Source organism: Dermacentor variabilis, chromosome 4, assembly GCF_050947875.1.
Source record: "Dermacentor variabilis isolate Ectoservices chromosome 4, ASM5094787v1, whole genome shotgun sequence".
Lineage (NCBI taxonomy): Eukaryota > Metazoa > Arthropoda > Arachnida > Ixodida > Ixodidae > Dermacentor > Dermacentor variabilis.
Genome location: NC_134571.1, coordinates 236,234,677 through 236,306,765, shown reverse-complemented (window position 1 = coordinate 236,306,765; position 72,089 = coordinate 236,234,677). Strand labels below are relative to the sequence as shown.

General features: G+C 44.7%; 1 protein-coding gene across 2 annotated transcripts; it reads right to left on the bottom strand.

The window, feature by feature from the left end:
- Positions 1–53,499: 53,499 nt before the first annotated feature.
- Mlp60A (Muscle LIM protein at 60A) lies at positions 53,500–57,007 on the bottom strand. 2 transcript variants are annotated; one of them, XM_075691118.1, is made up of 4 exons: positions 56,851–57,007; positions 54,734–54,849; positions 54,491–54,665; positions 53,500–54,425 (listed from the first exon to the last, which is right to left on the bottom strand). In XM_075691118.1, the coding sequence occupies exons 2-4, from the start codon at positions 54,846–54,848 to the stop codon at positions 54,395–54,397; spliced, it is 321 nt and encodes a 106-aa protein (XP_075547233.1). In that variant the 5' UTR covers position 54,849; positions 56,851–57,007; the 3' UTR covers positions 53,500–54,394. The 2 variants fall into 2 exon arrangements, with proteins under 2 accessions (XP_075547233.1, XP_075547234.1); XM_075691119.1 differs by lacking the exon at positions 56,851–57,007 and adding an exon at positions 56,748–56,823.
- Positions 57,008–72,089: the final 15,082 nt, after the last annotated feature.

The following is a 72,089-nucleotide window of genomic DNA, read 5'->3' as shown; positions in this document are numbered from 1 at the left end:
AGCTGCTGTGCTCATGAGGCAGTGCATCTGGCTGCTTCAAACTGCGCACTGTTGCCTTTTGCTGCTTTCAATTCCTGAAGTTTTCGCAGTAGGCATTCTGAGATTCCGATGATGAGAGTGAGGGAGGCCAGCTGCTATGAACCTGCCAACCTGAACACAAAAGCTATTGCGCATTGTGTTAATACACATCTTTTAGAGCCTATTCAAGGCACGTTTGGGCAATAGTGGGTTTAACATGGGTGTAGGCTGGTTCACATAGTAGCTAACCTTTCTTTGCTCTTGGTTGGTAACTTCGGCAAACATGCTTTAGGGTGAACATCAAATGTTTACCTAAGACATGCAAAATATTGTCAATGAGTTGATGAAGTGGAGTCTGACGAAGTATTGTCCGGTTAGGAAGAGTCAAGGGAAAAAACAGAACTGACACCGACCAAGGTGAAAAATTATTTAAAAGCACATGAGAGCCTTGGTTACAATACTTTTGCCTTGCGTGTCTCGTGTATAAGGGTTAGTACTTTTCCGTCCCATTAAAAAAAGTTCGAATGTAATCTACTGTATTCTCATGTGTTATATTAGAGTTAGGTTGTAAAAACACTTAGAACCACGGTCTTGTAAAATATTTAGTGATGTCACAGAGCACAGAACCATTGTGATCATCACATGTCAAAACCTCTACTGCAAAGGCTTAAATTCCAAATGCAACAAAATTTTACTTTGGCTAAATTGGTAATAAATGAGTAGCAAATACTAGTGTAGTGATCTTGGCAAATTCGTGGGGCTGGTAAATGTCTAATTTTCTTTTTCGCATCTTTTAATAGTGTATTAGCAGACGATGCATGCACCTGGTGGTTAGCGGCTCTAACGAGAGTCCACATCACCTCCAGGTTTTTTATCACGCTGTAGGCAGCTGCAGCTGGTCCCGTACCTCGTAGGCCACACTAAGGAGCCTTGCAATCTGAGCCATGTCTAACTGCCATTTACTGGTAATTGTGACATTCATTTCAGTTTTAGTATCAATAATGCTTGAAGGTTGTTCTGTATTTACACTGTCTGAATAATTTTTTTCCACAGCCCTAACTTTTATTGTAGTTGGGGTTTAAGGGCTGGAAAACAGAAAAAAGCCAGCATTGCACACAGTTAAAACCAGCTGGAAGTACTGCCTCATGAGCACCAAGTGTCGCACTCACTGCAGAAGGTTGCTGAGAAGTATAGGCTCTGATTTGGGCTGTTTCATGTTGTATTGCGAAGCTTGAGGGTGGTCGATCACGTTCTAGGTATGGCAGCTGCATTTTGATAGGTGGGGAATGCAAAACGCATGTGTACTGTGCATGCAACGCATATTCAAGAAATCCAGGGGGTCAAAATTATTCCAGATTCCCTCGTACTTTATGTCTCATAATCATATTGTGGTTTCGACACATAAAGCTACAGAATTTGGTTCAATTTATTAGTTGGTGCCCTTTGATTTCCCAGTTCCCTAGTTTTCTTGCTGAGAAAAGCTCTGTTCTTGCTACAAATGATGAATTTGTTATTAGAAAAGGCTGAACTTCAATCTAACTTAACTCATTATTTTCTGTTAGTGTCCCTTTACCGTGCATTAAAAGCATGGAACACTAGTACTTCTGCATTAATTTTTATTGAACTCGTGCTCAACAGCTAGATGTCACAGAAGTTGAACTACTACTGTGGGCATCAAGTTGATAGGTCGCAGTATAAAAGCTTGTCTTTTCTTTTAGAGATAAAAACACCTCAGCCTGGTTTTATGTCTTCAGATAGACTACTGAGATAGGCAAACATCACTTATATGATAGATCACTGATCAGGTAATTATGTGTACAGTTTTTGCCCACCGCCCGAAAAAAAGAAAATGAACATAATTGTACATTGCAGTTGCAGAACTTGAAACTAGGAAGCCAAAAGCACTTCACCCTTTCCCTACTGAGGAGAAGCAAGGCTTGTCATTAAAATTTGTGCCTGTATAAGTGAGGCTGCGCTGGGTCTGTCAGAAGTAAACTCGGGAAAGTTCTGCTTCACCGTCCATAAGTTTGGCTTCACTACGCACTTATTTTTAATGCATGATAGATGATACCAAAGGCAGTATATTTCTGTACTGGCAGCCAACATTTCAAGATTATGTCATCATCTTGTAGAATCTCTGATTGAGAACTCCCAAAGTCAACCTCACAAAACCAAGAATGCAAATTCCTAGCTACTCACATCATGGCTTAAAAATAAAAATAAATTCAGGGGTTTTGCGTGCAACAATTACAATTTGATTTTAAGACATGCCGTAGTGAGGGACTTCAGGTTAATTTTGAGAATCTGGGCTTCCTTAACATGTACCCAATGCACGGTGCACAGGTATTTTTACATTTAGCATCCATTAAAATGTGCCGGCTGTGGCTAGGATTCAAGCCCTTGGGCTTAGTAGTGCAGCACCATAGCCACTATGCAGCCACGGTGGGTATATTATGGCTGGTCCCTTGCCAGTTCTCCATGTGCATTCTGCTAACTGCTAAAAATCAAAAGCCAACAAGGATACACTTCGTGTATTACTAACATCCCTAAGGTGATCGAAAGAGATGCACTTAAAAGTAAATCAAGACGTAGTGTAAATATTGCTGCGTGGCACTGCACTATTCATTGTTTTGGTTTTCAGAACGGTCAAAGCCAAGTTACGCGGATATTCATCAGTTATAGTATTGCTGTTTTGGAGCAAACAACACATCCTTTCAGCTAAGCTATTTCCTTCTCTTCTAGTAACCCACCTGAACCAGTAGAATTGCGCTATACGCTTCCGAGCAGTAAAACAGCGCTAAACAACAGGTGACGTAGAGGGACACAGACAACAGCGCTGACTAACAACCAAGTATATTTATTCTTTCAGTCAGCGTATATATACTCCGCCACTATTTCAAAGCCCATAATCAACAGAAATTCAGCATGCACAGGGGAGAAAAATGCAATTAATGCGATAGGAAGGCAGTCTCCTTCTCAGGGAGAGGGAAGGCTTACACATTCTTCACCGCTAACATGAATGTGGAAAGCTTCGGAAATAAGACGTGCGTGGTCATGGCGGTATCTTGACAGGTAGGTCATTGTATTATATTATTATTAGATAGGTCATTGTATAGCTGACATTGTATTGCCAGCATTGTTTGCGTTATTAAAATTACAGTGGATAACATATAATCTAGCAGAGCTTCTGCTTAAGCTACTCAGTCAGACGTACTAGTAGACATATAATTGCACGATGAAATGGGCAAAAAGAAACACATTGATAGCGCTGGCACCAAGTATCACACAATTTTATTCTTGGAGGGAGTAGTGCAATTATAACCACATTCACTCTTTTGGGGCTAGTGATGAGTCTGACTCGCCCAGGGATTTGATTTAACCTACGGAGTGCCATATAGAAGCGGCAATGTTTTCATCAGTTTGTGTGAGTAATGCCAGTTTATGAGCAAACTCATATTTTAGGGCGCAGTGAGCAGAAGTTATGCAGAAGTTTTCTTCCCTGGATTTTAAAATGACAGTGCAATGTAAGGTGGCTGCAGTGTCAAAGGTTGCCTGTCCAGTGGAAGAATCACATAGATCATATCTTAATTCTTCATCTAAAGTAAAGGATTGAAGCTGGAAAACTAACAACTCACAAGAAAAGCACGCTTGACTTTCTTTAAAAAATATGCTTCATGTAGACTGTTTCCGCGTCCTTGCCTGTTTGCAACCTAAAAACAAGATAAACAGCTAGTAAAAGACAGCGCAAAAGTGTAAACTGCTGATATTGCAGTAATAAAAACTCTTCACAAATAATAGCTCATCAAAATATTATTGAAATTTCGATCGTTTTCTCACAATAAAATTGGCATTGAAAAGGTAAATCTCGTATGGGGCACTAAGATGAGAAGCGAAACAAATTAGGCACCTAACGCAATGTGTGCGAAGAATCGAGGGTAAATGCACTATAAAAATAAGATGTTTTTGACGGGAGATGGTGATTATTTTCTGACACATGTCGATCTTTGGTAATGTGGAAAACCTCAATCGCTTTCCTGTCACTGTCACTGTCAGGGCTCTTTGCAACTAACCTCATGTGCTGGAAGATAGAGAAACACCACCAGTTCATATGCGCAGCCATGTGGCTACTGTAGTTATTCTTCATTGAAGTTCTGAGTTCACCCACACCCTCATTGAAACATTGATAACAATTACGGTTAATAATACTAGTTTACATCAAGGAGCAAAATCAGCTTGTTGTTCATACTAGTCCTGTTCATAGGTCTTTCTCGTTGTTTTTTCATGGTATCATACTTCTAAGGATAAATAATCTTACATACTGAAAGCTCGGAGAGTTGGTTACTGGCAACAGGAAACATAGTTAATCATCAGCATCAGCAGCAGCAGCCTGGTTACGCCCACTGCAGGGCAAAGGCCTCTCCCATACTTCTCCAAATACCCCGGTGATGTACTAATTGTGGCCATGTTGTCCCTGCTAACTTCTTAATCTCATCCGCCCGCCAAATCTTCCACCGCCCCCTGCTACGCTTCCCTTCCCTTGGAATTAAGTCCGTAACCCTTAATGACCATCGCTTATCTTCCCTCCTCATTACATGTCCTGCCCTTCCCCACACCCATTTCTTTTTCTTGATTTCAACTAAGATGTCATTAAGTCGCGTTTGTTCCCTCTCCCAATCTGCTCTTTTCTTATCCCTTGACGTTACACCCATCATTCTTCCTTCCATAGCTCGTTGCGTCTTCCTCAATTTAAGTAGAACCCTTTTCTTAAGCCTCCAGGTTTCTGCCCCGTAAGTGAGTACTGGTAAGACAGCTGTTATACACTTTTCTCTTGAGGGATAATGGTAACCTGCTGTTCATGATCTGAGAATGCCTGCCAAACGCACCCCAGCCTGTTCTTATTCTTCTGATTATTTTAGCCTCATGATCAGGATGCGCGGTGACTACTTGCCCTAAGTAGATGAAGTCTCTTACCACTTCCAGTGTCTCGCTACTTATCGTAAACTGCTGTTCTCTTCCGAGACTGTTAAACATTACTTTAGTTCTCTGTAGATTAATTTTTATACAAACTCTTGTGCTTTGCCTCTCCAGGTTAGTGAGCATGCAATGAAATTGGTCCCCTGAGTTACTAAGCAAGGCAATATCATCAGCGAATCGCAAATTACTAAGGTATTCTCCATTAACACTTATCCCCAATTTTTCCCAATCCATGTTTCTGAATACCTCCTGTAATCACGCCGTTAATAGCATTGGAGAGATCGTATCTCCCTGTCTAACACATTTCTTTATTGCGATTTGTTTGCTTTCTTTATAGAGTACTACAGTGGCTGTGGAGCCTCTATACATATATTTCAGTATATTTACACACGGCTCGTCTACACACTGATTTCGTAATGCCTCCTTGACAGCTGAGGTTTCGACTGAATCAAACGCTATCTCGTAATCAATGAAAGCTATATATAAGCGCTGGTTATATTCCGCACATTTCTCTATCACCTGATTGATAGTGTGAATATGGTCTATTGTTGAGTAGCCTTTACGGAATCCTGCCTGGTCCTTTGGTTGACAAAACTCTAAGGTGTTGCTGATTCTATTTGCGATTACCTTAGTAAATACCTTGTAGGCAACGGACAGTAAGCTCATCAGTCTATAATTTTTCAAGTCTTTGGCGTCCCATTTTTTATGGATTAGGATTATATTAGCGTTCTTCCAAGATTCCGCTATGCTCAAGGCCATGAGGCATTGGGTATACTGGGTGGCCAGTTTTTCTAGAACAACTTGCCCACCATCCTTCAACAAATCTGCTGTTACCTGATCCTCCCCAGCTGCCATCCCCCTTCGCATAGCTCTAAAGACTTTCTGTACTTCTTCTGGCCTTACTTGTGGGATTGAGAATTCCTCTAGACTATTCTCTCTTCCATTATCGTCGTGGGTGCCACTGGTAATGTAAAATCTCTATAGAATTGTTCAGCCACTCGAACTATTTAATTCATATTAGTAATGATGTTGCCGGCTTTGTCTCTTAACGCGTACATCTGATTCCTGCATATTCCTAGTTTCTTCTTCACTGCTTGTAGGCTTCCTCCGTTCCTGAGAGCATGTTCAATACTATCCATATTATACTTCCTTATGTCAGCTGTCTTACGCTTCTTGATTAACTTGGAAAGTTGTCGCCAGTTCTATTCTAGCTGTAAGGTTAGAGACTTTCGCACATTGGCGTTTCTTGATCAGACCGCTCGTCTCCTGCGATAGCTTACTGGTACCTTGTCTAACAGAGTTAACATCGACTTCTATAGCACACTTCTTAGTGATGCCCATAAGATTGTCGTTCATTGCTTCAACACTAAAGTCCTCGTCCTGAGTTAAAGCCGAATACTTGTTCTGAAGTTTGATCCAGCCTTCCTCTATTGTACCTCTTACCACAAACTCATTGATCGGCTTCTTACGTACCAGTTTCGTGCGTCCCCACCTCAAGTCTAGGCTAATTGGAGTTCTTACAATCCTATGGTCACTGCAGCACACCTTGCCGAGCCCGTCCCCATAGTGTGTGATGCCAGGGTAAGCACAGAGTATAAAGTCTATTTCATTTTTTTTCATTATTTCAGAGTGGGCACGGAGGCACGGCCAGGAGCAGTATGCTTCAATTTCCACGCTTCTGCCTTTTACAGGCTTACCTGGCTCCTTTTCTGGTTCTGCAAGCGTCGTCGGTGCAAGCATCGCCATGTTCCACACGTGCATGGCCGTTCCCGTCCCGCAACTGCTGCTACCGACTGCCTGATTTTCAGCCGCAAACGAAATCAAGGCCAGATGCAAGCACTATCGTCCCATCCTTCTGCGCATGGTCTCCTTGCACGATGACGTCACAGCCAGGAGCGGACATAAATGGACGGCGGTGCAGCGGTCTCTTCATGGGGATCGGAGGCACGGCCAGGAGCAGTATGCTTCAATTCCCACGCTTCTGCCTTTTACAGGTCTGTAAGCCATATTCTTTGTACGCTAAGAAAAATTATAATCGTTGCTTGGTCCTGTTTCCGTGCCCGGAAGTGCTTGCTAACATTGCCTGTGATTGTTTTTCCATGCTCTTTTTGTTACTTCGTTTTGGTGATGTGGAAGCAAATCCGGGCCCTGACAGGTGAACTAAAGCCCTGCTCGATATGGATTCATTGCCTGATGACCCTTCCGAAAAGATGACAGTCATATTCACCCTAATTAAAGACCTTCATGCACGGTCAACTCATTCCGTTAAAGTCCAGAACGAGTTGGCAACTGATGTTAAAGATATAAGGACGAGCCAAAAGAAAATCGAAGCTCAAGTTGCATCAATCCAGAAGAGGCTTGATGAGCTTGAAAGAAAAACTAAATCGATTGAGCTCCTAGAGCGCGCTGTTGATCACGTAGAGGACTCAGTCAAGTCGGTTGACGCCCATCTTGGCCATTTAGAATCCCGCCTGAACGAGCAAGAGGACCGCTCCCGGCGCAACAACATAGTTCTTCGAGGCATTCCAGATTCTCAATAATCGTGGGAACAATCCGAGTCCAAGATAAGGTCCATCTTAGCAGGTGCGCTTGACGCCCTGCCGGACAACGCGATCGAGCGCGCACATCGCTTAGGATCATATTCGCAAAACAAATGCCGCCCAATGATCGTCAAATTTCCTGATTTCAAATTAAAAGGAAAAGTTCTTTCAACAAGAGCAATACTGAAAGAGAAAAATGTAAGCGTTAGCGAAGACTTTTGTGCAGCCACACGTGAAGTGAGGCGCAAACTATTCCAGTTTGCTAAAGATAAACCTGGCGCACCCGCCTACCAAGTGCGTTACAAAAAGTTAATAATAAATAAGAAACAGTATGTCTACGACCCGATAAGTCAATGTGTCAAAGCAAACGAGTTGTCACGAACACGCAGAGCTGCAGACAATACAGAGCATGCGCCTGGGCAGTCGACGTCCCCTGCTCGCTCTGTGAGATAGAAACGCGACAGGGTCAACAAACGCAACCTATCGAATACTTCAGTTCTTTTTACTAACATCCGAAGCATTATCAACAAACGCGTTGCACTGGAATCGGCCATCGACACGTGCGGTCCGGACATTATCGCGTTAACCGAAACATGGCTTCATCCACAAATCGGAGACCATGAATTATTCATGAACTCGTGCGATTTTTCTGTTTACCGCTGTGACCGCGATACACGCCAAGGAGGCGGTGTACTGCTGGCCATAAATAAAAAGCTCCCTTCAAATTGCATTAAAATTGCATCCAGTTTGGAGATTGTATGGGCAGTCGTTAAACTAGCACATCAAAAAATTATTTTGGGTGTCTTCTACCGCCCCCCGAATTTCACTGCAACATTTGTGAGCGATTTACACGATGCCATTAATAGTGTTTGCTCTCGTCACACCACAGTGCCAATTTTCTTGCTTGGTGATTTTAATATGCCAAATATTATGTGGTACAATGATCCCCCCACAGTGTATCCTAACTCCTCAATGGCGCAAGATTTCATAGAATTGTGCAATACCTTTTCGCTGACCCAAATCGTTAAGGAACCGACAAGAATAACCACGTCTGTTTGCAATACACTTGACCTTGTTTTTACTACCCGACCCGATCTTATTTCCGACCTAACATGTTCGCCAGGTATCAGCGATCATTGCCTACTTTCATTTAAAGTTTGCCTCGAGCGACCTAAACCGATTAAAAAGATCAAGACATTAAGAAATTATAACAAGGCTGACTTTCTTTCAATTAATAATGAACTCGCAGTGTTCCTTGATGAATACTTGCGTGAATTCGAATGCCGTAATGTTCAGTCAAACTTGAGTATCTTTGTTAATAAATTGATTGAATTAACAGATAGGCATATCCCTATTTACACGATCACCTCTAATCTAAAGAAACCATGGTTTAATCATCAGCTAAAACGCTTGTCTAATAAAAAAAAGCGCCTGTTTAAATCGGCTAAACTAAGCCGTACCAATATTCGTTGGTCAGCCTACAAACAGAGTGCCGATGAGTACGCGCAGGCCCTAAAAGAAGCCAAAGATAACTTCCTAAGCAGCACATTACCTTGTATGCTTGAAACTAACCCTAAACAATTTTGGCGCACGGTTAATTTTAGAGACAATAATATAATAGCGCTCAGTGACGTTAATGGTGACGCTATACCGGCCAACCAGTGTCCCGGAGTACTAAATGAAGTTTTCGCAAAACATTTCTCGTTACCTAGCAATTCCACTCCACCACACCTACAACCATATCACCATGATGTAATATTCCCTCTCATTATCAGCTATGATGGTGTCGCGAGCATCATTAGGTCACTAAAACCATCCTCTGCGCCGGGTAGTGATCACATTAATGTGAAATTCCTTCAAAGCACAGTTTGTTACACATCAATCATCTTAACTAAAATTTTCCAGCAATCATTGCACGATGGTTTTCTTCCATCCGAGTGGAAAGTCGGGAAGGTAATTCTAATTCATAAATCAGCAATAAGCATTCCGCTCTAAACTACAGACCGATTTCGCTCACAAGTATACCTTGTAAGATACTAGAGCATATTTTGGCTTCTCATCTTCCTACTTTTTTTGGAGTCGAATTCATTTTTCGCACCATCACAGCATGGATTTCGCAAATCATACTCGTGTGAAATCCAACTAACACTTTTTGTACACAAACTAAACACCATTCTTGACAATAGGTCCTTGGCTGACCGCATTTTCCTTGACTTTGCTAAAGCCTTTGACAAAGTGTGTCACAAACTGCTCATCTATAAATTACGACTACTCAAGCTCGATCCCTGTCTTTTAATCTGGATTGAAAGTTTTCTTGCTAACCGTTCTTAGTTTGTTTCAGCTAACGGCGCGAATTCTGAAGAATGCACAGTCCCTTCTGGTGTACCGCAGGGCTCAGTCCTCGGTCCTCTTCTTTTCATCATCTATATTAACGATTTACCATCCTGCGTTTCCTCATCAGTTCATTTGTTTGCCGATGATTGCTTAATTTTCCGAGAAATAACAAGTTCAAATGACGCTGCTCTTCTTCAAGCTGACATTAACGCAGTCTTTGAGTGGTGTAATATATGGCTTATGGATCTAAACATTTAAAAAATGCAAATTCATGCGAGTGTCAAGAAAGAATACTAGTTTACCCACTTATCACTTAAATAATTCACTACTCGACAGCGTATCTTCATATAAGTACCTCGGAGTTCACATCAGTAGCAATCTAACATGGTATACTCACATCTCTCATGTTGTCTGCAACGCTAATCGCATGCTCGGACATCTTCGTCGTAACTTTGCAAAATCACATTCGTCTCTCAAACTAATGCTATATAAAACACTCATTCGCCCTAAGTTAGAATATGCCGTTTCGGTTTGGGATCCGCATTATAACACTTTGGTACATACGCTTGAAATGGTGCAAAACAATTCCGTCCGTTTCATATTATCTAACTACAGTCGAATCGCGAGCATCACGGTAATGACAGCTAACCTTAATCTACCTACGCTTGCTTCTCGACGTGCGATGCTTCGTTTAAGCCTTTTTCACAAACTTTATCATCATCCCTACCTGCGTGATTTTCTAATACTTCATCCGCATTACGTTTCACACCGTTTGGATCATGCTCATAAAGTTGGCATTCCGTTGTGTAAAACAGAATCATTCCTACATTCCTACATACCACGCACATCAAATGATTGGAATTGCCTTCCCAAATTGGTAGTAACAATTTCAGATCATGAAAAATTTGTGACTTCATTAACCAATGCTCTGTAACATCTTGTTTTTGTTTGCTTCTGTATAGCTATTATTGTATAATTAGAAAAACTGGACTGGTTCTTCGTATATATATGGTATTTTTCGTAACATGTATTTTGCCTCTTCATAACTACTATCGCATAATTAGAAACATTGTGCTTCTTCTTGTAGTTAAAATATTGTTTTTCTGTGTTTTGTACCACTCCCCTCTGTAATGTCTGTTGACCCTGAGGGTATCATAAATAAATAAAAATAAATAAATTTTTTAATCGCCATTCGGGCTCCTCCACGTCCAGTTTCGGCTATTCCGCTTGCGGGAGAAGGTATTCATTATCCGCATATTATTCCGTGCTCCAAATTCTACTAACAACTCTCCCATGCTATTCCTAGAGCCTATGCCATATTCCCCTACTGACTTCTTTCCAGCCTGCTTCTTGCCCACCCTGGCATTGTCGTCGCCCATCAGTATAGCGTATTTCATTTTTACTTTACCCATCGCCGATTCCACGTCTTCATAGAAGCTTTCGACTTCCTGGTCATCAAGACTAGATGTAGGGGCGTAGACGTGTACGGCCTTCAATTTGTACCTCCTATTAAGTTTCACAATAAGACCTGTCACCCGCTCGTTGATGCTATAAAATTCTTGTATGTTACCAGCAATATCCTTATTAATCAGAAATCCGACTCCCATTTCTCGTCTTTCCGCTAAGCCCCGGTAGCACAGGACGCGCCCGCTTTTTAGCACTGTATATGCTTATTTTGTCCTCTTAACTTCACTGATCCATATTAGAGTGGGCACGGTGGAGCGGCAGCCATGCAGTCAAAGAACCGATCTCAAAAACCCGATCTTGCTTTTTGTGCAGTTTATTGCTCGGTTTGGCACGTGGCTACAACCTACGGATCCAGCGATAACCGGCTGTCCATCACCGGCGTTGCTGACGGTCCCGATCTACAATCTTCAATAGTGCGGCCTCATATCATCAGTTCTGTTTTAACGGGCACATTCCTTCCATGGTCAGCAGGTCGTCAACACTGCTGGCGACTGCAGCGACGCAGGAGGATATAGGAGCACTGGAAATCCTACGCCCCTTCATTGCGCTCGGTGAAGCGGCAGCCATGCAGTCGCTCAAAAATCCGATCTTGCTTTTTGTGCAGGTTAGTAAACCCCTCTCTCTATTGTATGCGGACTAACAACGTCTGCCTGCTGCTCCTACCATGCCCAAGTGTGCTCTTTCAGTGCTTGTGCGAATGTGTATTTGTTACGAAGCTCTTAATGTGTCGCGGTGACGTTGAACTAAACCCTGGTCCTGCTAACAAGGAAATACTTGAGGCTATCGCTAAACTTTCTGCAAACGTTGGCCACCGTCACGTTGAACTCATAGAAGCTCTCGACGACCTAAACACAAAGCTGGAGGCCTTAGCACAGACCGTCGCTAACCTAACAGTAAGATCATGCGCGGTTGAATCTTTCGTCGAATCATTCAACGGTTCTGCAGTTCTTGGTGATGCACCACATCTAATCACCGAAGCTATCCGAATGGAAAGCCAGGCACTCAATTCTCGACTGGACGATCTTGAGGACCATACGAGACGAGATAACCAAATGTTCTTTCGAATACCGGTCTGCCCGACTGAGACATTTCACGTAAATCACGTTCTCGTGACGCCTGTGGCAATAAGGATGTTCCACGTCCGCCACCATGGTCTGTGCGTGGTGGCGCTGGCGAACGCTCCCAGGGTTCTACTAGGACGCATAAATAACCAAGAAAGTGGATGGGGAGACGTCGACTTATTCACAAACTTACACAGCTGAACATTGACTCTACTGTTGTCACATGGCTAAAAGACTTTCTTTCGAACATGTTGCAATTGACATCGGTTAACAATCACAACTTATCTCTAGTCCCCGTAACATCTGGGTACCACAGGGAAGTGTGCTTGGGCCCCCACATTTTCTAATTTATATTAATGATGTACCAGACGGCATCAAATCCAACATCAGACTATTTGCTGATGATAGCGTCATATGTCGTAATATTCACTCTAACCGTGATCATGACATTATTCATGAAGCGGTTTGCGCTGGACGCGTGACAGAAGACGAAGAAAGGGGCTAGGGGAGAAGTGAGAAGGACGAAGTTGGAATAAAATGGCGGACGACACCCGTCTCACTTAGATTATGTAATTTCTGTTGCCGTTCTAGTTAGGAACGCTACATTTTGGCTCAGCCGACAGTTTTCGAAGACCAGCCATGCGGGTGACGTTTTTCGTCTACCAGGCGTCATCGGAGTCTGTTGCGTTCACCCGTTACCAAGTGCACGGTGAGCCAGCGACGGACCTTCCTCTTGAAGTTAGTTCTACCGCGCTGATCAACGTGGTGCTGCAACAAGCTGCAATCAACCGCCAAGCCTTCGTGCAAACAGAATCGGTGACAGTGAATCTACAACTGCAGACACTGAGCGAACTCGTTCTGGAACCCATACAACGTGGCACCGTCAAAGAGGAAACACCTACCGGGAAGGTGAGCCTAGACTTGAGTGTTATGGAACTGCAAAGGAACATTATACAACAGATCGAAATAATGAGAACTTTCGTCCAAGCGCTTAGTCGAGAGCAGTCAGCACGAAGCATTGTTGAACCAGATGTTTTTGAAGGAAACTCGCAAAGTGCACACTACTGGCTGTGGTTTTTCGAGTACGCCTGTGACAAGAATACGTGGCACTCCGACGACACAAAGATTTTGAATATGCGCCGCTATTTGGGCGGTATAGCCAGAAAATGGTATGACGTGCAACTCATGGATCACGGAACAACATCTTGGGAACTGTGTAAAAGCAACTTTTTAGCGGCTTTCGAAGGCAACGCAGTAGACAGATGGGATGCGGCACTACGGTTCAGTTATACAGGTGGCTCTCTGCTTGAGTACTGTCTTGAGAAGCGTCGCCTATTGTATTCTGAAGATCCGAAGCTGTCGTCTTCTGCTGTTGTAGCTTTGATAACGCAAGGGTTGGTATCGAGATCTGTAGTCATGTCCAGCTCGAAGGACCAAGAACGTTTGATGACGTTCTGAACTTTCTACAGACCTCAGTGCCAAGAATTACATCAAGAAGACAGCCAGATGGTAGAACGGAGCAACTTGATTCTCGTAAGCTGAGTGAGCATCTAGAGTCGTTGCCGTCAACTGAATGTGAACACAGCTTCATAAACAAATCTCTGGGAAGCGTAAATCATGACTGGGAGGATGATGAAGAACCAATTACCGCAGTTCATGGCAACCTGCTTCCGCATAATCTGTCTACCGTGCATCGCAAGCCCCACAAAAAGAGCTTCAGTGAGACAGTGTAGTTGGTCTCGTCAAGCTTATTGTACGCCCACATTAAGGTAGATGGCATTGAAGTGAAGGCTCTCGTTGACAGTGGAGCTTCGGTATCAATTATCAACAACACTAGAGTGGATGCCAGTCGTCTGCACGCTGGTATAACATTGTGTGTCCAAGCCTACGATGGGTCAGGGACCATGCATAGCGAATGGATAACCCTGGCTATTGAATTTCAAGAAAATGCTATTACCAGTGACGTATTGGCAATTCCCTATGTCACCTATGATTTTCTTTTGTCCCGTCCAGACATGAAAAAACTTAAGATGAACCTCTATTGGGGTGACAAAGAAATGGCCGAAGACACGATGAGAATAGAAAATCCTGGTGAAGAACCTAGTCTATCAAGGCTAATTTTTCACCAGGAAGACATCAAGACTAAGTACACAGAGCTTATATGCATGGGAAGCTACCCTCCAGCACTGAAATCAGATGTCGTTCCTTTCGAGCTCGCAGATAAAACAGTGGTTCGTAGAACCCCCTATAATATGTCCAGAGATAAAAAGGTGTGCCTGAAAAAGGAGTTGCAAGAAATGTTAGACGCAGGTATCATCCGGCCTTCTGTATCTCCATTTGCTTCTCCTTTAACTATTTCACCTAAAGAAGACGGGACATTCTGCCTCTTTACAGACTACCGGGCTCTCAATCGTCAAACTGAATTGATACCTTATCCAATGCCGAGAATCGACGACATCATGGACGAAACTGGTGGTTGCCATTGTTTTTCCCGAATAGATCTCTGCAAGGGCTTTTGGAAGATTCCACTAAGTGAAGAAATGAAGGAGTACACCGCGTTCATAACCCCATTTGACTTGTTTGAGTACAACCGCCTACCATTTGGTTGGAAAAACTCCCCTGCGTGGTTTCAGAAGATTACGACGGACATTATGAAACCTTACCTGGACATATTTTGCAATGTGTACATTGAAAACATCATCATCTACTCAAAGACAAAGGAAGAACACCGTAGTCATCTTTCAAAAGTTCTTCATGCCCTCAGACTTGCCCAACTCAAAGTCAACTTCAAGAAAAGTGTGTTCTTTCAAGATACCGTAGTATTTCTTGGCAGGGTGTTTGATGGGCAGACTAAAAGCACTAAGCAAAAATCGGTAGAGAGAATCTCCAAGCTGGTAAAGTCTTATGATGTGCACTCCCTGCGCATTTTTCTTGGCCTTGCAGGACACTTACGGGCGTTTATCAAAGACTATGCACTGAGAACAATGTGCCTCACACGTTTAACTCAGAAAGACGTGCCTTTTCATTGGGACGAGAAGTGCGAAGCTGTCTATCGTGAGCTTGTAAAACTGATATCGTCGGACCCTACCTTGCTAACACCGGATTTTTCTCTGCCTTTCGTGCTGAACACGGACGCATCACATTACGCTACCGGTGCAGTTCTATACCAGAAGCCATCCAAACAAGCTGATCAGACCGAACACTACATTGTGGGGTACTACAGCTATACCCTGAAACCCGCCGAAATCATTACTCTACCACAGAAAAGAAAGCTCTCGCCGTCTTAAAAGCTGTGTAGTACTTTCGTACTTACCTGGAAGGGGCCAAATTCATACTTTTCACGGACCGTCAAGCACTGACTCAACTTCTGAGCATGGCCCAGCCAACAGGCCGCATCGCTAGATGGGTGAACTATCTGCAACAATTTTATTTCGTAATTTCTCACCGTCCTGGCCCACTGATCACTGACGCTGACGCACTATCAAGATTACTTGTACAGGAATCAAGCAATAATCCAGAGACAATCAATCATATTAAGCTATCGGAAGGTACAGAAGAGCTCCAGTTTATCAATGGAAGGTATCACGTACCACCAACTATGATTCCAAGGATTCTTCATCTATACCACGACACCCCTGGATCGGGTGGACATGATGGCTTCTGGCACACTTATAAGAAATTGTTCATGAGATTCACATAGCCGGGCATGAAAAACGAAATCAGCCATTACATCCGCACATGCCACCTCTGCCAGGTGAGCAAAGTTAAATTCAAGCAATCGACAGACGTTATGACAAACCCTGAATATTCAAGCGTCCCGTTCAAAGTAATTCATTTGGACTTCGCGGAGCTCAAAACGAAGGGGGAAGGAGTCAAGCGAACGCCAGCTTTCTTGCTCTCCGTAGATGAGTGCACAAGGACGATTGAGGCTAAAGGTGGCAAAGAAGACGCAAACAGCGTAATAGATCTCCTCAAAGCTGAATGCTTTAAACACACAAAGACGCTCGTCTGCGACAACGGGCCGGCTTTCCGGAGTGCCAAATTATCAAAGTGGGCACAGGAGCACGGCATAATGATAAAGTATTCTTCTCTATACCACCCGGCAGCAAACGGCCTAGCGGAACGTGCCGTACGAGACATCAAGCAGTATCTGATGATGTATCCAGACTTTGCCGGTGGCTCGAAGTGCTGTCTCGAGGCCGCTGTGAAACATCACAGCAGATCATACACCACGGCTTTAGGCTGCAGCCCTCATTTTGTAACTTCGGGTACAGCGCCCATACTTCCTGCAGATCGTGAGCTAGGTCTCCTAGAGAGCCTCGAACTCGCCGAAGTAAGGAAAATTGTAAAAAAAACAGGTCTACAAGCGCCGCATGAAGCGAAACTTCGATAAAAGTCACAGTAACGAGATACCGGACATACAGCCTGGCGACTATGTCCTTGTAAGGAAAGGAGCTGTGCCTTCAAATTCAAAATTTCGAGGACCATTTCAAGTTATTAAGACTGCATGCCACCATGGAATAATGAAGAATGTCTGGTACGCCAGAGACTCGGACCAAACGGAGTGCGCTGCTATTGGAAACATGTTCAAGTATTACCCCAGGAGGTGTAATTAAAAGAAATCTGGAAGAGTGAAGCGGTCTGCGCTGGACGCATGACAGAAGACGAAGAAAGGGGCTAGGGGAGAAGTGAGAAGGAAGAAGTTGGAATAAAATGGCGGACGACACCCGTCTCACTTAGATTATGTCATTTCTGTTGCCGTTCTAGTTAGGAACGCTACAATTCAATCTGACCTAAACGCAATAAACGTATGGTGTTCAACTTCGCTAATGCTTCTAAACCTTGCTAAAACTAAATTCATGTCTTTTACTAATCAGGCACCCCGAACATCAACATCGTACATCTTAAACGACAGCCTTGTTAAACAAGTTTCCAGCTACAAATATCTTGGCGTACATCTAACCCCTATGTTGACGTGGATAAAAACATTAACCATATCCTCGCTTCGAGCTGCAAACCGTTCGCTTGGTTTCCTTAAACATAACTTCAAACATGCTCCCGTACACTTACGGAACTCGGCATACACAACACTAATACGCCCTAAAATAGACTACGCGTCAGCCATATGGGATCCCCATCAGACATACCTAATAACGTACTTAGAAGCACTGCAGAACCGTGCTGTACGCTTCATCCTTTCAGACTGTTCACGAGAAACCAGCCTAACAGAATTAAAAAATCGCGCCTCAGTCATTTTTCCGCGTCGCGATCATTATTGCAAAGTTGAATGCATCATGTTTCATTTCCTCGCATTTCGTCATTCATTTATACCTCGCACCGCGAAAGAGTGGAATAATCTGCCATCGCACATTGTCACGGAAACAAATGCCTCGAAATTTACAGACGCTGTACGCAGTACCATGCATACCTAATATATCATGTTTCACTCTCTGATTTGTCTAGTGATTTTTTTTAATGCACCGTAAACCACAGCCTCCACGACGTTGTCATAGTTTGTACAAATCATTTAGAGTTGCTGTACTGATTACTATTTTTATTTCTTCTTATTCTTTGGTTTTTGGTGTTCATGCGTTGATGCACTGTAATTAATTTTGTCCTAGTTTTGTGTTTCTATTGTATTTACATTTACGCACTGTTTGCCTCACCAGTGTAACCTTTGCTCTATCTAATACCCCCCATAGAGGGACTTTAGGGCTATTGTGAAAAAAAGAAACAAAAGAAATAATGAAACATTCTGGAAAGCCTTGTGGTCATTTATAGAAACACTTCCTTGTAGCTTTGTGAGTACCGTAATTTTTCAACCTTAGCCTACAACATGACGATGCTCACAGGATGTGAAATTTTCTCGAAGTATTCTGTGTGTGCAGTCTGCACTTAAAAGGAAGAGGTCCGGACCCTGACCAAAATGGTATAAAATAGTTATTTGTGTTTTGGCTCCCCCACGACGGCCTTGTGACCAATGCTCCCGTGGGGGAGCCGAAACGCAAATAACTATTTTAAACCATTCTGGTCGGTGTCCGGACCTCTTCCTTTTAAGTATGCACCATGGCGACCAGACGGGCATCCGTCATACACTCGAGTCTGCAACTCTACAACGTGCTATAATTTTTCCTAAAATCTGAGGTGGCCAAGATACACTTAGCAAGGTAGCATTAAATGGCCCAGCACTCTCAAATAATTCGTGGTGCTATGTTTAAATATTCATGTGGTGTCAGTTTGCAGTGCAATAGTACCTAATCTATTTACGTTTGGTTTTTCAGAATGCTCCCTATCATGCACTGCCATCTATACAGTACTATGGCTTTTTGTATGAATTCCTTCCCTGTTGAAGGTCACCACTGCTTGCACAGCATCATCAGCCTGCCTGCCTTGATCTTGGGGAAGAAAAAAATACAAAATGCCTACTTTTTGAAATGCATGCAAGGCGCCATGCAACACTACCTGTCATCGGGGTGTTAGGGCTTTCTGCAGAGAAAATGTTTGTAATGACGCCTTATGTGTGGCCTGGTGGCTAAGTGTTGGCCTCGTTGCCTGTGTAAAAATTTCACCGTTATGGATACTGTAAGGGTTCCTATATTGTATTTCCTTTCACAACCTATAGAAATTTTTGTTTCACTCTAAAACAAAAATTATAGTTGCATTGCTGCTTTGTGATATGCAATATTAAGCTGAATGTAATCAGCAGCGGTCGCACAAGTGGTATATCAAGCGGAGAATTTTTTTTGAGAAGGGGACTTTTCTTCGTTAGGGTAACAACTGTTTTCCTTGGCAGTATTCATATAGTTCACTTTTCTCCACTCCATGGACATCCAACAAAATGAGTGGGTGCATAGAATAGGGTGAGGTAAGTTTTAATACTCAACAGGGGGGTTTAGTTGGGATAGCGAGTGTGTAGAAGTAGGGGAGTTTGGCAGGTTGCTGACGCCGATTTCTAAGAAAGTCGGCGGATGAATTAGTTGAGGAAGCAAACATAATTCTTCAAAAATTGCATGAATGGACACGTAAAAATTGTCTCAAAATAAACACAAACAAAACAAAAGGAATAATTTTTCGAAGCAAAAATAAAAGCGTACTAATTAATACGCCTATATTGCTAAATTCAACTCCTATCGATATAGTTCCGTACTTTAAAACTTTAGGTGTTATCTTTCAAGAAAACTTATCTTGGGATATGCATGTAAATTCCTTGGCGACAAAATTATCTCAAATAATCGGGCTTGTTTACCGTAACCGTCATATACTGCCAACAACAATAATGATGCTGATTTTCAACACACTGTTTCTTTCTAATCTAAACTACTGTCACTTAGTTTGGGCTACTACCACACAGGGAAATTTGGAAAAACTTTATGTACTGCAAAAAAAATTCCTACGAGTCGTAGAAAATGTTCCAAAATATGTTCATACACGTGAATTTTTTATAAAATACAATGTAATGCCAATTACCAGTATGTACGATTATGGACTCTGTAGAGCGTACAAACAAGAAATAAAAAATGGAGCCAGCTTTCTGAGAACACTAGCGGATTTAAAAATCAACATTACAGCATATGCGACAAGGTCCAGAGAGTTTTGGAAAGTAGAAACCGTCAGAACGACATACGGACAACAAACTATTCGTAACAACTTGCCAAGGTTACTGAATAAATTACACAACGAAACCACTGGATTGGAAAATACCTCTTTTAAAGCTCTGTATAGTTATTTCTGCCTGCACTAGATTGTTTCCCTGGCGTTCGCAAATTTTTCCTTATCGAAAACAACTAGTCCCATTGTATAGCTTATATTCTTGGTTTTTTCATTTGTTTAGTTTGTATGAGAAATGTTATTGTTACACCTTGTGTTATGATTATATCTTTCTCACCCTTGTGTTTTTTTTTGTTTTTTGAACAGTTGCGATACCGTTGTGCCTATCATTGTTTTTATCCTTATTGGTTAGAGATGATTTTTACTATGACCTGTTAGAGCACATCTTTCTTTTTTCTTCATTTGCTTCGCATGGTTCGCGATGCTCAATATTGTGTAAAGGACATTTCTAAACAATGATGTACTACCTTTGTGCTCGCTAACGCCGCGCAAACGCCAATGCGGGGGCCTGCGGCTTCGTCAAGATGTCCATGTGGCAGCTTTTTCTGCATGCTCCTCGCGTCATGTACTGATGCAAAATAAACATCATTGTCATTGTCATTGTCATTGAGTGATTTTCTTGTTTGTGTCTATGTCGGTTATATAAGGTGAGGTATATTGTGAGGGCAGAAATTTTGAAAAACTCCTTATATTTGTAAATTCAGTACGTGCCCCTGGGGATACCATAGGTATGTATCACTGTGGCCATTGGTTATGAGCTTTTCAATGAACTTTTTTGACAGAAACATGTGTATGTACACTGCGTGAGTGATACTGCATATGTGCCGCTGTTTAATGAACCTCTTTCATGCAAACTTAGGTCATGGGGCATCAGAACAAGAGCCTGCGTGATGAGGTCTGTGTATGCATTGTAAGTGTGCGCTGCAATTGTCTGCTTGGATTTTCTTTCCCTGACGACGACCAGTCCCCTTGTTGAATTTACTTAGCATGAGACATCAGCTGTTTGACTACTGATATCACATCATGCTCATTTTGCTGTGAACTTGTCATCTTCTCTAGCTGGCAAGCTTGAATTTTAGGTACTTCGCAGTGCTAAAGAAATATATTCAGAGTGGGTGGTACTGCCTTGGCTTCTTTTTCTTTGCAGCTGCTTGTTACATGATAGAACGAGTTGTGTGTAGATGTCGATTAGAAATAGCATAGGAATTGAAAAGTACTTTCACTACGTTCTAGGTCATTGGTGCTATCTGGGCTTCTCTGCATCATTTTTGTAGCATGCTGATTTGCATCCAAAGCCATATGTGGCCTGTTGTAATGCACGCAAGGACTGCTCAATAGCTCGTGAGGTTTTGAGCAGCTCAATTTCAGTCTTTGCTGCACTTGTGGATTTAAAACTGCATTGAAGCTTGCCAAAAGCTTGAATTTCCTGTCAAACTGGTTTGCTTGATTCTATCCAATTTATTGAATTATTTCACTTTAATTATGCTAATAGTTACTGATTGTACTGTCATGCTGGCACATTTGATTGTGGAACTGCAATAAATTTCCAGGCATTTTATTGCTTTGTCACTGTTTTGGCACCTCGTTAAACACAATCTTTTAAAAACACACACACTAACTCCCTTCAACCTCGTAAAATTCTCAAAAGGAGCATAATAAACTCCCAGACCTACCTGTAAAAGCTATAATAAAGAGCTAAAATGCACTTCCAAAATATCTGTTCAAAACTCCCTTAATAAAACAAAGCTCCATAAAGGTGTAGACATTCACTCCCAAACATTCTCCTACCGGGTCTGTTCTGAAAGTAGTAGGACTGGTTTTTTCCTGGGCGAACAAGCCCACGAGAGGCGGTCTGCAAGCGCAGGATCGGTGAAGAGGGATATTGGGCATGCTGGGAAAAATCGGCACTCGGTTCTCGACCGTTAAAGAGAGCAGGTCGCTTGTTCGGTGAACCCCTGTCGAAAGGCCTCGTCACGGAGAATCATGGAGCGTTTCCTGGATCAGTGATAAACGATTAAATTTTGTGTAAAGCTTGGTAAAACGGGCAAAGAGACTCACGACATGGTTAAGGAGGCCTACTGTGATGCCTCCATGAGTGGATCAGGTGTTTTTGAGTTGCACAAGCTGTTCCGAGAAGTTAGAGAAAGAGTGGGAGATGATGACCGCTCCGGACGCCCTTCGACCAGCAAGACCAACGAAAATTTGTCACGAATGAAAAATTTACTGAACAGTGATCGAAGGATGAGCATGAGAATGATTCCTGATGAATTGAGCTTCATGATCTACATTCTATTTTCGACCACAACCTTCAGACCGCTGCAATCTTTCTCTACTTCGCAAAAGCATTCGATACAGTACCACATAAACGCCTTATACTTAAGCTCTCCCAGCTGAATTTGCACCCTAACCTTCTCGCATGGATCACAGCATTTCTCAGCAAACGCTCCCAGTTTGTTTCAATCAAAGATAGTCGTTCCAGCTCTCTCCCAGTAACATCAGGCGTCCCCCAAAGATCTGTACTCGCACCCCTCTTATTCCTCACATATACTCACGACCTGCCCGTACATGTATCCTCCCACATCCATTTATTTGCAGACGATTGTGTCATCTATCACACAATTACAAAGATTTCTCCTCAAACTGCACTCCAACATGACCTTAAATTTGTACAACGGTGGTGTGACCTTCGGCAATGAAGCTTAATCCCACTAAATGCAAGCTCACTTCCTTTCAACGCAAGCTTTATCCCTTGTCATTCTCATACCTAATCTCTCACTCCACTGTCGAACAAGTTCAATCATACAAAGGCGTCACCTTATCATCTGACCTTTCATGGAACGCACACATCAGCACTATCATATCATCCGCGAACAGATCCCTCAGTTTTTAAAGCGTCATTTGCGTCACGCAGCATCAGTCCTAAAACTTCTCGCGTACAAATCACTCATCAGATCGAAACTAAAATATGCAGCGCGCATCTGGAGCCCGCACCAGGTATACTTAAGAAACGAACTGGAATCTGTACAAAATCATGCCACTAGGTTCATCCATTCTTCATATTCCTACGACTTAAGCATATCATCCCTGAAACGCAATACTGATCTTGCTAATCTTTGTGTGCGTCGCCGCTTCGCCAGTCTTTCTTTGTTGCACAAATTGTTTCACATTTCCCTCAATCAAGCACCGTATATCATCCCACCGGCGCGCATATCTCCCCGTACGTCCCATCCTTGCTCAATTGCACGCGCACGCGCTCGCACCACTACTTTTGCGGCATCATTTTTTCTTCGCACAGCAGTGGACTGGAATGGCATCCCCTTGACATTGCAGCCATCACGTGTTCGTCAACTTTTGCGGACAACTTTACTAAATTTGCTTGTCATGAAGATCACTCTCTGTAACCTTTATTTGTAAGCCCACCCCTTATGTAATACCCCTTAAACGGGGTCTTTAAGGTAATAAAGTGAAGTGAAGAGCCATTGCAGACGTTCCTGAATGCTTTGCGTTTATGACAAATGACAACCCAACTCAGACACTCAGCAATATCGACATCAATTCAGACCTTTCAAAGGAAAAGCAAAAAGCGCTGCGCGAGTTGCTACTTCGGTTCAAGGAGTGCTTCGCATCTTCTTCTAAGGTACGCCTGACGCCTATCATGAGACACCGAATAATCACGTATGCCGATTCTCGTCCCATACGACAACAGCCTTATCCCGTATCGGGGAAAGAGCGCACCGTGATTAATGGACAAGTGAAAGAAATGCTTCACCATGGCGTTATACAACCATCCCATGGCCCTTGGTCATCGCCGGTGGTCCTCGTCAAAAAGAAAGACGGAACGCTTCGGTTCTGCGTTGACTATAAAAAGTTGAATAACGCCACGAAAAACAAAGACGTTTATCCGCTTCCGCGGATCGATGATTCGTTAGATCGACTGCGGCGAACCAGGTATTTTTCATCCATAGATCTGAAGAGTGGATATTGGCAAATCGAAGTTGACAAACGAGATCGCGAAAAAACTGTCTTTGTTACGCCGGATGGACTGTACGCATTTATTGTAATTCCATTCAGCCTGTATTCTGCAGCGGGAACATTCCACAGAATGATGGACACCGTTCTGACAGGTGTGAAGTCGCACAGCTGTTTAGTATACTAAGATGACGTCGTCGTGTTTGCGGCCACCTTCGAAGAACATCTGAAGCGTTTCGAGGCGGCAATTGAGGCACTCCGCTTCGATAATCTCACACTAAAGCCCGAAAAGTGTCACTTGGGTTACGAAGAGCTGAAATTTCTAGGGCATATCGTGAACGCCGACGGTATCCAGCCTGACCCAGACAAAACATCTGCTGTAGCTACTTTTCCGACTCCTCGTGACAAGAAAGCAGTACGCCGCTTTCTCGGTCTGTGTGCGTGCTATCGTCGCTTCATTGCTAACTTCTCCCGGATCGCCGAACCACTCATACGCCTCACGCGAGAAGACACACCATTCGTTTGGACGGATGAGCAGGACGCAGCTTTCACCGAGTTACGGCAGCGCCTGTAGGAATCACCCGTCCTCGCTCACTTTGACGAGGACGCTGACACCGAGGTGCATACCGATGCAAGCAACATCGGTCTTGGCGCTGTTCTCGTTCAACACCAGGAAGGCGTTGAACGAGTGATCGCTCACGCCAGTCACAGCCTTTCACGCGCTGAAATAAGCTACACCTCCGAGAAAGAGTGTCTAGCGGTTGTGTGGGCCATCATAAAATTTCGGCCTTATCTCCACGGTAGCCCTTTCAAGGTGGTGACAGACCACCATTCCATGTGTTGGTTAGTCAACTTACAGGACTCGTCCGGGCGACTTGCTCGATGGAGTCTCCGTCAGCAGGAGTTCGATGTTACCATCGTCTACAAATCTGGCCAAACGTCCAACTTGCAATAAGGACGTGGGCGAAGACGGCGCATTCTTTGGGGCCCTCACCGCATCTGACCTGATCATACGACAGCGCGAGCACGCCGAAATACGCCCTCTCATCGATCACCTAGAAGGCAAGAATGTCACAATCCCACGACACATTTCTCACAGTCTCTCGACCTTCTGCCTACGGAAAGTGTCCTCTGCAAGAAAAACTCAAGTGCCAGCGACAAAGAGTATCTATTGATCGTGCCTGGCACCCTATTTATTGACATTCTCCTAGCCTACCATGATGAGCCCACGTCTGGACACTTGGGATTTTCACGTACTCTGGCAAGAGCATGCCAGACGTACTACTGCCCCACAGTTTCTACCCCGGTGAAGCATTACGTGCAAAACTGCTGTGAGTGTCAACGCAGTAAATCGCGGTCTTAGAATCCCGGGGGGTTACTCCGACCCACCGCACCACCTAGCGCGCCGTTTGATCAAATCGGCATGGATCTACTGGGACCTTTCCCTTGTCAACCATCGGAAACAAGTGGATTATAGTCGCCGCGGACTATCCAACACGCCACAACGGGACGAAAGCTGTACAACGTGCGGCGGCCTACGAAGCTGCCCAGTTTTTTATCGATAACATAGTCCTCCGACATGGTGCCCCACATGTCATCACAGACAGAGTAACTGCCTTTACAGCCCAACTGATAGAGGACATATTCGAGCTGTGCTGCACACAGCTTAGCAAGGCGACTGAATATCATCTGCAGACCAACGGACTGATGGAACGGCTAAACAAAACCATTGCTCACACGCTCTCTATGTATGTAGAAGTCCAACATAAAACGTGGTATCAAGTCCTGCCGTACGCAACATTCACGTACAACAATGCCATTCAGGAAACCACACGATTCACACCGTTTCGTCTTGTCTACGGTCGTGAGGTCCAGACCACGCTAGAAGCTATGCTCCCGTACGACACCGAAGCATCACTTACTTCCGACGCCGAGCAACTTACACAACACACAGAGGATGCTCGTCAACTCGCGCGCATATACATAAGAAAGCAGCAGAGTATAGACGCATGAAGCTGCAACCTTCGACAAAGCCAAGTCGATTACGAGCTAGGAGACCAAGTCTGGCTAGGGAGTCGAATCCGTCGCCAGGGGTAGTCTGAGAAGCTGCTTAGTAGATACTTTGGACCCTACAAAGTGACACACCGCGTTAGCGAACTGTTAGGTCATTCCCAACGGTGCCGCGTCGCCTCGGCGTCGGCAACCACTCTGAGATAAAGCATATTATTCGCCTCAAACCGCATTTTCTGCATTAAGAGCGGCGCCAACCCGAGCTCATACGGCTTCCACACTTCCACTTTCTGGTTTAGTAAGCATCGGGTTGACGCTTTTCTTTTGGCGGAGGAATAATGCCACTAGGCGTCACGAGCCAGCGCTGAGAAAGATGTTGTAGAAGGGTGCCATTGGAATCTGAACCTGACAACTTGAACGCTAAAACGTTATCTAGTGAGGCTGGTCTAGCAGTGCTATTGGGAGAATTAGCGGGCAGTAAATGGAATATGATAGGGCTCAGTGAGGTTAGGAGGACAAAAGCATATACAGTGCTAAAAAGCGGGCACGTCCTGTCCTACTGGAGCTTAGCGGAGAGACGAGAACAAGGAGTCTCATTCCTGATTAATAAGGATATAGATTTTAACATACAGGAATTTGATAGGGATAAAAGGTAAACAAAAACCCGGGGCACTTCGCCGACCAAATAAAGATTTAAAAGAAAAGAAGACGTTTCGGCTCCCACACGGGAGCCTAACCAACAAGCCCAAGCTGCTATTCTAGCTTGTTCACAGGTAAAATAAACAAAGGTGCTCGAGCAGCTCGCTTAAACAGTCTTGAACACGTGACGCAGGCAGCGCGCATACACTGACGGCAGATTGCCATCGCTCCTGTTCAGAGTGTGTGGCGTAGTCTGAATCATGAGGGACTCAAGATAAAGGCGTCGAGATAGCCCTTTTTCCCTGGCAAGGACACGTGCCTTCCCCAAGTCGATTGCGTGGCCGCTTGAAGTGGCATGCTCAGCCAAAGCACTGGATTTCACATTTTCTTTTTTGACGTCATAATTGTGCTGTTTAAGACGCCTTTCAAAGTCACCAGTTTAGCCAATGTACACGTAGTCGCAATCCGCGCATGGGGCACCGTACACAACACTTGGGAATTTCTCTTTTGGTAATTTGTCCTTAACATTCACGAGTGATTGCCGCAGTTTCTGGTTTGGAGTGTGTGCCACTTGAACATTGTATGAACGCAGAATACGGCTTAGAGCTTCACTTGTGGACGGGATATATGGCATTCCGGCGCGCTTTTGACTAGAGGCAGCATAGGGTAACTGCGGACGTGCCATTTGTCGTTCGACAGCATTCAAGAAAGAGCACGGGTAACCACAGGCTGATAGTTCCCGCCGTACCACGCTTACGTCGGCTGCGTAGTCTTCTTGTCTCGTGCAGATTTTCTCCGCGCGTCGTAGAAGCGTCGAAACCACTGCCCTTTTGTGAGAAGCAGGTTGCAAGGAGCCGAAGTGCAATGAATTAGCGGTAAGAGGGAAAATAGAGGAGTTCCGGATCAAGCTACCGAACAGGCATTTGGCTTTAAATCAGGAAGAGGACCTTAGAGTTGAAGCAATGAACGACAATCTAATGGGCATCATTATGGAGTGTGCAATAGAAGTTGGTGCTAACTTCGTTAGACAGAATACGCCTAAAATCTACAATTGGACGCATGGGAACCCCTGGCTTGTGAACATTGGGGAGGCCATAAAGAGCAGGGGCGAACCATTATGACAAAGTAATGTGAAATACAGTGACTTGCGTTCAGGGGGGACCACACGCAAGACATCGGCCAAAAGCTTCTGGTAGTCTCTTTGCACCTTGGGTGTTGGATCCCGGTCAAGTTGAACGTACGTATTCGTTTCTTGTAACAGCGTCAACATTTTCTGGGAGTAGTCGACTTTGTCCAACAGAACAGTCGTGTTCCCTTTGTCTGCTGGAAGGATCACGACCTTGCAGTTGCCGCGAAGCCTCTTCACCGCTTGACGCTCTTCTGAAGACAGGGCCGAAGAAGGGGGGCCCCACAGTCTGGAGAGAACAGACACAACACCAGCGCGGGCCTCATCACGGTGCGCGGGATCAACTTGGCTAACGGCGTTCTCCACGGCACATACAAACTTCTTTTTTTTATCTCTTGCAGCTCCGGCGTTAAAATTGAGGCCAAGGCTGAGGACCGAAAGCTCAGTTTTGTCTGGTTTGCACGAGGACATCTTGAGAACGGTGCACTTTCCTGCTTGGCGCTGAACGCCGCTTCGCTGGGCTTGAAGTCTGCGAATCTTGTTGTCGTGCGACAGATCTTCTTCCCGTGCACGAAGGCTTGCTTGAAAATTGGCATGTAGCTGTACGCTTGCGAAATCGTTAGGCAAGCGAAACTCTCGCTGACGGCGAGCAAAGAAAGCTTGGTTCTCCAGAGTTCTTACTTTTTCCTGGCAGTCTTGGATCCGTGCTTGTAAGAGTTGCCGCTCAGCTTTGGCGATGACGCTGAGACCAAAGCGTGTCGATACGGGTCTTCCCAGACGTAGTGAACGAGGGATCAAACCCAGAGTCCTGCATTTAGAGTTAAACTTAAGGTGGGCCGCGGAACCCTGCCATTCGCGTCGACAGTGATACAAACTGGCGAATCTGCTGAACGATCGGTTGGCCATACGCTTACGTCGGCTGCGTAGTCTTCTTGTCTCGTGCAGATTTTCTCCGCGTGTCGTAGAAGCGTCGAAACCACTGCCCTTTTGTGAGAAGCAGGTTCCAAGGAGCCGAAATGCAATGAATTAGCGGTAAGAGGGAAAATAGAGGAGTTCCGGATCAAGCTACCGAACAGGCATTTAGCTTTAAATCAGGAAGAGGACCTTAGAGTTGAAGCAATGAACGACAATCTAATGGGCATCATTATGGAGTGTGCAATAGAAGTTGGTGCTAACTTCGTTAGACAGAATACCGGTAAGCTGTTGAAGGTAACCAAAGATCTGATTAAGAAGCGTCAGTGTATGAAAGCCTCTAACCCTACAGCTAGAATGAAGTGGCAGAACTTTCCAAGTTATTCAACAAGCTTAATATAGCTGACATAAGAAAGTGTAATGTGGATAAAATTTAGCACGTCCTCAGGAACGGAGAAAGCCTAAAAGCAGTAAAGAATAAAATAGGAATAGGCAAGAGTAAGATGGATGCGCTAAGAGACAAAGCCGGCAGTATTATAACTACTGCGGATAAGATAGTCCAAGTGGCTGAGGAGTTCTATACAGATTTATACAGTACCAGTGGCACCCACGAAGATAATGGAAGAGGGAATAGTCTAGAGGAATTTGAGATGCCACAAATAACGCGACAAGAAATAAAGAATGCCTTGGAAGCTGTGCAAAGGGGGAAGGCAGCTGGGGAGGATCAGGTTACAGCAGATATTTTGAAGGATGGTGGGCAGATTGTTTCTAGACAAACTGGCCACCCTGTATACGCAATGCCTCATAACCTCTAGCGTACTGGAATATTGGAAGAACGCCAACATAATTTTAATCCATAAGAAAGGTGACGCCGAAGACATGACAAAATTATAGATCAGCTTACTGTCAGTTTTCTACAAAGTGTTTACTAAGGTAATCGTAAATAGAATGGGGAACACCTTAGACTTCCATCAAACAAAGGACGAGGCAGTATTTCGTAAAGGCTACTCAACAATAGACCATATTCGCGCTATAAATGAGGTGATAGAAAAAATGTGCGGAATATCATCAACGCTTATATATAGCTTTCATCAATTACGAGAAAGCGTTTGAATCAGTCGAAACCTCAGCAGTCATGGAGACATTACGGAATCAGCCGTATGCAAAAATGCTGAAATCTATAGCGGCTCCACAGCCACCGTAGTCCTCCATAAAGAAAGCAACAAAATCCCAATAAAGAAAGGTGTCAGGCAGGGAGATACGATCACTACAATGCTATTGACAGAGTGTTTACAGGTGGTATTCAGAGACTTGGAATGGGAAGAATTGGGGATAAGAGTTAATGGAGAATACCTTAGTAACTTACGATTCCCTGGTGATATTCACTTGCTTAGTAACTAGGGTGACCAATTGCGATGCATTCTCTCTAGCCTGGGGAAGCAAAGCAGAAGGGTGGGTCTAAAAATAATCTCCAGGAAACTAAAGCAATGTTTAACAGTCTCGGAAGAGAACAGCAGTTTACGATAGGTACCGATGCACTGGAAGTGGTAAGGGAATACATCTACATAGGGCTGTGGACTGTGGATGAGGACCATGAGACTGAAAAATTCAGAAGAATAAGAATGGGCGGGGGTTTGTTTAGCAGGCATTCTCAGATCATGAAACGCAGGTTGCCATTATCCCCCAAGACAAAAGTGTATACAAGCTGTTTATTACCAGTACTCACGCACGGGGCAGAAACCTGGAAGCTTGCGAAAAGTGTTCTACTTGAATAGAGGACGACGCAACGAGCTATAGAAAGAAGAATGATGGGTGTCACGTTAGGGGGATAAGAAGAAAGCAGATTGCGTGAGGGAACAAACGCTAGTTCAGGACGTCATCACCATCAGCCTGTTTGCGCCTCCTGCAGGGCAAAGGCCTCTCCCATACTTCTTCAACTACCCCGGTCATGCACTATTTGTGGCCATGTTGTCCCAGCAAACTTCTTAATCTCATCCGCCCGCCTAACTTTCTGCATAACCCTGCTACGCTTTCCTTTCCTTGGAATCCAATCCGTATCCCTTAATGACCATCGGTTATCTTCCCTCCTTAATAACTGTTCTGCCCATGCCGATTTCTTTTTCTTGATTTCAACTGAAAAACTGAAGTTTGTTCCCTCAGCCAATCTGCTCTTTTCTTATCCCTTAACGTTACAACCCATCATTCTTCTTTACATAGCTCGTTGCGTCGTCCTCAATTTAAGTAAAAGCCTTTTCGTCAGCATCCAGGTCTCTGCCCCGTACGTGAGCACTGGCAAGACAAAGCTGTTATACACTTGTCTCTTGAGGTATAATGACAACCTGCTGTTCATAATCTGAGAATGACTGCCAAACGCACCCTAGCCCATTGCTATTCCTCTGATTATTTCAGTCTCATGATCTGGATACGCGGTCACTACCTGCCTAAGTAGATGTATTCCCTTACCACTTCCAGTGCCTCGCTACGTATCGTAAACTGCTGCTCTCTTCTGAGAGTGTTAAACATAACTTTAGTTTTCTGCAGATTAATTTTGAGACCACCCTTCTCTTTGCTTCTCCAGGTTAGTGAGAATCCATTGCAATTGGTCCCCTCAGTTACTAAGCAAGTCAATATCATCAGGGAATCGTAAGTTAATAAGGTCATCATCATCATCATCAGCCTGGTTACGCCCACTGCAGGGCAAAGGCCTCTCCCATAGTTCTCCAGCTACCCCGGTCATGTACTAATTGTGGCCATGTCGTCCCTGCAAACTTCTTAATCTCGTCCACCCTACCGCCCCCTGCAACGCTTCCCTTCCTTTGGAATCCAGTCCGTAAACCTTAATGTTCATCGGTTATCTTCCCTCCCCATTACATGTCCTGCCCATGCCCATTTCTTTTTCTTGATTTCAACTAAGATGTCATTAACGCGCGTTTGTTCCCTCACCCAATCTGCTCTTTTCTTGTCCCTTAACGTTACAGCTATCATTCATCTTTCCATAGCTCGTTGCGTCGTCCTCAATTTAAGTAGAACCCTTTTCGTAAGCCTCCAGGCTTCTGCCCTGTAGGTGAGTACTGGTAAGACACAGCTATTATACACTTGTCTCTTGATGGATAATGGCAACCTGCTCTTTATGATCTCAGAATGCCTACCAAACGCACCCCAGCCCATTCTTATTCTTCTGATTATTTCCGTCTCATGATCCGGATCCGCGGTCGCTACCAGCCCTACCTAGATGTGTTCCCTTGCCACTTCCAGTGCCTTGCTACCTATTGCAAATTGCTGTTCTCTTCCGATAGTGTTAAATATTACTTTAGTTTTCTGCAGATTAATTTTAAGACGAACTCTTCTCCTTTGCCTCTCCAGGTTAGTGAGCATGCATTGCAATTGGAGGTCCCCTGAGTTGCTAAGCAAGGCCATATCATCAGCGAATCGCAAGTTACTAAGGGTCCATTAACTTTTATCCCTAATTCTTCCCAATCCAGGTATCTGAATACCTCCTGTAAACACGCTGTGAATAGCATAGGAGAGATCGTATCTCCCTCCCTGACGCCTTTCTTTATTAGGATTTTGTTTCTTTCTTTATTGACGTCTACGGTGGCTGTGGAGCTGCTATAGATATATTTTAGTATTTTTACATACGGCTCGTCTACACCCTGATTCCGTAATGCCTCCATGACTGCTGAGGTTTCGACTGAATCAAACGCTTCTTGTGATCAACGAAAACTATATATAAGGGTTGGTTTATTCCGCACATTTCTCTATCACGTATTGGTATTGTGAATATGGTCTATTGTTGAGTAGCCCTTACGTAATTCGGCTGGTCCTTTGGTAGACAGAAGTCTAAGGCGTTCCTTCTATTTGCGATTACCTTAGTAAATAGTTTGTAGGTAACGGACAGTACGCAGATCGGTCTATAATTTTTCAAGTCTTTGGTGTCCCCTTTTTTATAGATTAGGGTTATGTTAGCGTTCTTACAAGATTCCGGTACGCCCGAAGTCATAAGGCATTGCGTATAAAGGGTGGCCAGTTTTTCTTGAACAATCTGCCCACCATCCTTCCACAATTCTGCTGTTACCTGATCCTCCCCAGCTGCCTTCCCTCTTTGCATAGCTCCCAAGGCTTTCTTTACTTCTTCCAGCGTTACTTGTGGGATTTCAAATTCCTCTAGACTATTCTGTCTTCCTCTAGCGTCGTGGGTGCCGCTGATACTGTATAAATATCTATGGAACTCATCAGCCACTTGAACTATCTCATCCATATTTGTAGTGATATTGCCAGCTTTGTCTCTTAACACATACATCTGATTCTTGCCTATTCCTAGGTTCTTCTTCACTGCTTTTAGGCTTCCTCAATTCCTGAGAGCATGTTCAATTCTATCCATATTATACATCCTTGCCTCAGCTGTCTTACGCTTGTTGATTAACTTAGAAAGTTCTGCCAGTTCTATTCTAGCTGTAGGCTTAGAAGCTTTCATACATTGGTGATTCTTGATCAGATGTTTCGTCTCCTGCGATAGCTTACTGGTATCCTGTCTAACAGAGTTACGACCGAATTCTATTGCACACTCTTTAATGATGCCCATAAGATTGTCGTTCATATCTTCAACACTAAGGTCCTCTTCCTGAGTTAAGGCCGAATACTTGTTCTGTAACTTGATCTCGAATACCCGTATTTTTCCTCTTACCGCTAACTCATTGATCAGCTTATTTGTACCAGTTTCTTCAGTTCCCTCCTCAAGTGTAGGCTAATTCGAGTTCTTACCATGCTATGGTATCTGCAGCGCACCTTGCCGAGCACGTCCACAACATTTATGATGCCAGGGTCAGCGCAGAGGATGAAGTCTAGTTCATTTCTAGTCTCGCCATTCGGGCTCTTCCAGGTCCACTTTCTGCTAACCCGCTTGCGGAAGAAGATATTCATTATCCGCATATTATTCTCTTCTGTAAACTCTACTAATAACTCTCGCCTGTAATTTCTAGGGCCTATGCCATATTCCCCCAGTGACTTGTCTCCAGCCTGCTTCTTGCCTACCCTGGCATTGAAGTTCTTAAAGGCATTGAAGTAGAGGTACCAGCAGTCATAGAGGTAAGACGTTATCAAGGAGTACAAACCTCTCACGTAAATATTCTGGAAAATATTTACACACATTCCACACCTATCTTAAGGCTCCCCACTAAATGTAGGAAGATACCTATAAAGAAAGGGGTCAGACAAGGACACACAATATCTCGAATGCTGTTCACTGCATGCTAGGAAGAAATATTAAAGCTAATAAGCTAGGAATGGTTAGGAGTAAGGATAGACGTTGAATACCTCAGGAACCTTCGGTTTTCCGATGACATTGAGCAACACTGCTGATGAGTTACAACAAAATGAATGAGGAGCCTAACAGAGAGGGTGTAAGAGTGAGGTTGAAGATTAATATGCGGAAGACAAAGATATTAGAGAATAACCGTGCAAGGGAAAAGATTTAAGGATTGTCAGTCAGCCTCTAGAGTCTGTGAAGGAGTACGTTGACCTAAGTCAATTATTCACAGAACCCTGATCACGAGAAGGAAATTCATAGAAGAATAAAAAAGAGTTTGATTGCATACAGCAGACATTGTCAGCTCCTGACAGGCAGCGCAGTATTATGATTGAAAAGGAATGTGTATAATCAGTGCATTTTACCGTTGCTGACATATGGGGCAGAGACTTGGAGACGGACAAAAAAGCTTGAGAGCAAGTTGAGAAGCGCGGAAAGAGCGATGGAACCAAGAATGCTAGGCGTAACCTTGAAAGACAGAAAGAGAACGGTTTGGATCAGAGAGCAAACGGGCACAGCCGATATTCTCATTGAGATTAGGAGAAAGAAATGGCGCTGGGAAGGTCATGTAATGCGCATGTTAGATAACTGTTGGACCATTAACTGTTGGACTGGGTACCAAGATAAGGGAAGCGCAGTAGAGGACGGCAATAGACTAGGTGGTGCGATGAAACTAAGAAATACGCGGGTGCTAGTTGGAATCGGTTGGCGTAGGACAGGGGTAATTGGAGATCACAGGGAGAGGCCTTGCTCCTGCAGTGGAGATAAAATGGGCTGCTGCTGATGATTGTTATTATAGACAATCGGCATCAGAGTGTTTTCGTCCGGACTTGTAGATTACATCATCATCATCATCACCATCATCATCAGCCTGGTTACGCCCACTGCAGGACAAAGGCCGCTCCCATACTTCTCCAAATACAATGGTCATGTGATAATTGTGGCCATATTGTCCCTGCAGACTTCTTAATCTCATCCGCCCACCTAATTTTCTGCCGCCGCCTGCTACGCTTCCCTTCCCTTGGAATCCAGTCCGCAACCTTTATTGACCATCTGTTATCTTCCCTCGTGATTACATGTCACGCCCATGCCCCATTTCTTTTTCTTGATTTCAACTAAGATGTCATTAACTCGCGTTTTTTCCATCACCTAATCTGCTCTTTTCTTATTCCTTAACGTTACACCCATCACTCTTCTTTCCATTGCTCATTGCGTCGTCCTCAATTTGAGTAGAACCCTTTTCGTAAGCTTCCAAGTTTCTGCCCCGTACATGAGTACTGGTAAGACACAGCTGTTATACACTTTTCTCTTGAAGGATAATGGCAACCTGCTGTTCATGATCAGAGAATGCCTGCCAAACGCACCCCAGCCCATTATTGTTCTTCTGATCTTTTTCAGGCTCATGAACCGGATCCGCTGTCACTACCTGTCCTAAGTAGATGTATTCCCTTACCACTTCCAGTGCATCGATACTTATCGTAAACTGCTGTTCTTGTCCGAGAGTGTTAAACATTACTTTAGTTTTCTGCAGATTAATCTTTAGACCGACCCTTCTGCTTTGCCTCTACAGGTCAGTGAGCATGCATTGCAATTGGTCCCCTGAGTTACTAACGCAATATCATCAGAGAATCGCAAGTTACTAAGGTATTCTCCATTAACGTTTATCCCCAATTCTTCCCAATCCAGGTCTCTGAATACCTCCAGTAAACACGCTGTGAATAACAGGAGAGATCGTATCTCCCTGCCTGACGCCTTTCTTTATTGGGATTTTATTGATTTCTTTATGGAGGGCTACGGTGGCTGTGGAGTCGCTATAGATATATTTCAGTATTTTTACATACGGCTCGTCTACACCCTGATTCCGTAATGCCTTCATGACTGCTGAGGTTTCGACTGAATCAAACGCTTCTCGTGATCAATGAAAACTATATATAAGGGTTGGTTTATTCCGCACATTGCCCTATCACCTGATTGGTATTGTGAATATGGGCTATTATTGAGTAGCCTTTTCGGAGTCCTGCCTGGTCTTTTGGTTGGCCGAAGTATGAGGTGTTCCTGATTCTATTTGCGATCACCTTAGTAAATACTTTGTAGGCCACGGACAGTAAGCTCATCTGCCTATAACTTTTCAAATCTTGGGCGTCCCCTCTCTTATGGATTAGGATTATGTTAGCGTTCTTCCAAGATTCCGGTACGCTCGAAGTCATGAGGCATTGCGTATACAGGGTGGCTAGTTGCGTAGATTACAGGGATGTCATATTCTTGCAGTCTGAGGCTCCGCCACTTCAGCCGGCCTGAAGGGTCCTTTAAGTTAGCCAACACAACGCGTGGCGGTCGCTGCCGACTTTGAATGGCCCGCCAAATAGGGAAGGATGTAATTTTTCTGTATCCCAAATGATGGCCAGGCATACATTCTCAGTCGCAGAATAATGGCCTTCCACTTTTGACAGCGATCGTCTAGCGTAAGCTATCACACGTTCAAGTTCGTCTTTCCTCTGGACCAGGTCGGCACCGAGACCCAGGCTACTGGCGCCAGTGCGGATTTCGGTGTCGGCGTCCTCGTCGAAGTGCGCAAATACCGACGGCGACTGCATGCGTCGTTTCAGTTCTTGAAATACGTCGGCCTGCGGCTTTTCCCTTTCGGAAGCTGTCTTCTGCGGGTCGGAGCGGACTGCAGATTTGCGTGTGATGTGGCCAAGGAACAGAAGCTCATCGTAAGTGAAACGACACTTTCCGCCTTCAGGGTGAGCCCTGATGACTTGATGAGTTCTATTGTATAGTACTGTCGCAAATTGCCTGAAGTGGTTCTCGAAATTTCCGGCGAAGACGACGACGTCGTCCAAGGTAACAAGAAAGGTCTGCCACTTCATTCCTGTTAACATCGTGTCCATCCCGTGATGGAACGTTGCAGGCACCGAGCACAGTCCAAATTGCATAACCTTGAACTCGTAGAAGTGGTCTGGCTTGATGAAGAGAGTCGTTTCGCGATCTTTTTCGTCGACTTCTATTTGCCAGTAGCTAGACTTGAGGTCCATCGACGAGAAGTATTTAGCATTGGAGAGCCTATCCAATGCGTCTTCTATCCGTGCGATGGGGTATACGTCCTTCTTCGTGATCTTCGGGCGTGCGGTACATGAACGCAAAGCATGTGCACTAGATGTCACATAGTAGTGACGGCAAAGAACACAGTAGCCATGCTGTGAATGACGAAAGTAACATTTATTTGGCGAACCTGTGCCCACAATAACAGGCTACACTTAAAGCACAGCAATAGCAGCGAACACAGTCGGCGATCGTCGATATCTGATGAGCGGGTCAAGTGCGTCAGCTTTTACACGTGAGCCATCGAATGTTCCAGACTAATTACTGGTGCCCGCGTGTATTCCAGAAAATTCTACACCATTCGCGTCGCCCATACCTGCAATGAGAGTGCACAAGGTTCGGCGACAACAGACAGCGGATAGAACCATCGATAACATTCCAGAAACGTCCGAGACATCCAGGCGCGTCCTGAAGGATTGAAATCCGGGCCAGTTGGTAATACTTGAAGGAAAGGTTTTTTTTTCCTTCAACGCGCGTCCTGCGCTGAGCGATAACATTCGTTAGAGGGTGTAAAGTGCTCACCCGTAAAAGATAAACAAGTACACGTGTCAATGTTCGAACATCTCTTGCATGTCCGAATATCGCATTTTGACCTCCGTGGGGCGTTTCTACGAACGTCAATTCGGATGCACGGTACGATCCCATGGTTTTTGATCCCCATGATCCCCAGGTTTTTTACGTATGTCTTCGTGACGCTTCAATGTCCCGTTCCGGACATTCGTGGTTCAAGGGGTTGTAGCTTTGGCATACAATGATGTCTCTCACGAACTGAGGATTCTTGGCAAGTAGCATCGTGAAAGCATCGTTCTCTATCCCTTTTAAGACATTTTTGATTTTTTCTGACTCCGACATCGTCGCGTTGACTCTTTTACACAAGTGCAGTTAATCTTCAATGTACGTGGTAAATGATTCACCCGGCTGCTGTGCACGTTCTCCCAAACGCAATTCCGCTCACAGCTTGCACACAGCAGGATGACTAAACACAGCCATTAAAGTTGTCTTGAACGAGGACTACGTCGGAAAGTCGGTCTCACGGTTGTACTAGAGATTGCCAACACCCGCGCGATAGAAGAGCACGTTGCTCAGTTTGATCAGATCGTCCCACTTTTTGTGTGCACGTACCCATTCATAAGTCGTGAGCCAGTCATCGACTTTAGTGTCGTCCACGCTGCTGTAAATGACAGGGACCGTGAGGTGAGGCACGCAAGAGCACACCAGAGCACGGAGGAGGCGCTTCCTGGGGCGTAGTTGGAGGCGTTTGCTGGATGCGTCTTGAGGCGTGGTTCATCGTAGGGTGTAAGTTCCAGGGTTGATGTTGTAGGCTAAAGGAACCTCCACAACTTTAAAGGTGCTGAGTAGCTAGCGAGGGTAGTCTAGCGGAATTTCAAATCCCACAAGTAACACCGGAAGAAGTAAAGAAAGCATTGGGAGCTATGCAAAGAAGGAAGGAAGCTGGGCAGGATCAGGTAACAGCAGATTTATTGAAGGATGGTGGGGAGATTGTTCTATAAAAACTGGCCACCTTGTGTACGCAATGCCTCATGACCTCTAGCATAGCGGAATCTTGGAAGAACGCTAACATAATCCTAATCCATAAGAAAGGGGACGAAAAGGACTTGAAGAATTATAGACCAATCAGCTGGCTGTCCGTTGCCTACAAAGTTTTGCTAAGGTAATCGCAAACAGAATCAGGAACACCTTAGACTTCTGTCAACCAAAGGACCAGGCAGGATTCCGTAAAGGCTACTCAACAACAGACCATACTCACACTATCAATCAGGTGATAGAGAGATGTGCGGAATATAATGGACCCTTATATATAGCTTTCATTGATTACGAGAAAGCGTTTGATCCTGTTGAAACTTCAGCAGTCATGGAGGCATTGCGGAATCAGGGTGTAGACGAGCCGTATTTAAAAATACTGAAATATATCTATAGCGACTCCACAGCCACAGTAGTCCTCCATAGAGAAAGCAATAAAATTCCAATAAAGAAAGGCGTCAGGCAGGGAGATACTATTTCTCCAATGCTATTCACAGCGTGTTTACTGGAGGTATTCAGAGACCTGGATTGGGAAGAATTGGGTCGTATTTGTGGACAATACCTTAGTAACTTGCGATTCGCAGATGAAATTGCCGTAGTAACTCAGGGGACCAATCGCAATGCATGCTCACCGACATGGAGATGCAAAGCAGAAGGGTGGGCCTAAAAATTAATCTGCAGAAAACTAAAGTAATGTTTAACAGTCCAGGAAGACAACAGCAGTTTACGATATTTAGCGAGGCACTGGAAGTGGTAAGGGAATACATCTACTTAGGACAGGTAGTGACCGCAGATCCGAATAATCAGAAGATTAGGACTGGGGTGGGGTGCGTTTGGCAGGCAGTTCTCAGATCATGAACAGCAGGTCACCATTATCCCTCAAGAGAAAAGTGTATAACACCTGTATCTTACCAGTACTCCCGTATGGGGCAGAAACCTCGAGGCTTACGAAAAGGGTTCCACTTAAATTGAGGACGACGCAGCGAGCTATGGAAACAAGAATGATGGGTGCAACGTTAAGGGATGAGAAAAGAGCAGATTGGGTGAGATACAAACGCGAGTTCACGATATCTTAGTTGAAATCAAGAAATATATATGGGGGGGGGGCGCATGGGCATGACATGTAATGAGGAGGGAAGATAACCGATGGTCATTAAGCGTTACGGACTGGATTCCAAGGGAAGGGAAGCGTAGCAGGCGTGGCAGAAAGTTAGGTGGGCGGATGAGATGAAGAAGTTTGCAGGGACGACATGGCCACAATTAGTACATGACCGGGGTAGTTGGAGAAGTATGAGAGAGCCCATTGCCCAGCAGTGGGCGTAACCAGGCTGAAGATGATGAGGGTGATGATAAATACGCTACTGACCAAAATGAGAAATATTTGCATTGCATTGTTAAACTTTCGCAGCGTTATACATCATACAAATGCGCACACAAAGCACTTATCACGTCGATATAAGACAAACTACTGATTCCAAATGTTAAAATTCCTACATTCACACTGCTTCAACAAGGAGTTCTACCAGTGATTACATTCTGTACCATTTCTTACCATTAAAAAGGTTTTATTGAATAAAATTCGTTTCCTTGTTATTTAGCTTTTTTGTAGTTGCTTTAATATTGTATTGTATGTGTTATGTCAAATATATTCATATAAATTATGGTACTTGCTTCTGTTTTTGTTTTACTTACATAATACATTGTATTATTGACCATCTTAAAACTTTTTGTGCGCAAACAAACAGGGACGAAAAATGGGAGCAACAAGGACGAGTGCTTTCTAACAACTGGTTTTATTTTTGAAGAACCACCAGCTTAAATACCCATAGATCTGCGCGATCTAATCAGCAGAGCACGCGTATAGCGCATATAACACCCACAGATCTGCGCGATCAAGTCGACAGAACATGTCTATAGCATATATAACGCTGGTGATAAAAAGCCGTCGACCAAAGCCACCCGGTCAACATAAGAACAGTAAGGTGCATGAAACAATCATTTACAATAAAATATGGGAAGGATGTGATGATAGAAGCGAATTTTCTTTATGCAACAATAAAACAGAATGATGGCTGATGCATTTTTCATTTTGTTTTTCAATCCAGTGTGCTTCCACAATTTCCTTCGCGGTTTGATACCTATGCCTATACAAAATGTCGGTGCTACTAAGACAAAGTGAGCAATCATGTTCTTGGCAGTGCATTGTGAAATGCCTACTAGGGCGACCTTTCAGACTTGACAAGCGTTTCGTTAACCTCCTGTTAATGCATCTCGCAGTCTGCTCTACGTACACATGACCACTCGTCGTAGGAAAAACAACGTTCTTCGCGCAGTGAACAAATTGGTTCTGTCGCGGATGCTTAACACTACATTCTTTCTTTACGTGATCCTTACTTTTTAACTTATTTTTAACCTTAGAACACACACTACCTATTCTGTATTTTGTCGAAAATACCACTTTTACTGCGTAACTACCAGCCACCTTTTTAAGTCTGTGTGAAAGGCCGTGTGCATACGAAATCACTGAAACCTTGGAAGCTACATCCTTCTGCCTTTGATTCTTTGTGCATTGTCCTTTAGCCTGTTTAAGTTTTTTCATTAGTCTACCGAACGACGCCAGCATCACACCGAGCGGGTACCCAGCCTTCCTCAACCTATCAACTTGCTAAAAAAATACAATGTTTACAGTTTGATGACATGACTTTGAAGTCATGTCATCACGAGATGACTATCCCATTCTTCACAAGCCAGGAATGGTTTGAGGCGTAGTCCATTAGCGGTTTTCCAGCTCGGGGTGAGAATGACCAAGACACATGTTCCGGTAGGAATTCTAACTAGATATCGAGAAACTGTAGCTTATTATCTACCGGTACTTCCGAAGTAAATGTAAGCCCTTGCCCAGAGAATTGAAGGCTTCTGCGACCCTATTCTTGAAAACACCCTTGTCTACATGACAGCCTAAAATAAAGTAGGCATCGACATATATGTGTACTTTAGTTACTACACCTTCTCAATCTTTGGCCAAATCTCTGTCAATGCTTCCGAAAAAATGCTACATAGGATGGGAGCTACCTTTGACTCGAGGCACGCACGCCTTGCCTGTATGTACGCGTCACCACAGAATCCTACAAGTGTATTCGCTAAATAAAAATGAAGAGGTTCATGAAAGGATTCAACGACCATACCGCACGTGTTCCGGAATGACACGTCGTCATTCTCATTTTTTATGCAATCTATAACCTTGGACATTAGGGCCCATGCGGTAAGGAATAGTAGATATCTTGAACATTTATGCTGAATCCCCAGCTGCAGCTTGTACTATCTGATGCCAGAAAATTCACAACGCCTTCAGAGCTTTTCAATAAGTACGGATCCTGTACTTCTAAGGAATTCAACATTTTTTGCAGGAACTGCGCGACCAGAACCTGCCAACGCCCTCGCTCGGACACAATTGGCCGAAACGGAATTCCTTGCGCGTGTATTTTTGCCGTAAAAAATATCTCCAATTTCATTCCTTTTGAGTTCTTTACATGTGACGGAAGCTTTTCTTGGTCACATTTTTTCAATATCTACACTGCCTTCTTTTCTACGTTTTCTAGATTCACACCATATTTCTTAAAGCACTTCTTCACCGCTAGGAAATCCTTTTCTATATAACCATCATTTGGTACAACAACCAGAAAGCCTTCCTTGTCTGCTTTTATTTATTTACAGGGTACTGCCGGCCGTACTCTTAGGCCTTGAGCAGGAGTGTACAGTGTGATATACAGAACAAAAGAAATTAATAGCAAAAAGTTATTACACTACGTGTTATTATTACACTACGTGTTATAATAAAAGTTATTATTATTACGTGTTCCGGAATGACACCTCGTCATTCTCATTTGTTATGCAATATTTAACACTGCACATTAGGGGCCCATAAAACCAGTTGTTCGAAAGCGCTCGTCATTGTGTTGCTCCTATTCTTCGTCTATGTTTGTTTGCGCACAAAACTTTTAAGATGAATCTGTTCCAACTAGGTCGACTCGCAGTTATGCGTCAGTACATTTCTAGTTCTTCCGGCCCTCTTTCTACTTGTCCGAACTATAGCTTAAACAACCCAGCAGTTCTGGTGCCTATTATCGCGGTCTGTCGGTGTAGAGCACGGGTTTTAAGCTGGTTCCTGAAATTTGGGGAATGCCCTGATGAGGTGTTGTTGGTGACAGGATGGTTGCTCCAGTCTGCAGGACACAGGAGAAGAATAACTAAGATCTTGCAATCAGAGAGGCAGGGACTGGTTAGACATTTCAAAGAATGTGTAAAGGTGGCCTGTTCGTCTGTTTCCGCTGGTCTTTTCAACGTGAAGGCTCTTAGGGACTGGTGCAGACAGGTAAATATTGTGACTGAGGCTATATGGAACGACGTTCTTCGAAAATTGCCGATGAAAAAGAAAAGGGAAGTGCCAGAGGGACGCCTTCTATTACTAGGGCGCGCAACGGTGGAAGAACGGCATCAATAGGTATTCAAGTTGGGGCCAAAGTTTTGCGTGGAACCAAGGATCGGCATCGTCGACAGGTTAGCACTTACAAGGGACATTGCCAGGAGTGTACCAGAGAAAGAAAAAGGACGATGTGTGGTGGAATGTGTGGACGTGGTGGCCAAAGCTTCGGTAAGCGATAGATGCAGACCCAATGTTGATAGGACTGCTAAGTATTTGGTTGAGAATAATCTGCGTGTTGTTCACGCAACTGCCGGGTTATCAGAGTTGGCTCGTCGGCTGGAAGCCAGTCAACATGACCAACCCGTTACTTTTTTACATGCAGCTTTTCCTGTTGGGCACGACAGCGGTCAGCGCATTGCAAGTTTCAACGTACCTGCTCATCACCGCGGCAGCTTCCTACGGAGACTGCGCGTAAGCACCACCACACCATGACGATCGCTGGACCTCAACACGTCGAGACCCATCGACATCATCAAGAGCGCATATAAGAAGCCAGCCGCCACCAGAACCTTCCAGTGGGCTCGTCGGCTGGCCGCCGGTCAACATGACCAACCCGTTGCTTTTTTACATGCAGGTCAGTAATAAAGCTTCTACTGTTAAAACCAGTGATAGATATTTCATCAAGCTAAAGTGCCCACACAGCCTTTGTACGCTCTGTTTGGTTGTTCAGGATTTTGTCTTCTCTCTTCTAATGCTTTCTGGGGACGTAGAGCCCTATCCTGGACTTGGGATTACGACTGATGAACTGTTAGTAGAACTACTTAATGGTCAGAAGAAAATAGAAAAACGGTTAGATGAAATTGAAATGAAACTAAAGGTGGTCGAGGAGTCGTCATTGGCGATTAAAGAAGTCAGCAAAAACGTGACTGGCCTCGAGAAAAGTGTGCAGAGATTGCAGGACAAATTTGTCGATCTAGAAGATCGTTCCAGGAGGAACAACCTTCTGGTTTTGGGGGTCAAAGAAACAGCTGCTGAAACTCATGATGATCTGAAGCAAGCTATGTTAGAGGGCGTGTTTAAGAGCGTTCTCGGTGTGCAAGTTTCTTCGGCTGAACGACTTCACAGGATCGGGCGCAGACACGGGACTAGACCACGCCCAGTCATAATCAAGCTTTTCGACCACCGCGAAAAAAATGGCCGTACTACAGAATTGTTTCATACTGAAAAATAACGATATCTCGGTCTCGGAAGACTTTTCAGCGCCCACAAGACTATAAAGAAAGAAACTCTGGGATAGCGCCTCCGACATTAGAGCTGCTGGGGGGAATGTCCGACTAGTGTACGACAAAATTCGGATTAATGGCGAGCTATTCCGATGGGATGGCACAAGTGACAGAAGGATTCCCACAGGCAGACAAACTGAAGAAAGACACCAGTCACAATGAATCCAAACAGATGCCCAAAAGCCCCTCCGTTTCATCAACCTTAATGCACGTAGCATCGTTAATAAATCTGATGATATTGAAAGTATTATTTCAACTCACAAGCCACATATTCTTATAATCACGGAAACTTGGCTTCATCCCGATATCTCCGACGAAGTAACTCCACCAGGTTACAGAATTCATCGTAAAAATAGCAGTTCGTGCGGCGGAGGTGTTGAAATTATTCATCAACAGTCACTACTGGTGTCTAGGTTACCTGATATACCTGCAATTGAGTGCGTGCTCATTAAAGTATATTTCGATGGGCACACTGTAATTGTAGGAGGCTTCTACCGTCCCCCTACTCAAGATAACTTCTTTCTCGAGTTTTATGAATTCCTTCGTTCTAGCAAAAGCTATTCTTGTAATGTCCTCTTGGGTGGCGACTTCAGTATGCCTTCAATCGACTGGAGTACCGATTTTCCTGAGCCCCTTTCTAGTGCTGCTGAACCTTTTGTTCACCTCGTAGTATTCCATGATTTAGCTCAGTTAGTAAAAGAACCCACGCGCATTCAGAATGATACAGTTTCAATTTTAGATCTGTTCCTTGTAAGCAATGCAGGGCTCAGTCGTGATCCCGAAGTACATATTTTTGGCGGAATATCTGATCACAAAATGATGTCTTTAACAGTTCAACTAGGCCGTCCGACTGAAAACAAGGAAAAAAAGTGCCTCGTTCCAAACTTTTGCCGCGCTAAGGACGTTGACATATTGGACGCCATGGATAGGTCGCTGGAAGATTTCATACTTTTATCTGAATGGGGAACGTGCTGCGTGAACGAGCTGTGGTGCTTCTTTAGGAACCTAGTCTTAAAATGCGTCAGGGACTTTGTCCCAATGAGACTAAGCATTAAACAGCGCACACGCCTATGGATTACAAAGGAGATAGTGGGGCTGGAACGGAAGGCTAAGCGAATAAGAAAACAGCACCGTCAGTGTACCACAGAGGGCAAGGCCAGCAAACTTTCCAACATACGTTTGCAACTATAGGCAAGCAATAAAAAAGCAAAGGAATACTATCAAAGTGTATCTTTGAAGAATTTTCTGCTGTCTTCCCCGCCAAAATTCTGGCGTCGTCTTTCTTCGAAAAAGCAACCCTTGTCCACTTTCTGCATCGACGAGGATACCGTAACTGATAAAAGTTTGATAGCAAAATATTTCAATCACTTTTTCTGTTCGGTATTTACGGATGAGGACGGTCGTAAACCAAGCTACCTTCCAGTTGATTGCCCGCCAATTGCAGATATCTCAGTGACCGAAGAAGGCATTTTATCTCTCTTGTTAAATTTGAATACAAAGAAATCGCCTGGAATGGACGGCATACCTACAGCTTTTCTCGTGAGATATGCCGAGTCTTGCTTAAAATATCTGTGCATCATATTTAGCAAGTCTTTATCGTGTGCAGAAGTTCCGGATGACTGGAAGTACGCAAAGATTACCCCGATACCTAAATCAGAAAACAGGTCGCTTATCACTTCGTACAGACCAATTTCATTGTTAGCCACATGTGCAAAAACTCTTGAGCATATTATATTTAAACATACTTCGGTCTTTCTGAATGACAACAATATAATTGATCCCAGGCAGCATGGGTTCCGGAAGGGACTGTCTACAACAACACAGCTACTGGAAACTATCCACGAACTCGCAGCAGTTCTGGATAAACAGGGCCAAAGTGATTTAATATTCATACATTTCGAAAAAGCATTCGACCGTGTGTCTCACACTAAACTGCTGTTCAAGCTACAAACAATACTTAAAAATTATGCTTTGATTTCATGGATTTCGGCATATCTGTCGTCAAGGCGGCAAAGTGTGTTTATCGACGGCGCGCGTTCTGGATCAGCTCCGGTTCGGTCGGGCATTCCACAGGGGTCCGTCCTTGGGCCTCTTTTCTTTCTGATCTTTGTCAATGACCTAATAAAAGAAGTAAACGTGAAAATACGATTATTTGCAGACGACTGTCTATATCAAGAAGTTAATAGCGTAAATGATCAGGTCCGCTTGAATTCTTCACAAGCCAAGGTAGAAGCGTGGTGTGCCACATGGCAAATGAATATTAATGCAAAGAAAACGGTTGGTATGTCAGTAACACGAAAACGCCATTCCTTAAAATTTTCTTGCAGTTTCAGTTGTAATACTATATCTACGGTTAGTAGCTACAAATACTTATGCCTCGTAATTTCATCCGACCTTAGATGGAACGATCACATATCTCATATTTCAAAAAAGGCAATGCGCCAACTTGGTTACTTGAGAAGGTCGCTTCGACAGTCCACAAAAGAGATCAGTCTTTTAGCGTACAAAACGTATATTAGGCCAATTCTTGAGTACGCCTCGGTAGTATGGGACCCGTACACCTTGAAGAACATTACTCAATTGGAAAACATTCATAGAAAATCTGTTAGATTCGTATTTAACTGTTATAGCTGGCACGTATCTCTGATTGCTATTATTAACAAAACTAACCTGGAAACATTAAAATTAAGGCGATATAGGGACCGACTGAAATACATGCATTTACTTTACCATGATATGCTGGGGATAGATAAGGATAGGTATATTACTTTAGTTACTAGGCGTGCAACACGATCTAATCATTCGAAGAAAATAAAGGAATTTTCTTGCAGAACGAACGTATTTAAAAACACGTTTTTTCCTCGGACGATAAGTGAGTCGAATGCGCTCTCTGCCAGTACAGTGGAATGCCCAACCGTCCAGCCATTCTGCCACCTGCTGAATAGCGTTTAGACTTCATGTTATATGTATGTATGTATGTATGTATGTATGTATGTATGTATGTATGTATGTATGTATGTATGTATGTATGTATGTATGTATGTATGTATGTATGTATGTATGTATGTATGTATGTATGTATGTATGTATGTATGTATGTATGTATGAATGTACGTATGTACGTATGTACGTATGTATGTATGTATGTGTAAATGTAATTTTTCTTTTTCCTTTTTGATTTCCAATATACGCAAGTGCTATTTTCGCTTGCTTGTCATTACTATTTGTGGATATTTTGCTGCTGAACCTACCGATCATGCGCGATGTCGTTCAGTACGCGATGTCGTTATCAATATGCTCTGTACAGCTTTCGCGGTTTAGCGAATATCCGTATTCTAATATATATTGAATTTTTGTTATTTTTTGGTTGAAATGCTCTGTACGGCTCCTGCGGATCGGGGAATATGTCTATTGCAATGTATTGAATTCTTGTAATAACTTTTTGCTATTAATTTCTTTTGTTCTGTATATCACACTGTACACTCCTGCTCAAGGCCTAAGAGTACGGCCGGCAGTACCCTGTAAATAAATAAAAGCAGACAAGGAAGGCTTTCTGGTTGTTGTACCAAATGATGGTTATATAGAAAAGGATTTCCTAGCGGTGAAGAAGTGCTTTAAGAAATATGGTGTGAATCTAGAAAACGTAGAAAAGAAGGCAGTGTAGATATTGAAAAAATGTGACCAAGAAAAGCTTCCGTCACATGTAAAGAACTCAAAAGGAATGAAATTGGAGATATTTTTTACGGCAAAAATACACGCGCAAGGAATTCCGTTTCGGCCAATTGTGTCCGAGTGAGGGCGTTGGCAGGTTCTGGTCGCGCAGTTCCTGCAAAAAATGTTGAATTCCTTAGAAGTACAGGATCCGTACTTATTGAAAAGCTCTGAAGGCGTTGTGAATTTTCTGGCATCAGATAGTACAAGCTGCAGCTGGGGATTCAGCATAAATGTTCAAGATATCTACTATTCCTTACCGCATGGGCCCTAATGTCCAAGGTTAAAGATTGCATAAAAAATGAGAATGACGACGTGTCATTCCGCAACACGTGCGGCATGGCCTTTGAATCCTTTCTTGAACTTCTGCATTTTTATTTAGCGAATGCACATGTAAGATTCTGTGGCGAAACGTATATACAGGCAAGAGGTGTGTGCATCGGGTCAAAGGTAGCTCCCACCCTAAGTAGTATTTTTTGGGAAGCATAGACAGAAAGTTGGCCAAAGACTTAGAAGGTCTAGTAAATAAGGTATACAGATATGTCGATGACTACTTAGGCTTTAGGATTTTAGGCTGTCATGTAGACAAGGATGCTTTCAAGAATAGGTTGTAGAAGCCTTCCATTTTCTGCACAATGGTTTAACATTTACTTCGGAAGTACCGGTAGATAATAAGCTACAGTTTCAAGCTGTCAAGTTAGAATTTCTACCGAAACATGTATGTTGGCCATTCTCACCCCGAGCTAAAAAACCGCTAATGAACTATGCCTCAAACCATTCCAGCCTTGTGAAGAATGGGATAGTCATTTCGTGTTTCCGGTCAGCGTTGTTGAAGTCATGTCACCATACTGTAAATATAGCGTTTTTGAGCAATTTGATAGGTTGAGGAAGGCTGGGTACCCGCTCGCTGTGATGCTGGCGTCGTGCGCTAGACTAATGAAAAAACCTAAACAGGACAAAGGACAATGCAGAAAGAATCAAAGGCAGAAGGATGAAGCTTCCAAGGTTTCAGTGATTCCGTACGCGCACGGCCTTTCACACAGACTTAAAAAGGGGGCTGGTAATTACGTAGTAAAAGTGGTATTTTCGGCAAAAAACACAATAGGTAGTGTGTGTTCTAAGGTTAAAAATAAGTTAAATAGTGAGGATGATGTAAAGAAAGAATGTATGCATCCGCGAAAGAACCAATTTGTTCACTGCTCGAAGAACGTTGTTCTTCCTATGACGTGTGGTCATGTGTACGTAGGGCAGACTGCGAGATGCATTAACACGAGGTTAAGGAGACGCTTGTCTAATCTGAAAGGTCGTCCTAGTACGCATTTGGCAATGCATTGCCAAGAACATGATTGCTTACTTTGTCTTAGTAGCACCGACATTTTGTATAGGCATAGGAATAAAACCGCGAGCGAAATTGTGGAAGCACACTGAATTGAAAAAGGAAAAGAAAAATGCATCAGCCATGTTTCTCTTTCATTGTTGGATAAAGAAAATTCGCTTCTATCATCACATCCTTAGCGAATTTGAGTGTAAATGGTTGTTTCATGCACCTTACTGTTTTTATGTTGACCGGGTGGCTTTCGTCCACGTCTTTTTATCACAAGTGTTATATGTGCTATAAACGTGCTCTATTGACTAGATCTCGCAGATCTGTGTGTATTATATGCGCTATAGGCGTGCTCTGTTGACTAGACCGCGCAGATCTGTGGGTATTTAAGCAGGTGGTTCTTCAAAAATAAAACCAGTTGTTAGAAAGCGCTCGTCGTTGTGTTGCTCCTATTTTTCGTCCCTGTTTGTTTGCGAACAAAAACTTTTAACATGAATCTGTTCCAACAAGGCGACTCTCAGTTATGCTTCAGTTGGTATTATTGACACCACTGCCGAGTTGCTAGGTTGGTGAGGCCTGTAGGGTGGTCTGCTTTTTTCTCGTCAACCACAGTTGCATGTGCCCTGTACAAGAAGCTTTAAGAAGGCATTCGTTCACTAATTCAGTCAACCTCATCAAACACTCGCACACACAGCATACGGCATGTGGCTACAACGTTATCACACTTGGACTTTATCCCGGGCATCACCGCGATGACAGCGAAAATGCGCCTGGAGGGTCCATACAATCGCTGTCGGAAACATAACAATTCATAACTTCGTCTATTCAATATTTATATTACGGTTGTGAGTACTATAGTACATGTCTCCTTTCATTAGAAATTCTTTATTACATTTTTATACGACAGCAACCCTGGCCCCACGGAACGTGGGTTGCGGCGTGCTTGTCCGGTTCGCCGTTGGAGGTGTTGCGACACGAGGTAGTATTTAGGTCAGGAATGCACCCGTTAGACGTCCGGTAGCAGGAATGGAGGAAAAATGATTATTTGTCTCCAGGTGCGGTAGCCCACACCACGTGGGAGCGTACCAAGTGTCTGAGTTCACCCCAGGAAACGTCAGCCCACTCTCACTGCACCAAAGGTCTCCGTTTTTAAAACAGTCGTCTTCTCTAGGAGAACATACTCAGGAATCTGAGCCCGTATTCACGAAACGTTCTTACGCTGAAAGCGTTCGAGGCAACCAATACTAATGCAGGACAACCCGCCGTGGTTGCTCAGTGGCTATGGTGTTGGGCTGCTGAGCACGAGGTCGCGGGATCGAATCCCGGCCACGGCGGCCGCATTTCGATGGGGGCGAAATGCGAAAACACCCGTGTGCTTAGATTTAGGTGCACGTTAAAGAACCCCAGGTGGTCAAAATTTCCGGAGTCCTCCACTACGGCGTGCCTCATAATCAGAAAGTGGTTTTGGCACGTAAAACCCCAAATATTATTATTATTAATGCAGGACAGATTATTAGCGAAGGCAATCAGCCAATGAAAAACAGCACTTACAAAAAAAAGCTTTTGAATTCGGGCCCTGATGACTGTATCGCGGTCATTCGCAATCGTACAATCGGTCGCAAACTCTATCCAATGACGTCGCACCGTTTTGCCGGCTCATGTTGCACCATCGCCCCCGCATACATCGCAATCGCCTAGCAATCTAGGAAACCGAGGGCGACCCGGTTCCTACAGTAGCTTTCGATGTTGGCCACTTTCATCAGTTAGTTCAGCTTGTCAAGGTGCACTTCTGGTAGAGGGGTATTAGCGGTATTTACCGCTTCTACGGAGGGTGGCGATTGTTGTTGCCAGGAAGTGAGCTTCTTTTTGTGCGCGTCACAGTCTGTGTTGGGCCCCGTTGTCGTGTGGGCGCGCGCTGATGAAAGCACGGCCTCGTGAGAAACGCCCAAGGCAGCCTCATCGCGGCATTGAGGGGTAGCAGGGGTGAACCCAATTATTTGAGGACGAAGCCGACAATTGAAAATAAGATCGTGGTCTTCAGTGTGGGAGAATGCTGTTGTCAAACTAAATCAGCTCAAAGCTGAAGGAATTGCTGAATTTCGTTCTTTTTTACGTAGCCCAAAGACGCGCGCATGCTTAGAGGTATGTTGTTTATGGAATAAAAACCTATTACGAAAGATAAGGCTTGACGAATGAGCAACACATTCCTAAGTCTTGGAAAGGAAACATTCAAAATTTATTATGTAAAGAGCAACAATGAAAAAACCAAACCCAAAGCAAAACATGACTTTCCTGTTTCTGCCCTTTGGTGGTGGACTGTGGAACTACGTCCTATGTAGGTGAAAAGAAATCACGGAGCCCGGTTGCATACTTGCAAAATCTAGGCCTTAGCAACCGCGGTTGAACGCGATTGCCGGCGACGCTCGACTCCCTTTGCAACGCTGTGAGAGTGCGCCGTGCCCCTACACCGTTTACGCTAAGCTAACCCATCGTGGGCGACATGGAAAGGCAATAATCCTCACGGCGTGACATCAGAGCGCCGCCGGCGGCGTTTCAGCCAATGGCGGCAAACCGCCGTTGCTAAGGGGCGGCGCCTTCTGGTTTTTGAATACACGCACCCCGGTTTTGAACATCATAACCTGATGGCATAACATCACCTGTTCACTAAGCTTCGTGACGTCATCCTACCTATTCCAACTACCATAGAGCCTAATGTGGATGCTCCCGAGTAAGCCGCGGTGATTTCGACGTCACCGCTTTCGTCACGCCCGTATTGGCAATGGAAATTTCGGGCCAGGTAGTATTACGTCATGGACCGGAGTGAACAGGCCTTACGCTATCTGGGTGCTGTTTTGAACTACTCCCAGCCTGACGTAGAGCGATAAGTGAGTGCAACTAGGCAAACCACTGAGCCATTGATTCGGACGAGTCACCAATGATCCGCTTGGGCTCATCACGATGTTAAGTGATTTGCACGACTCTCAAAAATCGCTTCAGGGAAAGGTGTTACCTCAAGTTCGGATAGTCGAGACAGGTATCAATCGATAGCTTAGTCTTCGGACTACATACATTATACCAATTATCACGATGCGCATTCCAGTTTTATCACCACGTGACCACATGTGTCTAAAAAAAATCGAGGTAAATATTTTTCCGTTTCCAGAGGCTTCCATTGTTTGATATTTAACATCTGTGCTAACAAAATTCTAGCTTTACACATCCGAATGACAGCATTTGTCTCATGATGCTTGTCTTGTAGAATTTCACGGTCACCTGTCTTTTTCTATATTCGCCCGGTACATCTAATTATTCGTGAAAAATCCGCTCGTTCATTTGAAAATGCTCTAGCTTTTCGCCGCGGCTGCTTGGAGCGCTAGCTGATACGTTAACACAGAAGCTGGATATGTAGTAAAAAAAGGGGATCGCTTTTCGCGGAAAAAAACAATGTTTAAATATCTGCCCTGGAAAGATACAGCCTAACCTTAAGTGAATGGTATCTACGCGAGCAAGCACAGTGGTGAGTTTCAGATAATTTGATGAGACAGTTTTAGCTTGGAGCTGTTTTAATAAATTTTTCGTCTCTTATCCTCAAATTCCTTCGTCGTTCAGGCAAAGGGTTCTGAGCGAGTTCTTTTTTCATTGCGGTTCGTAGTGGTCTTACTACCGGCGACAAACTTTACGGCGAGAGGCTAGATTTTCTTTATGCATTAGTACGCACACCACTGAACAGATCCGAGAAGCATACTCCAAAATTGGTAAGGCATGCTTGATATGCTGCTTCTTTTGCCTAATTACATTTTGTTGTAACATTCGCAGATTGTAATAGCCCTCGAGTTGTCCCCCTTTGGCAGCTTCATAGTGGCAAGTTCTGTGTCATGGCCTACAGTTAAAAGTTACATTTTTTTTTAAACAGCGCAGTGACCTACATTGAGATTAAAGGAACTAACAGGAAAAAACGCTCTTTCCTCTTGCTTCTCTTCCTTCCCTTGTAGATCGTCGCGCTTCTACCCAACGGTGCAACATGCCCGTTCAGCCACCCTTACGAAAGTTCGTCGTCTAACACCAGAAAAACTGTATTTACAACAGAAAGCACACGACGAGAGATTGTTACCAGTTTTAAAAGAAAGAAGTGAGAGAGAGAAGCATTTCAGTTCATATATCGTACGAATCTTTATTTCGGGTGAAATTCAATTTGACAGAAAACTACCTTCGATACTGCTTTGATACCAAGACTAAACGTAACAACGCGCCTCACGACTGAAGGAGCAATTTTCGTTAGCGTTCTTGTAGCAATAGGGAAGTGCGAAAGGGAACATTTGTTTGCGGCACGTTAAGCGCCGAGAAAGGCCGTCGCACCGCGGAGTCTACAGCGGTGCTCCACTTTATGGCCCGCGTTTCTATCTTGGAGCGAAGACACTATATGAGCCCTCAGCGAAGCTGTTTTCACACTAGATCTTCACTTACACCTTCGGGCTTATGTGAGAAGCGCGAAACACAAGTTGACATGTACAAAAGCAAAAAAAGGAAGAAAAAAAAAAGAGCACAGCTTGTTTCCATTATGGAATGAGCACAGTGAAGCGAAATCAAGCACAACTTTATATTTTCCTCGACAAACGTAGTAGGACTATTTGCTTGCGCCAAATACAGGACTCGTACTCTGGCTTCTAAGAATAACCTTCGCCAATCGTTCAATTCACTCAGAGGTGACTGGTTGCTGCTCCCACAGGAAGAAATGGAAAAAAAAGAACGGAAAAAAAGCGACTTCCAAATTTCTGGCGCGGCATAAGCAGCCACTCACGAAATTTCGCTTATTGCAGCAAACGTACGCTTTTCTCCCGTTTCTTTTTTTTTCGCTCTCTTTTGTCGTGTTCACTAAATGAAAAGCGATATCTTGGGAGTTGCGTTCACGAAGTGCTGTAGGTTGAAGCGATCGCATCGTGCACTTTGCGGATAGTTGTTAGATGTGTGATGATGGAGTAAAAGAAGAAAAAAAAACTACAAAAGTGCATCACTGGATTTCGTCGCTCAGTCATAAGAACTGTCCATTTAGCCGTAGGTAGGGTCATGTGGCTTGTTGCTGCAAATAAAGAAGAAAAAAAAATTCAGTCGTGGGCAACGGCGAGGATGTCGACGCTCGAGTACCTCATGGAGCACTCGGTGTTTCCGAGGTGCTCGCCCTTGTCCATGGACAGGCAGCCTGCACCGCCGCCGAAGCCGTAGCCCTTGGGTCCGAACTTGCGGCCGTAGCACTGCTTGCAAAACAGCTCACCCCCGTGCTCGCTGGCGTTGGTGCTATCCAGCCGCTTGTGGCAAAGACCTGCGGTTGCCAACGTTGTCACTCAACGTTTCGTTCTTACCCTACACTTCCTCCCCAAGCGCGCTCACCGCAAACGAAGCAGGTCTTGTGCCACTTGTTGCCGGCGGCCAGCATCTCCTCGGCGGCATAGACGGACTTGCCGCACTTGGGGCACTTGGCATGCTCGACGGGCTTGAAAGGCATCCTGCCACAAGGAAAAAAAGAGAACGAAATCACAAAACCTCCCCCCACGAGCAATCGATAGCCTGAAATGCGTGGCGTGATTCAGTCGTAAAGTTAACATAGGATAGCCAGACTTACAATACACGTGCACGCTAGGGTATCGTCAGCATCAATGTAATGAAGATTGTTTTATAATAAACGCTGTAATAGAAGCTGAATCACTGCAGCTCGCTACTGTGAAGTAAGGGGCTCGGACGCAAATAAAGGACGACACGGGACTAGAGCGAAGAACTCTTCACACAATCATTGTACATGTAGGTTGACATAGCTAACGTTAGCCAAGCTGTTCAACGAAAAAAAAAATGTACAAGCATGTTGCAAAATACGACTTTACGACCTACTGTGTTTGACGCCAGAAATATGACGACCCAGCACCATACCGCTTAATATCTTAATTAGCATCATGCTTTTTTAATAGTTTGCTTGTTGTTGTTGAACAGCTTGGCTAACGTTGGCTGCGTATATGTGTTGGTATCAGCAAGTCAAAACCTGGCCCGATTACAAGACATTCACAAAAGAAAGGAGAGGACGCATCTCTACTCACATGCGTGTTGGCGAAACCTTGTTTTCCCCGAATGAAAGCAACCTCATCCCACGAGTCGAATTGATGGCGCACTGCCTGCCGCGGTGGCATAGAGGCTTCGGCGTTGTGCTGCTAACCACGAGCTCGCGAGATAAAATTCCGGCCGCGGGCATCGTATATTTATGAGAGTGTAATGCAAAAACGCCAGTGCCCATTGATTGAGCAAATGTTGAAGAACCGCATTTTTATGAGAGTGTAATGCAAAAACACCCGTGACCATTCATTGGACGCATGTTGAAGAACCGCGTGTGGTCAAAATTAATGCGCCCACTTCACCGTCCCTCATAATAATATCGTTGTTCTGGCTCTTAAAACCCCAGAGTTTAATTAATATGAATTGATGGTGCATTAACGTTTATGCCGTCACCAATCTGCCGCTTTCTGAAGGCTTCGATAATTTCTCTTTTTAACTTTTCCTGCTGAAATGATGCTCAAAATTTCGCTGGAACTCGAACTTACTGCAATGTGCATATATGCTTCCAGGATCGCTGATTTGCTTACAGGTATGATCAGGTTCATGCAGGAGCGTGTTTACGCATCTCGCGGTTTGTCCTGTATACTGTTTTTGACGGGAAAGTGAAACACATTGAACTACTTCTTTTTCGCATGCCAAAAATGTGCTTAACTCATCGCACTCGCTGTGGTCACAGTAACGCGCTGCAACCAACTAGCTCCAAGCACGGCATGATAGGAGCGTTCCCAACGCCCACATCAATCGAAGGTGTTTTTCGGACGTTGTTACAACGTATTAGGCAAAGCTCCGCGTCTCTGCGCACGCGGCTCCGTGCCGCGCGCTATTTCGGTGTCATGGCGTATTTTGAGCTCGGGGAGGCGCTGGACCGGGGCCAGCTTCGGAGCGCGGTAAGTGCGGAGACTATTTGTGGCTCGGGGCCCCGCACAAGGCCCGCACAAGGCCAGGCTGCTTGCTCACGACTCAGAACATGAAGTACCTCCTTCGCGCTTTCCACGAAACAAATAGGTATGCGTTATCGCACAATATCCATTGTCCTGACGCGCTTTACTGGAACCGTGCAACGTGTTCGCCTGCGCACGAGCGCCTACCGGCGTAAGACATTGTGCGCAAGCAGCCGAGTCGTTGCGGCTAACATTTCCTATGTCGCAATCTACTGAAGCAAACCCAGCATTTCGCAACACCCGCTATGGAAGGACTAAACCGTAAATAGTCTTAAGGTGAGATGCAGTTAGGCACCTTGCTCCATGACCATTTCATTTACCCGTCACTGCTTGCGTCATAGTGCGTTAGGGAGTCTGCTTACCGTGACCGCCGATGGAACGCTACGTGTTCCGGCAAACACTAATCCATTCTTGCGTGACGATCAAATCCAGCACAGCAGCGAAGGTAATCCGTTGGTGGCTTACCTCGGGGAGAGCGGCTGGTTCGGTCGGTCTAGGAGTCGGCGCACTTAGGCAGTTCGCAGCAGAACCCTGTGAGCGTGTGCGGGGGCCGCTGGCGGACCTTCCATTTTTCTAACACTTTGCACACGGCACTCCGAAGCAGTGCCAGCGACATATAGGGCTCTCTGGCCCAGCCGGCCTCCTCCCGCCGCTGACATCATCGGGTCGCGGAGGAGGCGAGCTCAAGTTTCCCTCCCTCGTCTGACTCAGGGTTTGCGCACGGCGCGCCATTCTGCGCTCAGCGCGGCCGTGACGCTCATAACCTCTCCGTTTCTGTGGTTCAACGATCGCTCCGAAAGAAGACTTTTCGGAAGACGGCGGTGGGCGCTTGTGAATCTAGGTGACCTTGCCGGCGCGTCGTGTTCAGCGGCTCTTCCTTCTTGCGACTGTGATGACAGCGATCCCGCTCGCCTCCAGTGACGCGGGTTTCTCACCACGCGCTCGACACGAGCTGCTCATTATCGTGACAATCTGAAAACGTAACGGAATGTGAAATACATGATTGCTATAGGCGTAACTGCGGTACTGATTACAGTAATCGTCTGCTTATTTACACAACGTGCACACGTGTTATATTCTGACTCCCTTTGGCCTCGATTCGCGCACGATATTCCAGGCGTCGCCATTTCCCGTTCCTGACACCTATTCACCTTACAATTGCGTTCCGTCAGAAACTAGACAGAACCTAATTTCAGCAGGCTGAATAACATGTTCCAGTTGAAAAAGTGGAAGCATGCACATAAGCTTAAGAGCATTTTAAATTCACGGGCTAAATGGCAACTACATTTTCAACGACATTAGTACAAGATGATCAAAATAATCGTTGCTGCAAATATTGTACTTTAACTAGCTTACGTTCGGCGAACTTGCGCCCGACTAACAAATAGCGAAGCCTTGAGTGCACCGCCTCTGACGCGCCGCGCTTCGGTTCCTCGTGTCGCGCGCTGAAAATGGACGATGCACGGTTACGCGTTACAGAAAAGAATCAGAAATTGGTTGCAGCTGCTTAGGAAAGCGCAAAATTGATTATAACCGTCCTGAGTGTGTTAGCATTCCTTTCCGATCTCCGTCAAACAAGGAAAATCATGAGTCATTCCACTATGTAGGAAATAAAGAAACTGAGGACGTCCGTGTAAAAAGGGCTAAGGATAGCCAGCGATATTTAGACTGCAACAGTCATAACCGGCGACACTGAAAGCAAGGAACTTTCATCGGACATGCAAAACGAATAACAAGAATCTGCAGCGAAGACAACGAGTATGTCCACCATCTTAATGACCTTAAAGCAACGCCAGCGGGAAGAAACTGTCCACAGGTTGCTTTCGGCAGAGCTTATGACATGGCGTAAAGATTGGTGAGGCAGTCGGAATTAGCTAAAAGAAAACAGCCTACACCAGAATATGAGGCACCACCAGCATTCATAACAAAACATTCTAATGCCCTCCCAAGCATAAACCAACTCTCAACCGTTTCGTACTCTCTCTCCCAAGTCCTTATTTTTTTTCCTTTTTTGGCACAACAGTGTATTGATTATGAACCAACGTGCTACGAAAAATACCACAGAATATTATCAAGTAAAGGGCGCCTGAGAAAAAGCGTACCAGGGGGTACCAAGGGTGACCTATCACCGCAACATAAACTTTAAAAAACATGTTATGCAGGCGAAAAATCAGCCAACATCATTCCCCGTAGTAAAAGCAAGTTGTCGCTACCGGTGCATAACTTACAGGCACCTTAGAAGTGACATTAAAATTAAAAGCACCGCAATTAGGTACACACACGAAGTTAAAACTAGCTTTACTTGCACCAGTTCCAATGTGATTTATATGCTTGAATGTTCCGTCTGTAAGAAACAATATATCGCTGAAACGGGACAATCATTGAACGTCACGTTAAACGGACATTGCGTAGACACAGCTGAAAATTGTCAGCTAAAAAGCTTCCCAAAGCCGTCGCCGAGCATTTCAACTAACCAGGTCATAAATTTGATGAACATAAACTCCACCTCCTCCAGTAAAACTTATCATACCTTATCCATAAGTTCAAGACATTGCAACCAATATGCATAAACGTTTTAAAGAGATGTACTTGACAAGAGTGAAATGCAGGGCAAAAGATATAGAAAATAGTGATTGTGAATGGCTAGTAGAACAATGCAGGGCTTGCACCAATTGTATTCCACGGTTCCGAGACGCGAGTATATTGGGTAGAGGCAGGCAACAAACGGAACGTGTAACCTTGGAAGCTGTTTACATTAGACAAGCTGGTCCGAATTGTGTCAGTGACAAATTCGTTTTTCTCTACGAGACGGAGCAGAAATTTCTTGCACGCTTAATCAGAAAACCTGTTTTTTACGCGAATCTACTTGATGCCTTGCACGCGTGCGCATGCACTCAGGGTCTGGGAAGGCTATATATGTAGAATGCTTTTACTACATATCATATTGACCGCAAATAAAGACGGGGACAGAGGGAGAGAACACACAAACTCTCACTCGGCGTTCTGTCCCTCGGCTCACTCCGTCTGAACATTCGCTCTGTCCCCGTCTTTATTTGCGGTCCATATGATATGGAGTAAACACCAACTAGGCCAAATTTAGGTTCTTCTGAATGCTTTTGCGCCCATTATAAGTTGGAGTAAAAGCGCCTGTGTTTTCTACTTTTTTGTGTGTCTGGCTTTGGTGCAAAACTGGTTTGTTATTTCGAAGATAGCTTTAGAATCTATTCGTTGTGCTAAATTTCAAGGTATAGGAAACATTTAGTTATTTTTCATTGGGTTGCTTAGTGGTTTGTTTTTAACAGCGGAGCTGTTTAAAGCTTCCTTCGATAGTTACCAGAAAACCAGAAACTTTCCTTCAACCGTTACCAGAAAACTCAGCCCAGCTGTGCGCCTCCTGGCCTCCGCTCGCAACCACCTGCGAGAGCACCAAGCCACGTAACCTCCTCGCACCCCGCGCCCGCAGGGCCTAGTCGTGTCGTCACAGGCAAGTAAAAGCTCGCTACCTCAGGCGCGGCGGTACACCTCTCACCTCCTCTGCTCCGTGCGTAGGTGCTGCTGCCATGGGAAGACAGAAGAAAGTCCGGACGCCAGAAGAAGCGGGTTACCAGGAAGAACGCCGTACTGCCAAGCAATGCGTCACCGCCGAGCTGATCCGGAAGAGTGCGCCGAAGCTTCAGCTGAGAAGAGATGATGCCGAAACGAGGATCCCCAGTTTCAGTTTAGGGAACGCGAGATTCGGCGCCTCAACGCTCAACATCGTCGAGAAGGCGATCCCGCCCTGCGACTGCTCGAAAACTTCCAGCGTCAAGCCCGCCGAGACAAGTGGGGTGCGCATGGACGATTCCAGCGCGAACTTCTAGGCATAGAGTTTTGGCACAGCCGTCGTGTCTGTGACCTACAAGGACGCTCGGCACGCAACTCAGTGGGACTACGATCGACGAAGGAGATCCCGCCCATCGCGCACCGCCGACAAACGCCGTCGCGGAGCCGAGCATCCCGACTTTCGGGAAAGAGACAAGGAACATCATCATCATCAGCAGCAGCAGCATCATCTGCCTGGTTACGCCCACTGCAGGGCAAAGGCCTCTCCCATACTTCTCCAACAACCCCGGTCATATACTAATTGTGCCATGTCGTCCCTGCAAACTTCTTAATCTCATCCGCCCACCTAACTTTCTGCCGCCCCTTGTTACGCTTCCCTTCCCTTGGAATCCAGTCCGTAACCCTTAATGACCATCGGTTATCTTCCCTCCTCATTACATGTCCTGCCAATGCCCCCCCCCATTTCTTTTTCTTGATTTCAACTAAGATGTCATTAACTCGCGCTTGTTCCCTCACCCAATCTGCTCTTTTCTTATCCCTTAACGTTACACCTATCATTTTTGTTTCCATAGCTCGTTGCGTCGTCCTCAAATTGAGTAGAACCCTTTTCGTAAGCCTCCAGGTTTCTGTCCCGTAGGTGAGTACTGGTAAGACACAGCTGTTATACACTTTTCTCTTGAGGGATAACGGCAACCTACTGTTCATGATCTGAGAATGCCTGCCAAACGCACACCAGCCCATTCTTATTCTTCTGGTTATTTCCGTCTCATGATCCGGATCCGCCGTCACTACCTGCCCTAAGTAGATGTATTGCCTTACTACTTCTAGTGCCTCGCTACCTATTGTAAATTGCTGTTCTCTTCCGAGACTGTGAAACATTACTTCAGTTTTCTGCAGAAAAATTTTTAGACCCACTCTTCTGCTTTGCCTCTCCAGGTCACTGAGCACGCATTGCAATTGGTGCCCTGAGTTACTAAGCAAGGCAATATCATCAGCGAATCGCAAGTTACTAAGGTATTCTCCATTAACTTTTATCCCCAATTCTTCCCAATCCAGGTCTCTGAATACCTCCTGACGCCTTTCTTTATTGGGATTTTGTTGCTTTCTTTATGGAGGACTACAGTGGCTGTGGAGCCGCTATAGATATCTTTCAGTATATTTACATATGGCTCGTCTACACTGTGGTTCTGTAATGCCTCCATGACTGCTGAGGTTTCGACAGAATCAAACGCTTTCTCGTAATCAATGAAAGCTATAAATAAGGGTTGGTTATATTCCGCACATTTCTCTATCACCTGATTGATAGTGTGAATATGGTCTATTGTTGAGTAGCCTTTACGGAATCCTGCCTGGTCCTTTGCTTGACAGAAGTCTAAGGTGTTCCTGATTCTATTTGCAATTACCTTAGTAAATAGTTTGTAGGCAACTGACAGTAAGCTGATCGGTCTCTAATTTTTCAAGTCTTTGGCGTCCCCTTTCTTATGGATTAGGATTATGTTAGCGTTCTTCCAAGATTCCTGTACGCTCGAGGTCATGAGGCATTCGGTATGCAGGGTGGCCAGTTTCTCTGAAACTGGCCACCAAAGGAACGCTGCCGACTTAATGCTCGCGCCGTCGGGAATCGGTTCCGGGCCTGCGCGTCATCGAAAACTTCCACCGCCAAGTCCGTAAATCTATGGGAGGTGCGAACGGCCTCTTCCAGTGCGAATTCCTTGGCGTAGAGTTCGAGCACAGCTGCCGCATCTGTGACCGGCTCTGATTCCACGTGAATCGCTCCATGGTTAGCTTGGTGCGGAACTTTGAACAGAAGAGCTCTGCCTTGCATGTGCTTCGAGAAGCCTTTCGCGACAGCACCTACCACGACGACCACGATGACGGTCGGACGTCAAGGACGAGGACCGGATCGATGATGATGACGACTGGTACTGAAGGACTGTACTTAATAAATTGGTATGCACGTACTGTGGCTTGTATGCCTGTGACTTGCTGGGGCTTGTGCCATGAGAAGCCAACAACGACGTCAAGGACAACATCGGGGTAATTAATTGTACTTACTAATCGAATTAAAGGAATTATAAATTAATGGCACAGAAAGTGGATCAAGAAGTAATGTGCCACTGGTGGGGAACGATCCCACGTCTTCGCATTACGCGTGCGATGCTCTAACCAATTGAGCTACCGCGGGGTCGTTTATTTATGTTTTACTTATACAACTAGCCTTGGGAGTGGTAGCCAGTGCCACCACTCACAGACCTTGGCGGCGGATCTGGAACATCCTTTCTGCCGCAGGCGTCACGAGTACGTGATCTTCTTGGGTGAAGGCAACTAGTCAATAAACCCACACATGCTACCTGAAGGCATCAATGCTGCCGGAATCAAGACCTTCGTTATGTAATGAACAAGAAGAAAGGGGGCTAAACGAGGGACCCGATATTTATTAATCATACGATGAGAAGCCAACAAAAAAAGACGCTATGGACAAGACAGGGGAAATTAATAGTACTTACTAATTGAATTAAAGAAATGGTAAATTAATGGCAATGAAAGTGGATGAAAAAAATTGGAAGTGACTTAGCTCGGCTATGCCAGGATATACGTAGCGAAAGCTAAGGCATAGCATGGTTAGCCTTGGGTAATCTTGATTTCAAGTCCGGGTTAGTCTGGTTGTCTAGCTATGCTGCGGTGTTTAGCCAGTCGTTCGGCGCGCTGTTCGTCTGTTTCCTGGGCAACCAACTGAGCTACCGGGGCGCCGTTTCCCCATGCACTTTCTTGGGTATAAAACGGCCAGACACGAGGCTAGCGTTGACCTCCGTAACATGTTCTGGCCAGACTCGGAGTCTTTATGGACATCATGCTCACTGCAGACATCATTTTGAACTTGAGTGCCGTCCGTAATTTGTTGGCTGTCGCTTAATGATCCACATATGCTCTCAAGGTTTCCTACTGTAATTTGTGTCGGGTTCTGCAGCTTCGGCATGCTCTGCTTGAACACTCGACTCCTGCTTGGTCCCCGTGTCGCAGGCAGCGGATGCCGCGTGGCTGGTTTTTCTAACCTTCAGCTGGTCGTCGTGTCGATTATGAATCTCGTCGTATTGTGCCTCGATCGTTGCCATGCGGTAACCTTGGAGGGCTTGCACAACGCCTGGCTTCCACATGGCTCTTGCCCCATAGTTTATGTGCCAAACCGGTTCCTCGACTTGGCGGTTTCTAGGGCACGGCATATCTGCGTCAGAAAATGGGCATAACACGATGTTTTCCAACAGACATTGAGGCGCGAAGCCAAGGAGCATAGTGGCTGGTGTTTCCGCGCTTGGCAGAGGAGTGCGGCGATACTGATGTCGCATTCTATCGAGGCAGCCTTGCAGCGTGCAACTAGGATTCTTAAGCAGTCCTAGCTTAATCGTCCTGACTGCCCTCGCTCCTAAGCAATATGGCTGGGAATGATAAGGCGCGGTCCTCGAGTGACGAATTCAGTTTTCTTTCATGAGCGACTGAAAATGCGCACTTATGAACTTTGGGCCATTATCAGAGACCACGGTTCGGGGAAGGTCGAACCTACAGAACATTGTTTGTAGTGACTCGATAGTTTTTCCCGCGCTAGCTATCTTCAATGGGCTTACCTCTATCCACTTTGTTTGCGAGTCAACCGCGATGAGCAACGTATGCCCGTCAACAAGCCCAGCAGTCTACATTCACCTTTGACCACTTTTCTAGCGTTTCAGGCCAAAGCATTGGTTCCTTGGCCGGTGGCATGCTCGAAAATCGCACGCACACAGGGCACATGCAGACAAGAATAGTCTTCGATATCTCTATCCAGCCCCGGATTCAAAACGAATGGGATACAAAACGAATGGGAGCGGCGGCACAACAGCCTCAATGTCGTTTAGACACGTTTGGATTCCCTTACAGATGCTGCCGCTAATAGCCCGCCCCGTATCAACCAACAACGACAATCCACTTCACCCAGACTCATCACGGCTTCAAGCAGGTACTGCTGACATTCTCGGGATGAGCCAATGGCACCTTCCAGGCGGGGGCACGTCATCGACCAGTATCGAGCATACAAGGTACAGCCTGTATCTGACCGCCTTCAGTTGGAGCGGCGGCACCACAACGACAATGTCGTTTAGACACGTTTGCATTACCTTACAGATGCTGCCGCTAATTCCCAGCCCCGTATCAACCAGCAACGACAGTCCACTTCAGCCCGATTCATCATTCCTTCAAGCAGGCGATGCTGACATTCTCGGGATGAGCCAATGGAACCTTCCAGACGGGAGCACGTCATCGACCGGTGTCGAGCATATAAGGCACAACCTGTACCTAACCGCCTTCAGTGGGAGCGGCGGCACCACAACGACAATGTCGTTTAGACACGTTTGGATTACCTTATGTATCGTATGGACGGGATCCAAGAATGAAAAGAACGTTTATTCAGGAAACACACAGGGTATATATAGTCGTCGGCATTCACAGGCACGTGTTGCCGTAATCTTCGTGCTGTCAGTCAGTTCAGGCCGATACGTGCGACGCATGCGTAGTCTGCACGATACACCTTACAGGTTCGTTACTACTCCTATGTTTCGCAGTTACGATCGAACTGTTTGTGCCTTGTTGTGCTGCCGCTCCCATTGAAGTGCCGTGATGTTTTGCATGCACTATGGTCGCACCTAGAACTCCTTTTGGCCGTGGACATAGAAAGCAACTCGGGTCCTCCTATTGAAGAAATGCTTGAAAAAATCTTGGAAAAACAAACGCTACTAGAAGCACGCCTGACGCATATCGAAGGGAAGCTTGATTTATGTGCCGAGCAAGGTGTGAAGTTGGCAAATATCGAAGCTGCTGTTAAAAATTTCGAAAGCACTGCTCAGGGTCAACGACAAAAAATACGAGATATTGAAGACAGAGACCGGCGTAACAAACTGATTGTGTTTGGTGCAAAGGAAAGTATTAACAAGACGCGAGAAGACTTAGGAGATAAGGTCGTCAGGAACATATTTTTCACACTGCTTGGTGTGAAACCGACGTCTGTCGAAAGAATTCACAAACTTGGTAAAAGAAAGGATGGCCGTGATCGACCCGTTATTTTACGCTTGTACGACTACAATGAAGAAATAGCTATCTTCAAAAACTGCAAGAAACTGAAAGGCACGAAGATAAGTATCGCTGACGACTACTCGTACGAAACGCTTCAACAAAGAAAGTTGCTCTGGCAAACGGCTAAAACAGATAAAAATGAAGGATCTAAGGCAAGGCTTGTTCATGACAACCCTTTCATTAACGATATCCCATATACATATGACGCCCAGTCTAACTGTAGGGTGAGAATGCGCAGTAACGCCGAAGCTGGCCCCCGTGGCCAAGACTGACAACGAAAGGAGCATGAGCTCAGGTTGATAAACGTAAATGCTCGCAGCATTGTGAAAAAGGTTGACGGACTTGAATGCGTGTCGCTATTACATGATCCACATATGTATGTTAGCGATAACTGAAACGTGCCTGCATGAGGGTATCGTGGACGATGAAGTTTTTCTCGGCGCATATAATGTGCTGCGTGCAGATAGGGCGTCGAGAGGCGGAGGCGTTGCACTGTTAGTTAAAAAATCACTTAGATATGAAGTTCTGCCGTTAATTTATGCGCATGAAAGCGTATTGTGTAAGTTGTTATTTCACCATTTTGCGTTGGTGATTGGTGTAATTAATAGACCCCCGGGAAGCCTTATTGAGTTCTTTGAGAACATTGATCAGCATTTGTATTCTATTAGCATTCTATTTGTACCAGAACTCGCTACCGACTCCGTCAGCGCGAAGTGCAATGCAAGTGCTAGATGCTCTCAATTCAGTACCTGCAACTCTTGAGTAAGCATCATGGCTCACCCGCATCATTATATTCGCACTGAAGTCAGAACGGCTGGGGTTTAGCTTAAAAATATACTGCCACGCACTGCAACGTACTGCTGACGCCCACCGGATCCTTGGTCTTCACTGGTACCTTCAACGTGCATCACCAGCTGTGAACGTATAGACGGAGCACTTGCTTTGACTTGACTGATTTCCAAGCACTTTGCTACGTGCACAGACAGTGTTCCCTCTATCCCGCTTTCCTCTTTCTGTTCCCCCTTTTCCTTCCCCCAGTGCAGGGTAGCAAACCAGACGCTCGTCTGGTTGACCTCCCTGCCTTTCCTCTCTTTGCTATCTCTCTCTCTCTCTCTTTTGATCAGCATTTAACAACAACACATAACTACAGATAGAAGTAGAGTTATCTTGGTGGGTGATTTCAACTTATCGGGAGTAAATTGGGATGCAAGAATCCCTGGGACACTTGAGAGGCCACTTGCGGAACTTATGCTGGAAACCATGGTGAAACGTGGCTTGCTTCAAGCGGTCGAGAAACCTACGCAAATTAGAGGAAATTCCAGCGCGCTTTTAGACTTCTTATTCTTATCAGAGAGTACCTTTGAATATAATATTGAAGTGGGGGAAGGAATCTCGGACCATAAGATTGTCGTAGCCACTCTAAAAAAATATAAAATGTTTAAATAAAAACCGGAGAGCCCATGTCTATAATTTTAACCGAGCCGGTGATACGGCCGCCTTAGATTATTTAGAATTGGCTTTAGACCGCATGCCGGAAGAAAATGATGTTGATGAATTATGGAGGTATTGTACAGAGGTGGTGACATGTTCATTATCTCTGTTTGTTCCAAAAAGAGCTAAGCGTTTACATAAAAGCAATCCATGGGTTTCCCGTGAGTTAATAGATTTAAAACGTGAGCTACGTCGTGCGCGCCAACGGAAACCGAAAAATCCTGAGAATATCGGCCCTTAGCACTCAAGTTCGCCAGAAATTAAGAGCGTCTAAAACGTCTTTTTTCGCTACAACTGTGTCTAATTACCTTAAAACATCACCTCAAAAATTTTGGCGATACGTGGCCCGATCAAAGCCTTCAATCAATGAAATAGTTGTAAATGATACCGTGTGCAACAATCCCCAAATTATTGCCCAAGAATTCAACACATTTTTCGGTTCTGTATTCAGCCGAAGAGATGAGAGTGCTGCAATAGATTTAGAATGCGAGGACCATACTAATGATAGCATTTTTATCTCTAAAGAAGGTATAGTCGACATGTTGCTAAAATTGGACGTAAAAAAGACTCCTGGTCCTGACAAAATACCGAATGAGCATTTAAAGCAATACTGTGAACGGATTGCATGCTTCTCGTTTAAATCTTTTTCTCTGTCATTAATAAATGGTGCATTACCAAGTGAATAATTATTAGCGAAGATTGTGCCTTTTTATAAGGCTGGAGACAGGCTAGACATTGAGAACTACCGTCCTACTTCCATAACTTGTACCGCTTGCAAAATCTTAGAGCATGTAATTAGTAAACAGTTAGTAGACTATATTGAAAACAATAACATTTTTTACATCAAACAACATGGTTTTCGAAGGCGTCTGTCAACTGTCACGCAATTATTTGAAACAATACACAGTTTTGCAGAAGCCCTTAACAGTCGCGAACAAGTTGATGCCATTGCTCTGGATTTGTCAAAGGCATTTGATAGGGTTACCCATAGCAAGCTAATTGAAAAGCTTCATGGATATAATGTAAATTCAAGAATTATTAAGTGGATTCAGGCTTACTTGCACAACAGACAACAGTTTGTTGAAATAGATGGCGAGTGAGTATTACTTGTTGGGGGGCTAGTTGGCGCATGTTTCCAAAGAGGGTTGTAGCGCCGAAAAAACACAACACACAGCAAGCGAGACGGGACAGTCCCGTTTCGCTTGCTGTGTGTTGTGTTTTTTCGGCTCTACAACCCTCTTCTGTAGAGATGGCGAGTGCTCCTCTCTCCTTCCTATATCATCAGGTGTACCTCAGGGGTCGGTTTTGGGTCCAATTTTGTTCCTACTGTATATTAATGACATCGCAACTGATGTACATCTTATGATTGAAGTGCGGTTGTTTGCCGGTGACTGCCTCTTCTTTTGCCGCGTTAAGAGTGTTTCTGATCAATAACGACTAAATGATGCTTTATGTCGAAATTATAACTGGTGTGAAAAATGGCATATGCAAAGCAATTTTGATAAATCTGTTTGCATGACAGTTACGAATAAGAAAACTCCATTGATGTTCTCGTACGCTGTAAATAATAAAGTAAGCGTTCCACAAAGCTGAAATATACTGGCGTAACAATCACTAGTAACCTCATTCAGACTGGGATACATGAAAATATATACACAATATACATAATATATACATAAAAATTTTTGCGCTATGTATCCCAGTCTGAATGTATCCCACCAACAGGCCCAAACTTCTTCCCTGCTATAGTAACCTCAACTGGAATGAACACGTCGAAAACACATGTGGATCAGCCCAGTGCAAGCTTGGTTTGTTATGGCGTAAATTGAGAGATACTACACGAGATATTGAACTTAAGGCATACACTACAATTGTTAGACCAAATTTAGAGTATGCTTGTATAATTTTGCACCTTCATCAACAATACATAACAGATAAATTGCAGGGCATTCTGCGAATGGCCGTTAGGTTTATTTTTTCTGATTACGACAAAATGCACTCGGTAACCTCCATGCCCGTCAGGGCTCGTTTCACTACGTTAGCTGAGCGCAGGAAAATCGAACGCCTTAAGTTTTTACGTCAACTCTATAACAGTAAGCTGAACCTGAATTCCAGTTTGTATTCGAATCCTCCTGGAAGGGTTTCTCCACGAACCAATCATAATTACGCTATAATGCCTTATGTTTCAAGAGTTGATGTCTTTAAGCACTCTTTCATTGTCGAGACAATTGCTGAGTGGAATAACTTGAATTCTTGCGTGTTTCCGAGCAACAACATGGTTGGCTCTCTTGAAGAAAACTTGACTGCGTTCTTTGCGTGAACTTTGTGCTCTGCATTCCCATCCTGTAGCAGACGGCTCACAGTATTCAAAATAAAAAATAAATACATAAATTGAGCGCGCCAATGTTTTAATTGATGTTATTTCTTGTTGCGTGTCGTGTGCGCAACACGATATACCGCGCACGATATACCGCGCAATACTTGCACAACACGATATACCGCGCATTGTCTGGATTTACTGCTCGATGGTTCCAGTAGACAATACAATCGCCAGACAAAAGCACACGCCTTTTGACAAAGAACGGACGCAAGTATTCGTTCGAGCCCTGCAACTTCCGAGGCCAGTCATCCCGAATACAAGCAGCTACTTGTTTGAAGGTGCCGTCGGCTTCCGTCATTCTGACCAAACCACGTGACGACACCAGCGTGGTGTCCAGGTGCTCAGCGAGAAGGACATACTCGCGGGCGTCCTCGCTGATGGACTCCCGAGTACTGTCATCGTGCGGAAGGGCCTTTCCCGGCTTATACTCTATCTTATACGAGTAACCGCGTAGCAGCAAAGACCGACGCTTAATGCGTGTGGCTGCCAGCGCCGGCACGGGCTTGTCTGGGCTGAAAAGTCGCATCAGAGGCTTGTGATTTGTAATTATCGTGAATGTGTTACCGAGGAGCTGCTCGCAAAATTTCGTTACGTCAAACACCACTGCCAGCGTGTCACGCTCGATTTATGAGTAATTGCGCTCCGCGGCGGTCAGGGAGCCTACGCAAACCGACTGGCCTCGAGTCTCCGTTGACGCAGTGGTATAAACAGCGCTGATGCCGCACACAATGACGCGTCCCTTACCAAGACGATAGACTTTTCCGGATCACAGAGAGTTAAAAATTGGTGCCCTTGATCAAGCGCTTTGTTGCGCCGAATGATTATTGTTGTGTTGCTCCCCACTGCCAGCCCATGTTTGCCTTGGGTAGCTCGTAGAGCGGCGCGAGTACCTTAGCCAAATTGACCAGAAACGCGTTGTATTACGTCACGAAGCTGATAAACGAACGCAGCTCATACACACACGTCGGCCTTGGAATCGTTAATAGGCTTCAATGTTTTCCGCTTTAGGAAACAGACCGTCTGCGCATATACGGTGTCCGAGATACTCGACTTCTTTCTGTTGCATTTTACACTTGCTTGGATGAAGCCTGACACCATGATCCCCAAACCTCTGGAAGACTTCGCGTAACTTGTCGCAGTTATCATTCTTCTCTGCCACAACCACGTCATCCAAATAAATTTGAACACCTGGTAGTCCCTGCAAAATGGATTCCATGCGTCTCTGGAAAATTGCCAGGGTGGAAGCCACGCCAAAAGGTATAAGAACTGAGGTGAAACAGTGCGAAAAAACGAGGACACAAGGAAACAAATACCCCAGACAAGCTCTGACTGCCAACTGGAAGTTTATTTGAAATTCACCGGACATTTATACCTTTTTCAGCATAGGCATGCGCACATCAGTCGTAAAAACATCTGCAAATCAACAACATTTTAATCTTTCTTCCAAAAATGTGATTTCTCTTTCCGACAAGGCAAGAGAGGGGGTGCATATACATTTATCTCCTTCCTTTCTTATATGAAAGGCCTCTACTTCTTCCCTTTCCTTCTTATACCCTTTCCTTTCCCTATGAATTTTGTCTTTTCAAATATGGGGGTGCATTGACACTTGTTACAGCGTCCAGCTAAATGACTCCCATAGCCATTCTTTAGGTTAGTGCTGTGCTGACGAGCTCTTTCTTGAAGCACTGTCCCGTTTGACCTATCTAAGATTTTCCACAGCTAAGCGGTATTTGATAGATGACGTTGCGCCTGTACTCAGTGAAACGAGTTTTATGATTTGTGGTGCGCAGGTGCCTTTCGCGTTTGTTCATGCGATTACATATCGAGGACAACTTACACGGGGCAATGAAAACCACATTAATATTGTGTCTATTGGAAACCTTCTTCAGATTGTGTGGCAACTTGTGTAGGTATGGCACCACGTGCGCTTGTCTTTTGTCTTTTTCTTTTTGGGAAGCATCAGAACTTCTTTTCTCTTTCTGCAAAATGGCTTCGCTTACTGAAGTGATCACAGAACTTGGAAACCTTGCGTTCTGTAGTCGCGATATCTGATTTAAAAAACTTTGACTGCACTCTTGCTCACATGACTTACTAAGTGCTGCCTTAATGCACGTTGTTGCTATTCCTCTCTTAATCAATTTAGAATGTGCGAGGTCGTAAAGCAACAAGGTTTTCTTAGATCTGGGATGATATCCCCAGCATACGTGCTCGTCCAAAGAAAAACAGAGGTTAATATCTAGAAACTGAATACGGTTGTTAATTGGCAATTCATCATCATCATCATCATCATCATCATCATCATCATCATCATCAGCCTAGTTACGCCCACTGCAGGGCAAAGGCCTCTCCCATACTTCTCCAACTACCCCGGTCATGGACTAATTGTGGCCATGTTGTCCCTGCAAACATCTTAATTTCATCCGCCCACCTAACTTACTGCCGCCCCCTGCTACGCTTCCCTTCCCTTGGAATCCAGTCCGTAACCCTTAATGACCATCGGTTATCTTCCCTCCTCATTACATGTCCTGCCCAAGCCCATTTCTTTTTCTTGATTTCAACTAAGATGTCGTTTACCCGCGTTTGTTGCCTCACCCAATCTGCTCTTTTCTTATCCCTTAACGTTACACCCATCATTCTTCTTTCCATAGCTCGTTGCGTCGTCCTCAATTTCAGCAGAACCCTTTTCGTAAGCCTCCAGGTTTCTGCCCCATATGTGAGTACTGGTAACACACAGCTGTTATACACTTTCCTTTTGAGGGATAGTGGCAACCTGCTGTTCATGATTTGAGAATGCCTGCAAAACGCACCCCAGCCCATTCTTATTCTTCTGGTTATTTCAGTCTCATGATCTGGATCCGTGGTCACTACCTGCCCTAAGTAGATGTATTCCCTTACCACTTCCAGTGCTTCGCTA

Excerpts from the sequence above, each read along its gene's own strand:
- Mlp60A (XM_075691118.1), bottom strand. The coding sequence starts at position 54,848 with ATGCCTTTCAAGCCCGTCGAGCATGCCAAGTGCCCCAAGTGCGGCAAG. Across the intron at positions 54,666-54,733 it reads CAAGACCTGCTTCGTTTGCG|GTCTTTGCCACAAGCGGCTG; the intron begins GTGAGCGCGCTT and ends TGGCAACCGCAG. Across the intron at positions 54,426-54,490 it reads AACACCGAGTGCTCCATGAG|CAACAAGCCACATGACCCTA; the intron begins GTACTCGAGCGT and ends CTTTATTTGCAG.